Source organism: Panthera onca, chromosome D4 (genome assembly GCF_046562875.1).
Source record: "Panthera onca isolate mPanOnc1 chromosome D4, mPanOnc1 haplotype 2, whole genome shotgun sequence".
Lineage (NCBI taxonomy): Eukaryota > Metazoa > Chordata > Mammalia > Carnivora > Felidae > Panthera > Panthera onca.
This window is the reverse complement of record NC_138351.1, coordinates 27883048-27955136: the sequence shown is the minus strand read 5'-3', so window position 1 is coordinate 27955136 and position 72089 is coordinate 27883048. Positions and strand designations below refer to the sequence as shown.

General features: G+C 44.0%; 1 long non-coding RNA gene across 1 annotated transcript; it reads right to left on the bottom strand.

Moving 5' to 3' along the window:
* Positions 1-51960: 51960 nt before the first annotated feature.
* LOC132663547 (uncharacterized) lies at positions 51961-64831 on the bottom strand. Its single transcript, XR_009603116.3, has 3 exons — positions 64732-64831; positions 56723-57074; positions 51961-52545 (listed from the first exon to the last, which is right to left on the bottom strand). It is a non-coding gene; the product is annotated as an uncharacterized LOC132663547 (long non-coding RNA).
* Between the last annotated feature and the right edge of the window lie 7258 nt (positions 64832-72089).

Below are 72089 nucleotides of genomic sequence, written 5' to 3'. Positions count from 1 at the left end.
GTGGCCAGCGTAGAGAACACTATAGAAGTGTTCTTATCCGGATTCTGATGATTAACGATGGGTTGGAGAAGAACCAAGAACTGAAGCAAGTAAACAAGTTGGGAGGTTGCTCCCATAGTCCTTAGTGGTGGCTGGGAAATTGGAGAGCAGTGCAGTGTGAGTGAAAAATGGGAGTCAGATGTGCAATCATTAGGGCTTCCTGATGAGCAGGGACGGAAATGAAGAGCTGTCCCCAGGTTTCCATCATAAACTATCAGATGGATGATGTGGGATCACGCTGAAGAGGGCTGCCGAAGAAATCAATCTGGCAGGAAGAATCAAGAGCACCATTTCATTCCGTCGAATTGGAGATGCCAAGTGGAAATATCAGATACGTCATCATCCTCATTGCACATTGAGGACACTGAGGCTCCTTTAAATGAGGAAGCTGAGATCCAGAAGGACTAAGTCATCTCAAAGTTGAACAGCTGTTAGGAGAGTCAAACTTGGAACTCAAGCTAAGAGCCCTTCGCAGCCAGAGATCTCACCTCCCGGTGCTGAAACCCCCATGGGAACGGCGTCTGCTTCCCTGGTGTAACCCATCGGTATAAGCACCTCCAAGATACGCGCAGGGGGCTGGCATCCCAGAAATTCCAGGCAAGTGCCTGAGCCAACAACAGAGGCCAGGAAATGTGCCTCTGTTCTCGGAGTCTTAGCAGATAGATAATTTGCCCAGGAAAGAAGGAAAAGCCAGGGAAGAAAACTATACACAGTTAAAAGGAGGGACGTTAGCTTGCTAAGCCTGGCTTCCTGCTCTACTATATAGGGTGGGAAATCTAATACACACAATTTCAGGTCTATTATAAAGGATTATGTTCAAAAAGAGAAGCAAGGGAGAGCAAGCAAGATCATGTACCTTATAAGTCTCCCAGGTCTGCATGTTCATTTACCCAGGCCACAAATTAAAAATAAAACTGGACCAGGGGCTGGGGCACTGAGAGAAACGGGGACTTATTACCTCATGGGCACAGAGTCTCATCACAGGGCTGATGAAAAAGTTCTGGAGATGGCTGGTGGTGATGGCTGTACATCAGTGAGAATACACTAATGTCACTGAACTACGTATTTTTAAATGGTTAAAATGTTAAATTTTATGCTATGTATATTTTACCACAATAACAATAAATCAAGCTGGATTTTTGCTTATATTATTGAATAGAAGGTCACATCACACACCTCCATTGTGTTTCTCTAGGAGCCGGGTGATGAGCCAGTGTCTCTTGTCGTCCCCACACACTTTCGATGTGGAAGAGAACCCGTTTTGACTTGGACAGGAAAAGTGCTGGAAATGAGAAATTAGCTATAAATAAAATGGCAACAATTGTCTAAAAAAAAAAAAAACTTTAATAAGAGGCTAGATTTCAAATGGTATACTATTTTATCTGAACAGGATCACATTCTGTAAGCAAGCATCTGTCTGCATCAGTTTATGAGCCCCTCAGGCCCAAGACCTGCCTCTGCCTGTCGTGTCAGTGCTCTCACGGGGCCTCGTGTGAAAGTATTGTTACGTTATTGGGAAAGTTGAATGGAAAAATCTAGAGACAGTGGAACCAGAGAGAGAAAAACTACAGTGCCCACCACTAGAAATAAAAATGCGAGGGAAATAAGTCAACCAGAGATAGACAAATACCATAGGATTTCAGTCGTATGTGGAATTTAAGAAACCAAACAGATGAACTTATGGGAAGAGGCAGGGGAAGAGAGAGGGAAACAAACCATAAGAGATTCATAAGGGTAGAGAACAGAGGTTTGACCGAGGGAAGTGGGTGGGGGATGGGCTAGATGGGTGAGAGGTACTAAGGAGGGCACCTGTTGTGATGAGCACGGGGTGTTGTATATAAGTGATGAATCACTGAATTCTACTCCTGAAACCAATATTGCACTGGATGTCGACTAAAATTTAAATTAAAAAAAAAGAAATGTTAGGAGCTGCATTCAAAGGGAGGTCAGATTAAATTAAATGGAGCCTCCTGAACTTTTAAAGCTAGTAGACATTTTCCTGCTTCCAAGAGCTTGCTTTTTAATTTTTTTTAATTTTAATTTCTTTTTTTTTTAGTGTTTGAAAAGGTTTAATTGTGTTAAATATATGTAACATGAAATTTACCATTTCATCATTTTTAAGTGTGGGGTGAGGTTAAGTATACTTGCATTGTTGTACAACCCTGTAAAGCTGACACTCTATGCCCATTAAATAACTCCCCATTTTTTCCTTCCTCCAACCCCCGCTAGCCATCATTCTACCTTCTGTCTCTGAACTTGACAGCTCTGGGTAGTTCATGGAAGAGGCATCCTGCAGTAATTGTCTTTTTGTGTCTTGCTTATTTCACTTATCATAACATCCTCAAAGTTCAGCCAGGTTGTAGTATGCGTCAGAATTACTTTTCCTTTTAAGGCTGAATAGTATTTCATTGTATGGATATACTCTATTTTGTTTATCCAATACCTGTTGAGGGACACTTGAATTATTTCCACCTCTTGGTTATTGTGAATAATGCTGCCATGAACATGGGTGTGTAAATATCTATTTGACTGCTTAGTTTAAATTCTTTTGAAGATACACACAGAAGTAGAATTATTGAATCATATGGAACACAGAGTCCCCACACATGCACAACTTCCCACACTACACATTCTCAACCACAGTGGTGCATTTGTTTATAATTAATAACAATTGCATTGACACCATTATCATCCAAAGTCCGTAGCTTACACTGGGGTTCATTCGTGGTGGTGTACATTCTGTGAGTTTTGACAAATGTACAATGACATGTATCCACCATTATGGTATCATACAGAGTATTTTCACTCCCCTAAGATTCCTCTGCACTCTGACTACTCACCCCTCTCTGCCCCCTAACCCCTGGAAGCCACTGATCTTTTTATTGTCCCCACAGTTTTGCCTTTTCCAGGACACCGTATAGTTGGAATCATGTAGTATGTAGCCTTTTCAGAGTAGCTTCTTTCGCTTAGTGGTACACATTTATGTTTCCAGAGAGCTTTCATTTTTACATAGCCTATTCTTGGCTGGTTTGCTTCTCACTTGTCTACAGTCTCCAGTGAAGACATTCTAAAAGAAGGGAACCCTCTAGGCTGCACAAAAGCATGACTCTCAATGCCCCATCAGCCATTGCTGGGATCCTGGGCCAGAGACTTAGAAGTCAAGGCTCTCAGGCACCTCCCTGAAAAGAAAGGAAAGCCAATGCCAAATTTTGCTCTGATCAGGCAATGCGTTAGCCTAATCTCACAGTATAGCACCCATAGCTAAATTATCTGCCACTGTTGGTCACTTGTGACCATATTATATTAGCAATGTTAGATATCATGAAACTTTTTTTAATGGAAGAATTTAGAACCCAGTGTGAGCTCTTTCTAGTTTCTAAACATTTGGAAACTAAACAACACACTTATAAAAAATATCCAAGAATCGAAGAGAAAGCTCAAAGGAAGTAAAATAATAAATAGAACATAGGAATTTCAGTGATGCAAAAGTGGTTCTTCAAAAAGAAAAAATCAGCCAAATTGATTCAACTCTAGAAAGACTGAAAGAGAAAAAAGAAAGAAGACAGAAATCACCAATATCAGGAATGAAATAGAAAGTATAATTCCAAACCCTACTCATATCAAAAAACAATAAGGAAATACTACAAACAACTCTATGTACATAAACATGACAACTTAGAGGATATAGACCAATTTCTCAAGGTGCGCAAACTATCACAATTCACCCAATATGAAATAGATAGTTGGAAAATTTGGATAGCCTTACAACTATTAAGAAAATTAAATGTGTAATTTAAAAACTCTCAAACAGAGATCTCCAGGCCCAGATGGTTTCATTGAAGAGTTTTTTTCAAATGATTAAAGAATTAACAGTAGTTCTACACAGTTTTTTCAAGAAAATAGAGGAGAGTACACTCCCAAATTCATTTTATGATGCCACTATTACCCTAATACCAAAACCAGACACAGAAAATGACAGTAACAAAAAAAAAAAAAAAAAGAAAGAAAGAAAGAAAGAAAGAAAGAAAGAAAGAAAGAAGAAAGACAAAAGGAAGAAAAAAGAGACTATAGACCATTACCCCTCATGAATACAGATGCAAATCTCCTGAACAAAATATTAGAAAATAAAATTCATGATACATAAAAAGAATAATATGCCATGAGCAAGTGGGTTTTATTCCAGATATGCAAAACTGATTGACTATCTGGAAACCAATCATTATAATCTGAGAAGAAAAAAATCATGTGATCATATCAACAGATGCAGAAAAATCACTTGGCAATATCTAACAGGCATCATGATAAAAATTATCAGAAAAACAGAAATAAAGAGGAGTTACTCAACCTGATAAAGAACATCTACAAAAAAAAAAAAAAAAAAAAAAAAAAACCTACCTTAAAGTTAACATTATGTTTAATAGTAAAAAACTGAATGCTTTCCCTCCAAGATCAAAAACAGGCAAGGATATCTCAAAAGGACAACCATACAGTACTTATTCAATATTCAATATTCACTCATTCAACATAGTACTGAAAGTTCTAGCTAGATGGCAAGGCAAGAAAAAGTAAAGTGAAATAAGGTAAGAAAAGTAAATTTGGAAAGAAGGAATAAAACTGCCTCTGTGTACAGATTATGTGACTACCAACATAGAAATTCTCAAGAAATCTATAAGAAACAAACAAATTCTGTGAGTTCAGAAGGTCGTAGAATACAAGAACATACAAAAGTCAATTGTATACAGGTATATACCAGAAATATAGTAGTCATGACATCATGGCAACTGAAATTTAAAATAGCATACCATTCACAATAGCTCAGAAAAATGAAATAACTTACAGATAAATCTAGCAAAACACATACAGAACTCGTATGCCAAAAACTTCAAAATGCTGATGAAAGAAATCAAAAACATCGTATGTGTCATATGGATGTGCACTTGAACACTTCACATGATAAGAATGAAAATTTTTAGAAATATTTAAGCCAATGCTCATCCAAATATCAGCAAGAGTTTTTGTAGCTAGAGACAAGATCATTCAAAACTCTACACGGAAACTCAAAAGGAGCTAGAGTAGCTAAACAACTTTGTAAACGAAGAATAAAGTGGGAAGGATCAATCTATCCAGCTTCAACACTTATTTTGTAGCTTTGTGAATCAAAACTGGGTGGTATGGATGAAAAGCGATCAATGGAACAGAATAGAGAGAGAACCCAGAAGCAGACGCACAAATACACTCAACTTTCTGACCAAAGTGTAAAAGCAATTCAATGGAGGAAAGATCATTGGAACAAGTGGACATCCACAGACAAAAAACGTAACATCTAAATTTATACCTTATACAAAATTTAAGTCAACATGTAAATCATGAACTGAAATGTAAAATGCAAAGCTGTAAGTTTTGGAAGAAAACAAGAAATCTTCAGGATCTACAGCTAGGCAAAGAGTTCAGAGACTTGACTCCAAAAGCACAGTCCATAAAAGGACAAACCGATAAACTGGACTTGATTAAAATCAAAAACATTCACTCTGTGAAAGACTGTGTTAGGAGAATGGAAAGACAAGCTTGTAGACTGGGGAAAAAATATTTGCAAACGGCATATCTAACAAAGGGACTAGTTATCTAGATTATATAATGAATTCTAAAAACTCAATAGTAATAAACAATCCAATTAGAAAATGGGCAGAAAACATGAACAGACCTTTCACCAAAGAGGATGTGTATTGCCAAAGAAGCACGTGAAAAGAGAGTCAGCACCGTTAGCCACTAGAGAAATACAACTCAAACCAAAATAGGTTATCACTACACACCTAATGGGAAAGACTAAAATAAAACATAGTGACAGTAGCAAATGCTAGGGAGGATGCAGAGAAACTGAATTCCCATTACCTGATGGGAATGCAAAATGGTACAGCCACTCTGGAAAACAGTTTGGCGGTTTCACGAAACAATAAATAAATATAAACTATCTTAGAGCCCCGCAATTATACTCCTGATGCATTTGCTCCAGAAAATGGAAAATACATGATCACACAAAAACCTGTCCATGAATCGTCACAGCAGCTTTACTCCTAATAGCCAGAAACTGGAAACATTCCAAACGTCCTTCAACAGTTAAATGGTAAAAACAAACTTCCATTTCAGCACCATGGAATATTACTTGGCAAGAAAGGAGTAAATGCATGATATATCAACAACTTGGATGAATCTCTAGAGGACTGTGTTAAGTGGAAATAAAATCAATCTCAGTAGGCAATATGCTGTATGAGTCCACTTACCTAGCGTTCTTGAAATAACAAAATTATTGAAATGGAGAGCAGATTAGTGATTTCCATAGTGTTCTGGATGGGGAGGGAGATGCAAAAAGGAATGAGGCATGTCTGTAAAAGGGCAGCATGACGGATCCATGTGGTTGGTGGTGGAAATGCTCTTGACTACATCAATGTCAATATCCTAGTGGCGACATTGTACTATAGTTTAGCAAGATGTCACCATTAGGAGAAACTGGGTAAAGGTCATAAGAAATATCTCCGTATTATTTCTTCCAAATGCGTGAGAATCTATAATTAACTCCAAATAAAAAGTTCCATTTAAAAATGGTTTGTCCATTAATTTGTTCAAACATTTCTCGAGCATCTCATTATGCATTATAACCATTGATCTCCACAGAGTTTATAGTTGCTGTTGCAACAGCTGGGATTATAAAACAAGATCCGAGAGCTTGCCCAGGATCTGGAGGAAGAATTTTCTTGGTGGGTAAATCCAAATTGTGAGGCAGAAAAACATTCCAGTCAGCTGTCCGATAAATGAGGGAAAGGGTGTTGGTAAAATTCTCTCTAGATACTTCCAGGCGTTCAAAAAGAATGGGTTGGCCGAGTTGTAGGTTCTCAGAAGACCACCTTTGCCATCTGAGGCCAATCGGCCACCCCCTACATTTTCAGTTTTGCTGTCTCGGGAGAGAAGGGGCCATTCAGAGCTTTGTGTGAGGCTGGCAGTCTGGATTTCCAGGTTCCCAAAGGAACTATGCCCAAATTAGCCTCATCCCAGAGCATGCTGGGAGTGAGAGAAGGTGGCATGGGTGTTAAAAACACTGGCTTTGAAGCCACAAATATCTGGTAATTGTTCTTTCTCTGCTCTCTCTTGGTTGTGTAGTCTGGGCCAAGTTGCCTATCCTTCTGGAACCTTGTCTTTTCATCTATTTCATGTGGCTATTGTCGTTTGTTCCATACATTTTATTGGGGCATCCACAATGGGCCAGGCACTGTTGTAGGCACTAGAGAAACCACATGTGAATAACACAAATCAGGAAAGAAAGAGGAAGGGAGGGAGGGAGAGAAGGGTGATGCAAGGCAGTGCCTAAAAGCGTGGCCAACGATTCCGATTCCTCAGCAGCAGCATCACCAGGGGGCTCCTTAGGAATTCAGAGTCTCAGGCCCGCCCCGGACCTGCTCCTCAGACTCTCTGAGGGTGGGACTCAGAAGTGCGCATGCTCACCAGCTCTGCAGGGGATTCCGCTGGCTTCCAGATTTGGAGAACTGCGGGTCTGGAGGGAGCAAGAGCGTTTACCACGTGACCTTGCGCAAGACGGTGCTCACTCATACTAGCCCAATCCCGACCCCATGGGAAACATTCAATTTGTCAGAAGGGACGAACACTCCAAGAATTCAGGCGGACCTGGAACTCAAAACCCAAGCCCACTACCCTCCAACTGGCTGTTCCTTCTGTTGCCCTCACGGCCTTCACGTGCCACAAACGCAAACGCGCAGCAAAGAGGTCCTGACCATTTATCCGGGGCTCCCCAGACCCTGTGAATTGCGTTTCTGGGCCTCCACGGTGTCAGCGCCCTCCCGCATCCTCATGGAGACCTCGGATGCTTCACTCCCTCCTGGGAGGTTATGATACACAATTAAAACCGGAAAAGACAGCAGCTTGCGCGTCTAAAGGTCAACCGTTGGCTTGCGGTCATTTTTGTCTAAACCGCAGAGAATGAACACAGCTTGGAAACAAGATCATTCCTTTATCTGCGCCTTCCTAGGTCTGCGGATTCTTTGAGGACCGTGGAGTCTGCACGTCTCTCAGAGACGTTGGATGATGGCCCGGGCGCTTCCCGAATCCTCCCGCACCCGAAGCGGCCCGCGGTCCTGCCGGCCTATTCAGTTTGTGCAGTGGAGGGGACACGGTCCCCGGGGTTAAGAGCTGGCAGTGGGGCACGCAGGAGCCCCTCTACCCCCGCCGAGGACGATCATTCAGAGCTCCGTGTGGGTCTCTTTTGTGCGGTGGGTGAGGCTTCCCACCATGGGTTCCGGTGACTTGGAATGCCAAGGGCCCAAACTTAATTAACTTCTCCGGGCTGGGACTCTACCATGTCAACCCGCATCCTGCTTCGTGGGGCGGCCGGACGAAAGTGCTCCCTGCACAAACAGAAGGCCAGGGACCTTAGTGGGAGCGTTGGCAAATACAACAGGGCCAGTGGCATCCTCATTAAACTCTGATTAGCAAGTGGACTTGATCCAGGCTAAATCAGAGCTGAATGAGATTTCTTTCTTTCTTCTTCTTTCTCTGCTGCCAGTTGATCAGATGTAGGCAATTAAGAACCCCCACACCTCCAGCCCTTGTATTTTTTTGAAGCAGGGAGCCCATACCAGTCAGGCCATAAAGACACTATTGTCCTAAGAACAATATTCCCCACTAATCTCACTTCTGGTAATTTACTTTTTTTTTTTTTTCCCAAGCAGATTTAGAAACTTAAAAAAAAAAAAAAATCCTTGAAAGAGTTGGGGGGGGGGGGGTTGGGGAGGAATACTCCACGGTATCTAATCCCATCGCAAAGTGGGAGTTTTCTTGTTCCATTCAGCTTTTCTTTGAATGAGCCCTGGATAAATAAACTTGGGCTGCCTTGCCACATTGATGCGGAGACCGTGAGGGTCCAATTATGCATATGGGGGCGTGTGCATTCTGGTTTGCAAATCAAACACAAAGAAAGCAGCACAAGTGCCCCCTTGTAATCAGTTCTCACTACAAATTTACAAACCTGCGAGGTGAGATTGCCTTTTGTTAAGTGTTTAAAAGCAATTATTACCTTTCTTTCATTTTCTGGTGGTAATTAGGCTTCTGAATCTAGTCCAACCTGGTCTGCGCCTTGAAGGCTTCTCGCTCCTCCCTGTGGTCTGCACGGGTGAGCTTCCCCTCGGAGCCAGGCTTGCAAGGATTCCTGAGAACTCCAGAGCTTTTCCAGCCCGAGGGCCAAGAAGTCTGACAGGCGGACGTCAGACGCTGAGAAGCTGTGTCCTTTTTTGCCTTGAAAGAGAGAAGATAAAAGACAATGGTGAAGAGAAGGATGCAGGGAGGGCAAAAGGAAAGACAGAAACTGGGGTGGGGGGCGGGGAGCATGAGGCAACAGAAACTTGAGAGGGAAAAAAAAAGACGGGGAGGATTATCTACAAAAAGGAGAGTCACCTCAGCACTGTTACTGTGTTCACACTTTTGCATTCACTGGCAGGATTCCGGTTAATGAGCCCGGCTGCTCCCAGCACCCTTGCCTCAATGCATTTGCGTTCAAAGCCGAGTCTCTCTGCAAATAGAAGCCAAAGGGGAAAGAAAGCAAGAGAATCCAAAAGCCCTGCAAAATAGCTAACCAAAAAGCTCTACCTTTCACCATGTCCCAAGGTCACACCAACTTGGCAGGCAAGAGAGCCCCCAGAAAGACCTGCCTGGGGCTCCGCCTACCGAGACCCTAGCGGAGGCCAGGCCAGAAATTCCATTGCTCTTGGCACGTTCTGTGACGGTGCAGAACAGCAGCACCATTCCCAATGGCCAGATCCATCTCCAGGAAGGCCAGAGTTGACATCCCATGGGTCTCTTGGAAAGACAAACTATTTTGGATTGTTGAGTTTTTGAGATTTAGGACGGCTGAGCCCACCTGGGTGAGGATGGGGTTCATCGTAAAGGAGCTGGCGAGGAAACCAGGCTGGAGTCAGAGGGAATCCCCGTCACTAGAAAGGAGGCAAGCTGGGCCATCTTACTACTGTCCAGGGAAATCCTAGCTGGAGGGAAGTTCCAATATCAGGGGCAAACCAGAGGTGGAGTGGTCACCTGCTCTGTTTTCTTCTCGGGAGCAACATTTCCTCCCAAGGTGAAACAGCCCATCCCCTTTCACAGTGCGGGGTTCTGAGTCATCCAAATCTCATTTCAGGCCCCGGCCGGGTATTTACCAGCTGTGTGAGGCTGGTCAAACTCTGCAGTCTCGAAGAGCCTCAGTTGTTCTCACCTGTACAATGAAGAGATTCCTCCCCGGAGAGGATAAAATAAAATAAAATACGCAAATCACTCAACACGTGTCCGTGACAGACACTCCGTATATAATCGCATGAGAAAGTTAGTCTAGTAAATGATGAATGTCTGTTGGTCTTGTTTAAGAGACTGAGTTAAAAAGAGAAACAAGTACTGTTTCCACGAAAAACAGCTGTGTGATTGAGAAGATAGATAGATTCAAATAGAGAGAAATCTATATAAAAGCGTTGCTGTCAAGCATAGTAAATTTGTTGGCATACTGAGTGCCAGTAATGTGACTTCCACCCGGTCTCCACGGAGGGTCAAATATCGGATAGGAGCTGTAAATATGAACAAGCCTCTCATCCAAAAAACTCACCATCTGGGGTGATGTAAGCCATGTGACTATCCCACCAGGCAGAACGCGATATGAGCCAAAGGAGTTGTGTAAAGAAACGAAGGAGCGCACTGAGGAAGGAGAGATTAGTTCCAGATAGCAGGATTAGGAGAGGCTTTAGGTTGGAGCTGGCATTAAACCAAGACTTGAAGATAGGTGAAAACAAGGAGGGCGTTCTGGCAGGAGGGGACAGAGTGCATGCAAGAAGGCAGGTATGTCCGAACGATGGGGAGTGGAGGGACGGCACCTGCAGGGCTCGAGGCTGTGTGCTTGGGTCAGGGGACAGGAGTGCTCATTTGCCATGACGGGTTGGACCTTCACTGTCTGCAGCAGACAGAATGGAATGGTTTGACTCACGTCGCCCCAGAAGCTCGGGTGTGAATTGGAGGTGGGGAGAGAACAAAGGCCAGGTCTGGACCGGCAGAGGCCTTTGCAGCAAGAGACAATGATGGCGTAAGGAAGGGTGTGAATGCACAGAAGGGCATGGATGTGGACACATCAGGCAAGATGGGTGATGTGTTGAACGTGAGGGCCAGGTTGAAGGGAAGAGTGGCAGAGACCATTGGAATCTGAGCCCAGGGAATCAGAAGAACTTACAGACCCCTCATCCTCCCCCCCCACCCCCAATGCACGAGGGGTGGCTGCTAAGCCAGAAGAGGCATCTTCCGTGGAGGAAAGGACAGGTGTGATGGTGCCTTGGAGAAGAGACAGAAGAAGAGCAAGGTATTAGAGGAGGTGGTGTCCCAGGGCTGGGGAAACTGAGGAAAGGGCAGAGAGGAAGTGCCTATGAGTTCTTGACCTCCCTGTCCCATGTGGAGACAGGTCAGGGAGAGAAAAGGTGCCTGCAGTGCCCAGTGGCCTCCAGAGCACGGACGCTGGGTCCTGACCCTCACTCAACAGCTGTGAGAGGTCTGCACCGTCCTCGGGCCCTGACACAATACAGTAGCCTTGTCCTAATTTTGCCACTGGACTATTTATCGCTGAGGGAATCTGCCCCCATTATGTCACCGCTACCCCCTTCAATAAGATCATCAGTGAGCTAAGGTTCCACAATGATGGTGAAAAATTCGTGTATGGCCCTTCTCTCACACTTTTCTCTTTTACTTGTTTAAAAAAAATCTACTGATCATCAGTGTTCTTATTAAAGCTTTTCCAGAGATATCCATTGAAGGGGACTAAAGAGGCCCTGGAAAAAAGATATTAAAATGTCATACCCAGGCAGGACCGCAAAGATCATCTGTTCCAGGATTTTCCAAACATTTTGGGTCTTAAGCATCACCTGGGCCTTTATTAGAACTATAGAAGAAGACCAAGAAAGTGGACCTAAATCTTAAAAAAAATTATAGATTCCCAAGCCTCATCTCAGATCTACTGAAGCAGAACATCCAGGTGATCCTTAACATCATTCAAGTTTAGGGGCACCTGAGTGGTTCTGTCAGTTAAGCGTCTGACTTTAGCTCAGGTCATGATCTCACAGTTCATGGTTTCGAGCCCTCCATTGGGCTCTGTGCTGACAGCTCAGAGCCTGAAGGCTGCTTCGGATTCTGTCTCCCTCTCTCTCTGCCCCTCCCTAGCGAACGTTCTGTCTCTGTCTCTCGAAAATGAATGAAAACATAAAAAAAAAAAAAGATCATGCAAGTTTAGGGAACACTGATTTAATCCAATCTCTTAGAGACAAGGCCCAGAGAAGTCAGTTACCAAGAATTCACAATCTCAGGGGGACATGGGACTCATACTCTCAGGGGTCACCTTCTAACACAATCTCCTGGGAGAGGAAAATGTTCTGGGTAAATTGATATATTGACTGAGCAATATTTGAGCAATATTGGTATTTTTTCTCAAGCTTGATTTTAATTCACTACAAAAAAATTAGCAATTTTTCAAATAACTTTCTCTGTTCGCCTTAGAAAGCAGGTTTGGCATATATATGTATCTGTATATGTATGTGTATGTATATGTATGTGTGTATACATACATATGTATAAATATACATGTATATGTCCATGTGGATGAATATGTATCCATATATAAATATATATTTCTGTATGTGTGTGTATGTATGTATATGTGTGTGCATCATGTGTATATATACATATGCATGTGTGTACATGTGTGTGAATATGTATCCGTATATGAATATGTATGTGTATGTGTGTGAGTGCATGCATGTGTGTGTAAATACACGTGTATGTGTCCATATATGGAAATATATTTGTATATGTATATGGGTATGTATAGCTATATACCTACGGGTCTAGAACCATCAGGTGATGAGTAAATGTGTGATGAATGAGTTGAATGAGTGACATTATCCCAGGAACAGGCCGGGCAGCTGGCCCGGCAAGTTATGGCCACAGATATTTTCTGCCCAGAAGCAAGTATTTCTCTTTGAAGATCCTGAATCTGTAAGGCAGGGGTGTGGATTTGCTGTGCTTTCCAAACCTGCCATGTTAAGGGAAGGATTTCTTTTGTAAAAACCTGTGAATGGTTCTTTTACTGGCATGTTCTGAGTGTGGAAGTGTTAGCAAGAGATTCGCAGAGTTAATTAACCACCCCCACCTCCCTCCCTCCTGTTTGCCCAGCTCATTCAAACACATAAATGCCACTACAAACAACCACTAAATCTACAGAGGCTTGTTCTGGCTGTCAAACACCACCGTAAAAATAATATGCCCTCCAGCAGGGGAGGGGAAAGAGAAGAAGGCAAAGCACTCACTAATTTTCAACAATCCCTCTTTAGAGACATAATCTTCAAATAAATATTTAACTTGCTCTGTCTTCAGTCTTAGATTATTTACAAATCAGGCTTTAAAGGCGATTTTAAATGATCCTTCCCTGAGCTATTTGCACACCTAGAGTTGCCCCAGGGCGGGGGGGGGGGGGGGGGGGGGGAGGAATGAGCCTTCCCAGAGGCCGGGGCTGGCCTCCCATGAGACCATACAGGGCCTGTGAGCTCGCAAAGCAGGAGGCTCCAGAACCCAGGCAGTTGCACACCCCGTCAGTTTCCAGCGCCCCTGTGCTGTGAAGGGATGGCTTGCCCACCTCCGGAAAGTTATCACTCAGGACCCTTACTTACAGAGACAATAGAGACTGAGGGAAACTTCTGGGGCAGAACCAGAAATCTGTCCTAAGGAGGCCTGTGGCCCCTCTGAGACACCAGGGGAAAAAGGGTTCAGAGGGCAAGTCCAAATTCTCAAGATCACCAGGTGGAGGCTCACAGCCAACACTCGATTCTGATTGTCTCCCGAGTTCTTGTTCCCGAGGCTGCACAGAGTACAGTGGAAAGTGTGTTAATCGCATAGATTAACTGCTTCGACAAGCAAGACCAAACGCAGCAGAAGCTTATTCTCATTTGTATAAAGTTCTAACTCGTGTTCCCAGTAGGCGGGCAGGCCATTCCTTCGGCTGCATCTGACCAGCAGTCAGGAAAGAGAGAGAGGGCACGGCGAACGAAGCAGCGGCCTTTATGGACAAAGCAGCTCTACTGATGAGTTTTTTGGGGTGATGGTGGGGTTCGTGGGGTCCGGAGCTGACGGCCAAGAAAGAATTCCTGAAGACGTCTTTGGTGCAAAAAGGTGATTTTATCAAAGCACGGGGACAGGGCCTGTGGGCAGGAAAAGCTGCCCAGGGACCTTGAAGAGAGACTGGTTATATACCTGGGAGTTGGGGGAGGTAAAATCCAGGGGAAGTTTCCAGTGAGATTTTCATATGCTAAAGAAGACTCCCAGGACCCTGGAGGCCTAGCTAGCGTCAAGCTAAGGGTGTTTTTCCCTCTAGCAAAGCATTAACCTTGAGACAGTAGGCAGTTCCTGGAGAAACATTTTGCTCTGCCTGCCTCAAGTATTTGCCAATGGGCTGCAGGTCATAAGGAAATGTAATTTTACCTGCCATTTCCTTCTGCCTTTCTTCCCCACATCACTAAGGAGGGGAGGGTGATGTTGGGACTCCAAGAAACGGAATCTATAAGTTTCTGGGGATTAGGCTATTGATTAGACTGCCTTTTTCTTGTAATTTACTAAGATATTTGTAAATGGGTGGAGACCGGTGTCCCTCAGGACTGTGATCGCTATCAGTTAATCTTTTGTTTTTCCCCTTTCCTTTGTTCTTGGGCAGCCAGGAGTGCCCAGGAATATCACACACATCCCACCCCGGGGCTGGGGGGGGGGGGGGGGGTTGTGGTCTGTCAGCTTGCCTTACACTCCCTCATCATTCTGAACACCTTTGGGCCCTGCACAGGATACAGTACAATGGGAAACCCAAGGTGAAGGGCATGGCGCCTCCCTAGAGAACCAGAGACAACCCCACACCAAGCAAATGATCTCTGTATAAGTCTGCACACTGAGCCTTCACTTGACCTTCATTGTACTTCCCACGCACCACAAGGGGTCTTTCTATTTATTTGCTTTATTCTCTTTTAGTATCTCAGTAAGCTGCTCCATTTTATTTTTTGGCGTAGGAGGAAACCATTAAATGAAACTAATAAGTCATGGTTCAAGGGAGGGGAAAAATTGCCCAGTGAGGTAGGTATCATTAAAAACAAACAAACACAATAACAAAGCAGATTGGAGTTTACAGGAACTCCTGGGAGCTTTTTCCTTGCTTGAGACAACCCTCGGGCATGGATGGCTCTGTCCAGGTCGGACCGACCAGTGCCCCTCCAGCCTGGGAAACTCAGCATCAACTCTGCATCCATTCCAGAGACACCCGGAGAGGAGAATCCAGAACTCTGACCCGTCTTTCAATTGTCTTGCTGCTGGCCGTGTCCTTCCATGAGTCTGGCCGGATTCTGAACCCCAGCCAAGGATAGATAGACGGGGGCCATCTTAAGGTGGGCCAGACCCAGACCAGCTCCCACCCCAGCATGGGCGTCACCTTGTGGTGACAGCTCAGAGCCTGGAGCCTGCTTCGGATTCTGTGTCCCTATCTCCCTGCCCCTCCCCTGCTTGTACTCTGTTTCCCTCTGTCTCTCAAAAATAAATAAAACATTAAAAAAAAATTTTTTTTAATTAACTGCCATCTCCTTGAGGGGGGCGGAAAGCAGGGGAGGATGACAGGCCTCTTGAACCACATCGTAAGGACACACACTTACATGCTCTGTTTGATAGCCCCGACTGACAACAATCATTTCTTTCATCAGGGACACATTTCATCTTTATAAAGCTAGATGTCCAGGAATGTAATTTTTGGAAAACAAAGTGGAGACAATCCGTAAGCCACACATCCTTCACTCTTACCACAAATGAAGTCATATACCGACACCTTCTTCCCCTCCCAAACATAGGATCCTTTTGGAATTTGAATTCGAAACTCAAATTTGTCTCCCCTATCTTAGTCCTTCGTTATTGTCACATCGCACATAAAACAATCACTGGGAGATGGTAAGAGTAGTTCACACATTCACATATGCATTAACTACTTACACATACACACATACATAGAGATGTAACTGTGCATACATGCATGTATATTACACAGTTCCGGATTCCACGTATATTCTCATTGTATCTTCGTGACAACCCATGAAAGATGCCTGGCAGAAATTTCTCCCGTTTCACAGTTGAGGAGACTGGAATCAGTTGGGTGAATGAGGTCCTAGGGAACAGTCCCACATGGGGCTCTCTGCTGTCATCGTGGAACCTGCTTCAGGTCCTCTGTCCCCCACTCTCTCTCTCTGACCCTCCCCTGCTCACGCTCTCTCTCTCTCTCTCTCTCTCTCTCTCTCTCTCTCTCTCTCTCAAAAATAATAAATTAAGCATTAAAAAGAAAAGAAAAGAAGAGGAAAGGAAAGGAAAGAAAAGAAAAGAAAAGAAAAGAAAAGAAAACATTATACTCTCTGTACCTGGAGCACAGACAGTGACAGTTGAGACATAAAATCTAGGATCCAAGATTCCATTCCAGCTATAACCCTAAACTCCCCCCAAGGACAGGGCCTCAATGGCCTTTGTAACTGCTGTTTTTCTTTGCAGGTGTACAGATGGCAATGCAAATACAAAGGGAAATTATATAATGTTCGAGATGTCAAAGAAAAAACATTGTAAAAAATGTTACACGACTTAAAGTGTATTCCTGAGGGAAAGGAAAAAAGGACGTACAAAACAGAAGGAAATTAGGACTGGAAATTAGGATTTCTCTCCGGAGCATTCCAGGGAAGTTTAAAGACCACCATGCCTTATAGATTCTCACACTAGCTCTCCCCCAACCTTTCTGCAGCTATAGCCAACTATGGAGAGGGAACGTCAGCCCCCTTGTGGAATGTGGCTCACTTTCTAAAGGTCTATGACAGAGAAGGATCATTTCCGAGGCAAAACAAAGACAATGACATAAGGTTACGGCTACATAATGAGTGTTTTCACATTGAGCCAGTGACTGCACAGAAACAACACAAGCACAGACTAGGATCTCCCTTCCACGCTCTCGGTGGCTTTTGTCACACTTGGTTATGAGTCGAACTGTGTCCCCACAAAACTCATATGTTAAGGACTTACCCCCAGTGTCTCAGAATGTGACAGTATTTGGAGATAGAGCCTTTAAAACATGAGTTAGTTAATGTGAGGCCATTAGGCTGGGCCCTAATCCAATCTGGTGTCCTGATACAAAAGGGAAATGTGGGGCACCTGGGTGGCTCAGTAGGTTAAGGGTCTGACTTCGGCTCAGGTCATCATCTCAGGGTTCATGAGTTCGAGCCCCACATCATGCTCTGTGCTGACAGCTCAGAGCCTGGAGCCTGCTTCGGATTCTGTGTCTCCCTCTCTCTCCTCCCCTCCCCTGCTTGTGTTCTGTCTCGCTCTGTCTCTCAAAAATAAATAAACAAAAAAACAATTTTTTTTTTTTTTTAATTTAAAAGAGGAGGGGAAACTTAAGCATGGACATCAGAGTTGCTCACACAGGGAAGACCACACGAGGGCACAGCGTAAAAGCCTGAAAATCTACAAGCCAAGGAGCAAGGCCTCAGGAGAAACCACCCCTGCCAATATCTAGATCTTGGATTTCTGGCCTCCAGAACTGTGAGACATAAGTATCTGTTTTTTTTTTTAATTTTTAATGTATATTTATTTTTGAGAGAGAGAGGGAGAGGGAGAGGGCAAGTGGAGGAGGGGCAGAGAGAGAGAGACGAAGGCAGAGAATCCGAAGCAGGCCCCAGGTACTGAGCTACCAGCACAGAGCCCAATGTCAGGCTCAAACCCACAAACTGTGAGATCATGGCCTGAGCCAATGTCAGATGCTTAACCAACTGAGCCACCCAGGCACCCCAAGTTTCTGTTTTTTAAGCCCCAGTCTATGGTGCTTGTTATAGCAACCCAAACAGACTCACACACACCCATAAAGCCTCAGAGCAGAAGAGGGGAAAGCATTTGGCCTTGGAATGCGGAGGCTTGGCTTCAGGTGGGGCTTCGCCACTAAGTCATGTTCCCAGAAAAGTCAGGGTTTCTGAGCATCGCTCTCTTCCTGTGCAAGATGTAAGGGTTGGTGGGGACTGGCTGAGAGTTCTTTCTCCCCACATTCCATGACTTCCCCACCTGTCCATCACAAGGACGCCCCACCCAACCCTCAACCGCGGGGGTGGGGGAGAGTCCCGCCGCAGTGAGGCTCACTCAGTGACTCTGCAAGCTACAAGCACACTGTGGCCTTGGCCTTGAGACATGGGGGAAGGATCTGTATTCTCTAGTGGCAGGAATTAATGAGTTGGGAAGCCATGTCATTCTCCCTAATTGGCTCTTGTTGAGGCCAGGGCCGCCTTTGCCTGGAGACCTTTGCAATCCTGACTGCTCAGGTGTTCAGCCCGCCCCTCACCCTCACCGGGCTTCCCACACATGCCTCTCCCCCAGGGCTTGCTCTGACTTGGATTGCCGCCAGACTCCCGCCCAACTCCCAATTAAGTCTACCAGGCGCGGTCTGCCCCTTGGAGGAAGCCCTCACTTGCAAAGGGACTTAAATCACTTGACGCGTGCATGCCAATTTTTCCCTCCATATCACTCTTACTGATTAGCCTTTTCTTTTCCCCTTTTTAAGAAAATGACGACGACTCATTATTTTTAAAGAAAGCTTGATGGGCTTTGGCTCAGACACAAAACAAAATTTCAGCCAATGGCGATGAATGCAGACCGTTCCAAAGGATAAAAGGCAGAGGCACCTAAGACCACCTAAGTAAAGGTTAACTGAAAGTGCCTGACGTGCCCACTCTGACACCTTCACGTGTGTTCTCGCTCATTTCCACGCACCCACAGCAAGTGGGGCCCATGCATCTAAAGTACCCTGATTGTCCGAGAAGTTGCTCCTCCCACCTCCCCTTCCCCATCTTTTCTTCTCTCTTCTTATTCACTAATTAACATCAGCAACCTTACTGCATCCTGTCCTGTCCCTAGCAAAAAGGAAAGCCAACAGGGACGCTGCAAAGTGTTGTGACCTCCTTACATCATTTTAAACTGCATTTTTTTTTCAACCCAAAGGACCTTGAATAATAGGAGATTGAAAATGGCCAGAGAAAAAAAAGAGCCTTTGAATACCGAGAAAACTTCCAAGTAGCATGTAGTCTGTAAGTTTCAATTTGCAACTAGGTCACTGAATGTAAGCCTCTCCCACAGGCTTTTCTAAGGTCATATGTAAGCAGAAAGCATTCTCCTTTGAGAATTTTGAGCAGTCGCTCAAAATATGCGTGAACAGAATTGCATAGATCCATACAGTAACAAATAGGAAGAGAAATAACTGGACAGGGAGACAGTCACATAACAGTGAGTCCGAAAAGCAGGACATCTCTGTGTTTTAGAAAACTGAACTTCATGCAATTAGAGGCAGAGACTGAAGACTCCAATATTATTAAGAGTTTTGATGGCAATCGGATGTGGACCACACACCACATGGTGAAGGGCAAGGGAATGCATGGCAGTGGAATACAGAACCAGAACCCAGAGGACAGAGTTATGACCAGACAACGTTGCTGGCCACTCCTGGAGATGTCACCATCCCTGATATAGCACCCCCAGGAGTCACGCACGTATGCGATGAGCTGCTCTTCTCTAGGTTGGAACTTTAGTGCCCTTCAGTGGGTCCACCATGGAGCTTCCTGGGCGGCTCTGATGTGATCCACAATAGCTGAAAGTAAAATGTACAGGTGGCAGATTGCCATCTCCCTGGCGCTCTCGAAGCATGGGAATAAAGATTACTCGTAAGTATTTTATTCTTTCACATATTATTGTAAATGGGATTCTTTTCTTAATTTCCTTGTCAGATAGTTGGTTGTTAATGTATACAGTGCGGCTGATTTTATCTTAGAAGAAAAGTTTTCAGTTTTTCACCACTGAGTATGACATTACTTGGAAGCTTCTTATATATGGCTTTTATCACGTTGAGGAACATTCCTTCTGTACCTAATTCGTTGAACATTTTTAACATAAAAGGCTATGGAATTTTGCCAAAGGTGTTTTCCTCGCCTATTGAGATGATCGTACAATGTTTTTGATGTTTATTTATTTATTTTGAGCAAGAGGGAGAGAGAGAATCCCAAGCATGTTCCACTCTGTCAACACGGAGCCCAACACAGTTTTCTGTCTCACGAACAGTGAGATCATGACCTGAGCTGAAATCAAGAGTCAGATGCCTGGGGCGCCTCGGTGGCTCAGTCGGTTAAGCGTCCGACTTCGGCTCAGGTCACCATCTCGCGGTCTGTGAGTTCGAGCCCCGCGTCGGGCTCTGTGCTGACTGCTCAGAGCCTGGAGCCTGTTTCAGATTCTGTGTCTCCCTCTCTCTCTCTGACCTTCCCCTGTTCATGCTCTGTCTCTCTCTGCCTCAAAAATAAATAAACGTTAAAAATAATTTAAAAAAAAAAAAGTCAGATGCCTAACCAACTGAGCCACCCAGCCCCCTAGATTACCATATGATTGTTAATTTTTCATTTCATAATGTTAATGTGACTTATCACATTGATTGATTTGCATATGTTGAACCATCCCAAAAATAAATAAATCAGACTTGATGTATTGTTGAATTTGATTTGCTAGAATTTTGTTGGAGATTTTTGCACCTATGTTCATCAGGAGTATTAGCCTATGATTTTCTTTTCTTGCGGCCTTTTTGTGTTGTTTTGGTATCAGGGCAATGTTGGCTTTATAAAATGAGTTTGGAAGTATTCCCTCATCTTCAAATTTTTGGAAGAGTTTGAGAAGGATTGGTGTTAATCCTTCTATAAAGGTTTAATAAAATTCACTAGTGAAGCCAGCTGGTCCTGGGTTTTTCTTTGTTGGGAGTTTTTCACTACTGATTTCAATCTCCATATTCATTATTGGTCATGAACAATTTTCATTTCCTCATGATTCAGTCTTGGTAGGTTGTATGTTTTTAGAAATTTATCCCTTTCTTCTAGGTTATCCAACATGTTGGCATATCAATGTTCATAGTATTATCTTTTGATCCTTTGTATTTTTGTGGAATCAGTTTAATATCTCCTTTTTTGTTTCTAATTTTATTTATTTGAATTTTCTCTCTCTTCTTCTACTGAGGAATTAGTAAAGGAGGTGAAAGAGTTGTGCACTGAAAACTATAAAACACTGATGGAAGAAATTAAAGCAGATACAAGTAAGTAGAAAAACAAACTGCCTTCACCCATTTGGGCTCCTATAACAAAATACTACAGACCAGGTAGTTTATAAACAACACGAATTTATCTCTCATGGCTCTAGCGGCCAGAAGTCCAAGATCAACAGCATAGTCGAGTCCTGGTGAAGACCCTCTTTTGGGTTGTATACTGCTGACTTCTCTCTATGTCCTCGTAATGGAATGGGAGATCCAGCTCTCTGGAGCCTCTTTTATAAAGGCATTATTCCCATTCATGAGAGCTCTGTCTGCATGACCTAATCACATCCCAAGGCCCTACCTCCTAATGCTATCACCATGGGGGTTAGAATTTTAACATATAAATTTGGGGCAGACATAAACATTCAGATCATAGCACATTCCATGTTCATGGATTGGAAGAATTAATATTGTGGGGCACCTGGGTGGCTCAGTTGTTTAAGCATCCAACTTTGTCTCAGGTCATGATCTCACTGTTCGTGGGTTCGAAACCCACATTGGGCTCTGTGCTGACAGCTCAGAGCCTAGAGCCTGCTTCAGATTCTGTGTCTCCCTCTCTCTCTGTCCCACCCCTGCTCATGCTCTGTGTGTCTCTCTCTCAAAAATAAATAAACATTTTTTAAAAATTAATAAAAAAAGAATTACTATTGTTAAAATGTTCATACTACCTAAAGCCAACTATACATTCAATTCAATGCCTGTCAAAATCCCAATGGCATTTTTTACAGAAATAGAAAAAATAGTCCTAAAATTCATACAGAACCACAAGAGACCCTGAATAGCCCCAGGAATCTTGAGAAAGAACAAAGTTGGGGTTATCACACTTCCTGGCTTCAAAATAATTTACAAAGCTATAATAATTAAAACAGTAGGGTACTGGCATAAATACAGATACATAGACCAATGGAATAGAACAGAGAGCCCAGAAACAAATCCATGCATATATGGTCAATTGATCTTCAACAAGGATGTCAAAAGTACAACGCCGAAAAGATCATCTCTTTGACAAATGGTGCTGGGAAAACTGTCCACATGCAATGGAATGAAACCGGACTCCCATCTTACTTCATACACAAACTCACTTCTAAGTGGGTTAAAGACTTAAACACAAGACCTGAAACTGTAAAACTTGAAGAAAACATTCTTTGACATTGGTCTTGGCAATGATTTTTTGGATTGGACACAAAAAGTACCAGCCAAAATCAAACACAGACAAACGGGACTACATCAAGCTACAATGCTTCTGCACAACAAAGGAAACCATCAACAGGCTGAAAGGGCAACCTACGTATTGGGGGAAAATGTCTGCACACCATCTATCTGATAAGAGGTTAATACCCGAAACCTAGAGAACGCTACACTAAATGAAACAAGCAAGTCACGGAAGGTCGAATATTGCGTGGTTCCGCTTATTCAAGGTGTCTAAAATAGTCAAACTCATAGAAGCGGAGAATAGAATGGCAGTTGCCAGCTGTGGAGAGGAGGATTGAGGAGTTGATGGTCAATAGGTATAAAGTTCCAGTTATACAAGAGGAAAAAGTTCTAAATATCTCCCGTACAACACAGTACCTGTAGTTCATTTAACAATACCATATTATGCACTTTAAATATGTTAAGAGGATAGATCTCATGTTAAGTGTTTTTACCACACACACACACACACACACAAGAACACAAGGAAACTTTTGGAGGTGATAGATATGTTTAGTACCTTGATTGTAGTGATGGTATCATGGATGTATATCTACAGCCAAACTGATCAAAATGCATACAGTAAATATATGCAGATTTTTGTGATATCAATTATATCTCAATAAAACTTTTTTAAATAGACAGAGTTAAGGAACATAACACAGTCAAAGATCCTCCAAATATCTGTGACCTCCCAGGACCTCATTTGGGGTTGACTTTTCTAGAAAAAACCCAAGCTACATGGAAAGATCATTGAATGCTCCTTTAGACTAATTCAACCAGATTTTAAGGAAATTGGGATTCGATGTTCCCTGTTTATATGAGTTGATAGACTCAGGTTCATGTATGGTTCATAATGTGATGAAGTCAAGGGGCTGACTGATTTCTAGAACAGTTTCTAAGAGCTCTACACATGTCCATGAGCCACAAATAGCTACAGAATATGGTGAGCAGAGCAGTCTCCTCTACCCCCATGGACTACCTTTAAGTGGGAAATGCTACCAATCTTACCGGACCATTCTCTGGGTGCCACCACACAGACCTGCTTCTCAGGTCTGTTTCAGGATTGTACAAGGAAATGAAAGTCACAGTCTCCAGTGGGAAGCTATTATGCTTCCATCATCTCAGGGAATCCTAGACTTAAAATTCCTTAGAAGTTCAGGAACTTCCTATTTTTATTCTTTGCCAACCTAAATATCAAAATGTCTGAGAGGAAGGATTGATTAGGCAAATGAGCCACTATCGAGATGTTCCCTATTTATTGAGACGCTCCAGCATGCTTGGAACTCTTTGCAAAAGCTCTAAGGAGGGCACTCACATGTCTTCTCTTGGTAAATCGATGTGATTTAAAAACAAGGAAGAAAGAGAGTATTGTTGGTAGGGGCTGTGTTCTTTGCTTCATGTAACCCCCTCACGTCTCAAACTGTTTAGACCCTAGGTAATATTTTTATTGGTCTCTCTCAGATGCTTTAGCGTCACCTCCATGAGAATTTTCTTTTCTTTTCTTTTCTTTTTTTTTTTTTTAATTCTTAGTCTCTGAAGATGTCATTGGTGGAGGGGGTTGTCACTGGAGAGAAAGCCACCTGGATTCAGTTCCAGAACAATGTAGATTGGGTTACAAAACATCAAGGAGTCTAGGACAGTCCCATAAGTAGTGAGGATAACTATGGTTTATTATAATATTAAGTGAGTTCCCAGCTGAGAGGATTATCTACTCATTGAGAGTGAACATTGACTAGAAAAGATGAAAATGGAAATTTGGGGGTGGTGGGCTTATCCTAAAATTGACTGTGGGTGACATTGAACCCTACTGAATTGTGCACTTCCAATGGTTGATCTTATGTTACATAAATTATACCTCATATCTCAATAAAACTAGGTTGTTGTTTTTTTTTTTTAAGTTAGTGGCATAAAATAACACTGAATTGCATTAAAAAAAAAAAAAAAAAAACAAGAACCATTTCATTGCAGTGATGAATCTTATGGTGGAATTCAGTTAGGACTGTGAGTCTGGCTTGTCTCTGCTCCAGAATGACCATGGATTCTGATGGGAAGACTTGAATGGTTGGGGGCTAGAATCCTCTGGAGGCTTCTTGATTGGCATGTCAGGCACTGGGCTGGACAGTGGGCTGAGTTGGCGGTAAAGATGAGCTCAGTCAGTACCGTTGACGGGAGCGCAGGCATGTGGCCTGTCTACGTAGCTTGGGTTTATTACAGCAGAGCGGCAGGATTCTGAGGTAGAACATCCCAGGAAGGAGTTTCTAGAGAATGAGCTTTCCAGAAGCTCCAAGGCTTCTTAAGTGTCCAAATAAATCTCTAGGCCAGCCCAGATTCAAGGAAAGATAAATAAATCCCCTCCCTTTGATGAGGGTGTGGCAGGGCCACATTGAAGAAAGGCATGTGGCACGGGACATACCATCCAGAGCATCTTCAGAACATAGAACCTGCTGCAGGACCCTATTCTTCAGAACACCATGCTCCCTTGGTCTCACTGTCAGGCCCAGAGGCCTCCCTGCAGGGTAAGAGAGCTCGGTTACAGAAATTCTAAAGCTAAGGTCCTTGCCCTGCCACAGCACCACAAAGCCTTTTGCTCTCAGAGGTCTCCCTGAGATATGTCACCTGGTAGGTGCAGGTAGCGTCACTTGAGAAACTTGCTGGCCTCTGACCTTGTTTCAGATTTAGAAACTGCCCCTCACGATTGCTCTTGCTATGCTGCTCTCCAAGGTACTTCTCCCTCTTGCCCCCACCCCATGAGATGTCTCAGAAAACATCTTCAGGGGCGCCTGGGCAGCTCAGTCAAATGTCTGACCCTCGGTTTTGGCTCAGGTCACGATCTTGCGGTTCGTGAGTTCGAGTCCCGCATCAGGCTGTGTGCTGACGGTGCGGAACCTGCTGGGGATCCTCTCTCTCCCCCTCTCTCTGCCCTCCCCCTGCTTGTGATCTCTCTCTCTCTCTCTCTCTCCCTCTCTCTCTCTTCCCCTCCTCAAAAATAAATAAATAATTAAAAAAAAAAAAGAAAACAACTTCAATGAGCTTTATGTTTCAAAAGAGGTTGCTCACAAGCAGCAGCTTTTATATTTAGATTCTGTAAAATCTCTAAAGCTGAGAGAGAGAGAGACAGAGAGACAGAGAGAGAGAGCCCACCTTCTTTTTTTTTTTTTAATCCGGAAAGGCAAAAAAAAAAAAAAAAACCAGAACAACAACAACAAAAACACATTAGGGACGCCTGGGTGGCTCAGTCAGTTGGGCATCTGACTTCACCTCCGGTCACGATCTCACAGGTTGGTGAGTTCAAGCTCCACATGGGCCTTGCTGTTGTCCATGCAAAGCCCACTTCGGATCCTCTGTCCCCCTCTATCTCTGCCCCTCCCCCATTCTCTCTCTCTCTCAAAAGTATATAAATTAACATTTAAAAAAAGACACATCAATTTTTCAGGAAATCATCATGCCACAATGGTCAAATGTATAAATGCACATAAGGGTGTGTTCACACACATAAGAAAGGCAGAGAGAGGGAGGAAGGTATGGGGGGGGAGGGATTTGTTAAATCCTCTGAAATAACTTGCATGCATTTTTGAAATAGCAGAAACAGAGTCCCACTTAGGGGCAGAATGTAATAAATAAGGAAGAGAGGAGAAGCTAATTTCATATAAAGAAGAAAAATACAATTTTCTCTTTCTCTTTTTTTTTTTTTTGGATACTTAATGCCACATCTCATATTTGTGGGAGAAACCTAGTCTTTTTTTTTTTTTTTTTTAATCCACAAACACCTTTAACATAAGTCATTAGTGATAGCCTAGGGATCATTTTTTAGACAAAGTCAGCGGCTTATCTTTGTCTATAACAAAAAAAAAAAAAAAAAAAATTCATTAAATGACCAGAACTTGGCACTCTAGGAAAAACTCAAGGGGGAGATTGGAGAAAAAAATTTGGCTTCAAGTATTGTGCAAGGGGCGTTCCACTTGTTATGCTGTCGAATCTCCCCCATTATGTGAGGCAGCCGCTAATATCTCATTTAGTTTTGCAGTTTAGGAAACTGGCACTAAGAAGTTAAATAACAAGCGAGTCTGTCCGTCACTGGCACTGCAGACCCAGGTGTGGCTTCGCCGGGCCTGTGTCTGGCCTGGAGTCGCGTTCCTTGGCTCAGGAACACCTGGGTGTCTCCTAGTGGGATGATAAATTGAGACGTGCTGGTTGGAGGCATTCTGATAGGCCACCAGCATCTTTCCCTCCAGCTCCGTTTCCTCTCTCTGGGACAAGCTAAGAATGCAGCTCATTTAGGTCTTCTTCCAGATTGACTCTGTCCCTGGCCGCCCAGCAAGCACTTTGTTAAATGTCCTGCTAAGTCCTCCCGCAGCGCCCTCCGCCTGCTCTATGCTTATTCCTAACGTAGCACCGACCCTTCTAGTCTACAAACATTTTGAGTCTCTCACAAGAGACTTTAAGCTTCCTGAGGGGGCAGACTGTGTCGCATTCAGCATTTATCCCAGTGCTCAGCACCTAGAAAATGCTCCCATGCTTGTTGAATGCCTGGGTTAGTTATTAAAGATCACTCAGCCACAATTAGTGCCCAAGTCCCTTCCTTGCATCTCACTAAATGGCACTGAGTATACAAATCACAGCGCTTTCTTCATGGGAAAAGATGGATAGGAATGACTACATAAAGATATAAAGCTTCTATAAGGCAAGAAACACATGAACAAAATTTAAAAGGGAAGTAGCCAGCTGAAAGAATATATTTGCAAAGAAAAAAAAAAAGATAAAATCCTTGGTATATAAAGGATTCCTATAAATTAATGTTAAAGAATGCATGGCACAATAGGAGAGGGGAAATTATAAATGGACAATTCACAGGACCAATGCACATGGCTAAAATACAAAAAAGATGTTGAACATCACTAGTAACTACAGAAATGCAAACTTCAATGACTGTCAGCCTAGCAAAATGTCAAAGGTAGAGCGTACTCAGTTGGAACACTGGCAGGATGAATCAGTACGACCTTCTGAACAATCATTTGCCAACATTCCTGAAAATTTCAAATGGACGACTCCTTACATTCCATGATTCCACTTTGAGGAGCACTTACTAAGGAAATATGACCAACTAGCAGGTGGACCTAAAGCTATTCTTACAAATATACATTCTGCAACTTTGTTGATACTGGCAAAATTATAGTGAAGACCTAAATGTTAATCACAGTCAAAAGGTAAAATGCATTTCACAACACTCTAAACTATGAAGCGACTCTACTTCATGAGGTCCTTCTAGATGTGTTAATATAGCTATGCCACATAATGAAAAGAAAAGTAAATTGCCAAAGCAACACAATAGTCAACTGAATTTTGGGGGTGGGGTGGGGATATGCATTAGTTTGGAGAGATTTGCATAAGCACTCCAAAAACTTGTAGAATGACACCCCCAAGTTGTTAACAGTACTTATTTCTGGGACTGGAAATGGAGTGACCAAGAAAAAAAACGTTTCCTTTTAACTCTGTACTTGTCTGTACAATCAGTTAAATGTGTTACAAATTTGTTACAATCAGTTTCTATTGCTTTTCTAATATGAAAGAGAAGCAAAGACGTTCTTGGTTTTAAGTCTGTCCTATCTTTTCTTGGCTGCGTTGTTATTCTCTGTAGAGTTGGACAGAATGTAAAAGAGAGACAGAGGGAAACTTAGTTTGAGAATGATGCGTGTCCAGCAACCCCCACACCCTCTTTGCCCCATAATGTCCCAAGAATGCAAGGACGCATTCTTGGATCATTGCCATTTTCTTGAAAGTGTCGGTGTTTGCTTGCAAAATTCAATGAAGTGGTCTCTTCCCTTAAGGAGCTTACAAAGTCTAGTGAGGAGAAGAACAATCAACTTATACAAGCATATAACCTACAAGGAAGTATAGTTTATGAAATAATGGCTGGCCTAGGATGATGAGTAAATGAATCATCCAGGAAAAGTCAGGGAAGGCTTTGCCAAGGGGGAGGTTTGGGAACTGAAACTTAGCCATTGAGCAGAATTTTTTTTTCTTTTCAGGTAATTACACACGCAGTTTTCAATGAAATTTTATACAATGAAAAGTAAAATTGTTGTTTGCATAGCCCCATGAAAGAATTTGAGACAAAAGCAAATACACTAATTAAACAGGAAGTGAGAGAGTGACAGATGATTTCTAAGCTCTCTTCCAGCTCTCAAAACCTCTGTTGTGAGCACTCAGAGTATTGATGGAGCCCCTGAATGTGTTCAGCTCTGATCTGAGGATGGAAAGAGGAGGGAGGTTAAAACTACGTGCCGTGGTCTCAGTTCTTATGAAGTTTACGATCTTGGGGCCCCTGGGTGGCTCAGTCGGTTGAGCATCTGACTTCGACTCAGGTCAGGATCTCACATTCCTGAGTTCAAGCCCCACAATGGGCTCACTGCTGTCAATGCAGAGCCCGCTTCAGATCCTCTGTCCCTCTCTCTCTGCCCCTCCCCTGCTTGCACTCTTTCAAAAATAAATTTAAAAACATTAAAAAAAAAGAAATTTACAACCTTGCTAAGGATACCAAACTAATGCACAGAAATCTGTACTCAATAGGAACCACCCCAGCAGGCCGTTCGAAATGTTAATCTATTGACATTACATAACTAGGCACCAAACCGTGTGGTATAGACCCTGAAGATGATGTCCATAAATGATACAACCCAAAAACAAGACAGTCTTCAAATTTGTAAACCGACCTCCAAGGTGCAAGTATTTCACCATATTCGCTAATACACTTTCAATGGATGATTCTTTAAAGTAGCAAAGCTATGTGGAATCTAAATAATGGCAAAAATACACATAAATTAGCCAAATATATGAGTCCAGCTGACCCTGAACGACATGGGTTAGAACTGCATGGCTCCACTTATACTTGGGTTGTGGTTGTTATTGTTGTTGTTGTTTCAGTAAACACAGTACAGTGGTGTAAATGTTTCTTAACAACATATCTTTTCTCTAGCTTACTCTTTGGTAAGAATACAGTATATAAAAATATAGCATACCAGATATGTGTTAATTGGCTGTTTATGTTATGGGTCAGGCTTCCGGTCAACGGTAGGCTATTCGTAGTTAAGTTTCCGTGGATTCAAAAGTTATACACAGAATTTTGACTGTGCAAGGGGATCGAGGCCCCTTACCCCAAGTTGTTCAAAGGTCAACTGTATTGAATTATTATAGGCACTACAAATGTAGGTCAGAAAACAAAGCTCTCAGTGTCTACTCAGTGTCCACTGGAGAAATCAGAAAAAGTATGACCAATGGGGGCTTGAGTTGAGTCTAATAGAACACATTGGATTTAGATCATAGAAGAGATTAGGTAGAACATCAGAGACAGGAAGAAGGCTATGAAGAGTTGCAGGGTTCTCCTTCATTCTGAATGACTTAATAATGATCCACACTATTTCTTATTACAACTGCTACCTGTCTATAAAGCGCCCAGGCATAATCAAGTTCGCTCTTATTTTTTTTTTAATATTTATTTATTTGGGGGAGAGTGCAAGTGGGGGAGGGGCAGAGAGAGAAGGAGGTCAGAGGATCTGAAGCGGGTTCTGCACAGACAGGCTGACAGCAGCAAGCCTGATGTGGCGCTCGGACTCGTGAACCACGAGATCATGACCTGAGCCGAAGTTGGAGGCTCAACCGACTGAGCCACATGCCCCTCAAGTTCATTGTCAAGGCAGTAGGAGGAAAGGGACATTTGATGGTTTCCAAGGGCAGAAGTATGTGGGAAGCCTGTCGGGGACACCATCAAAGGTTCAGAACTTCTGCTTTCTCACCTCATGAGTCTGAGTGGTACACTATTGGTTTCTAGAAAGAAAAAAGTACCGGAAGAAGATAGTATTCCCAAAAGTCTGAGAGGCTATCAGAGGTGAGTTAAAACGCACTGGGGAGTGTTGTATTGGAGAGGAGAACTGGAGAACAGGCAGCGGGGAAGTGAGCTGGGGAGGTTGAGGGAAGGGAAGAGAACCAGCTCCTTCTGGGTTTACGGCCAATTCACATTTGCCATACTTCAGACTCGGACGTTTTGCAAGGGCTTCTCAGTATTAAAGGCAGCTCTTTGAAGAATACGGTCCTTTTTTGTTTCTTTTCTACAGTTCACAGCTGTCAGAGATCATTTAACTCCTTATACATTTCCAAAAAGCGACGCCTTTAATGGGCAGCATAAACAGTGGAGCGGGAGTAACCTGAAGCTTGACTTGGATGCAAGGTGTTAGGGCATCACTGGCATCTGTCAGGATCTGGAAGGGAGGCCTACATAAACAATTCCATGCATCTCAAAGAACAGAAGAAAACTAAAGAGAGAGGAGGTGGGATGCAGGGGAGAGGAACGATGAGGAATAGAGCTAGAGAGAAAGGAAAGGTAAGAAGAGAAGTAACAAGGACAAGAGAAACAGAAGCTGAGAATGCAAGGATTAAAGCTTCCATTTCCTTCTTAAAACAGTCCATTTCCATTCAAATGCGAACATAGTCACAAAGGAATGTGCTAAGTCTCACGTGTCAGCCCTAAACAAACTTCCTAGTTATTAGGAATTCGACCAGAACAGCACAGTTTGTATTTAATTTCCAATTTGTTTTCCCCTTTTACAATAGATCCAAATATCACATGTAACATGTACTGTTTGTTTGTTTGTTTGTTTGTTTGTTTTTTCCATTTCCTTGAGTATTTTCAATGGCCTTACTGTTTTCCAAGACCAGTAAAACTGCTGGTGTGATGTTCCTCCCTTTGGGCTGGGATTCTGCATTGGAAATAGAAGCCCGATCCGGTTATGAAAGAGAGACTACGGAACTTAAGGGAAAGGCTCACACCTCTGGGCAAGTTTCACCTGCAAGATTAAATGTGTGAGCTCATCACTATTTGGGAAAATACCAGAATCTTCCTTTCACATGAATAGCGGGTAGTAAAACAGTCTTCATGACATGATGGTAAGTGAAATCCCAAATGCATTCAGGAATTTTAAATGAAATCTTAAGATCTGAAACCTTTAAAAACTGAATTCATGGGAAAGTGTCATCTAAATTTACCCTAAGTGATACCTATATTTGTAATAATAGTGTAGAAAGGCTTAGCAAAGTAAAAAGTTCCAAGAAAGAAACGACCCAGTCTCAATTTTACCATCCAGAAATAAGTAATGTTAAAAGTCTACAAGTTTCAGGGGTGCCTGGGTGGCTAAGTCGGTTAAGTGTCTGACTCCGGCTCAGGTCATAATCTCATGGTTCGTGAGTTCAAGCCCCAAGTCAGGCTCTGTGCTGATAGGTTGGAGCCTGGAGCCTGCTTTGAATTCTGTGTCTTGCTCTCTTGGTGTCCTTCCCCCACTCGTGCTCTGTCTCTCTTTCTCTCTCCAAAATAATAAAAATAAACATTAAAAAACTTTTTTTGAAGTCTACAAATTTTATTATAACAGAATGAAAAATATACAGATAAAAGAATGACTAGTATATGTCAATTCTATCTCAATAAACCTGGAAAATATAAAAGAAAAAAATTAAAATTTGATACACATAGATAGATATAAAGACAAACAATGATTTCATTAGGATGAATTCATATAACATGTGTCATTTTAAATCACTTAATCTGGAAACTCCTGGGTGGCTCAGTAGATTCAGCATCTGACTCTTGATTTAGGCACAGGTCATGACCTCGCCATCGAGCCCCGTGATGGGCGGGCTCCGTGCTGAGAGTGGAGTCTGCTCAGGATTCTCTCACTTCCTCCCTCTGACCCTCTCCCCCACTTGCACTCTCTCTCTCTCTCTCTCAAAATAAATAAACATCAAAAAAATAAATAACAATAAAACATTTAACCTTATCTTGCACACATTTAACAAAGGAAAAAGAAACTGAAGAAAAGGAGATTTCAGAATTTTAGGTAAATATTTCTTTACCATCTAAGATTGAGAAGAAAGTGTGAAGTCATTAGCAGTCTGGAGTCATTGACTGCTGATGATTTAAAATACACATTTTATTTTTAAATAGTTTGGATCGATTTCCCTACTAGGAAAGAGAAATTTCTTTCACTTCCTCCTGCCGCCCCTACACCTACCTTCCACTGTTGGTTACTTTATATGATTTCTATATTGTCAGGATCTGAAACATTTACATAAACTGTAAATGTCCCAGAGTTTCTTCTTCAATCTGTATTCAAATGGATCCCATGCATACAACTAGTCTTTCTACCACCACCTCTCTATTCTTGAGTTCTTTGTTACGATTCACCCCTTGTCCTGCGTTATTTTTTTTAATGCAGAAAAACATTTTTTTGAAACATGCTAGAAATTTTTTTAACTTAATACAAATCATGGAAATTGGGTACATGAAATTGGGCGCTTAGTGAGTTAGGAAAAACGTAATCTGCTTAGGCACCTCAGACGGAAAACACAGCAGGTCACTGGGAATTCAATTTGTGGAGGACGTGATATGCCTCCAAAGGGAAACCATGCAGAAAGTTCTGGGGACTGACAGAAGGGGCCTAGGAAGATGGGATTAAGGTTCCAAATCAGGGGGAGGGGAATGTCAGCTACATCCAATCTCTTTGGAAGTGCCCAATTAGGCAGCAAATGCCTCTCCAAGCAAGAAGGATCTGAGAGTCTGCCTGGGACATTAATTATTTAGAGGCTAGCAGGAGACCTCCTTAATAGTGACTCGTCCCCTCTTCGGGCCATCTCTGCTTGGGCATGTCAATTTCACCTCAGGCTCAGCCTACCAAATATTGAACACATCACCTTTCTCTCTACATGGACTTCCTCGTGTCTCCCCTTATTGAATGGGGTTCCCCACTCCCAGGCCCACCCATTACACAGATCAGACACATTCCCTCCCTGACTTCTGTACCCTCCATGCAATTTACTCCAGCCTTCCCCACCGTCACCACGCCACCCAGCATCATTTCATAGGGTGGCAGGTTAAGGCTCTGCCTCATTCCATTCTACAAAATGTACCTATGAAACAGCACTTGCACAATATAACGGCCGAATGAAATTGTTTAATTGCTGTGAATATTCTATTCTGAAAAGGCAGATTGCTCAGCTTTCCATGAAAGTGAAATTTGGGGAGCAGGAAACAAGATTTAGGGTCTACGCTGGGGGTCGAAACTGCTTGTAAAGGGACAGGTAATAATTATTTTTTGCCTCGCAGGTCATATAATTTCTGTTGCAGTGCTGGATCTTGCCATTGATAGCAGTGCCCAAGAAGTCATCGATGGTATGTGTACAAATGGATGCAGCTGTGTTCCGATAAAACTTTATTTATAAGAACAAGTAGTAAGCATTTAAAGAAGAATTAACACCCATCCTCTTCAAACTCTCCCAGAAAAACAGGAAAGGAGGAAACACTTTCTAACTCCCTTTATGAGGCTAGTAAGGCTCCAAGATCCTGAATATATAAAGGACTCTTTCTAATGCCACTCCTAGGTGTCTATCCAAAAGAATTGGAAACAGTGACTCAAACGAGGACATGCACACACAGGTTTGTAGCACCGTTCATAAGAGCCCAAAAGTAGAAACAACTCAAATACCTGTTATGGGGGGAATGAATAAAGAAATTGCAGGCATATACACACGATGAAATATTATTCAGTCAATAAAAAAGGAATGAAGTACCGAGTCGTTCTACAACATGGATGAACCTCACACACCTCATGCTACATGAAATACATCCTGATGTATGTACATGAGAGCTCTTATATCGTACGATTCTGTCAATACGAAATACTGAGACTAGGCAAATTCAACGAGACAGAAAGCAGATTGGTGATTGCCAGGATCCGGGAAGAGAAGGAAATGGAAAGTCGCTGCTTAACAGGTAAGGGGTTTCCTTCTGTGGTGATGAAAATGTTCTGGAACCAAAGAGCAGTTCCACTGAGAACTGCACAACACCGAGAATGTATGAAATGCCACCGAGTTGTTACCTAGATGTTACGCCGATTTTTTTTTTTAACGTTTATTTATTTTTGAGACAGAGAGAGACAGAGCACGAACGGGGGAGGGGCAGAGAGAGAGGGAGACACAGAATCGGAAGCAGGCTCCAGGCTCTGAGCCGTCAGCCCAGAGCCCGACGCGGGGCTCGAACTCACGGAGTGCGAGATCGTGACCTGAGCCGAAGTCGGACGCTTAACCGACTGAGCCACCCAGGCGCCCCTGTTATGCCGATTTTTACCTCAATGAAAATAAAAATAAAATGTGTAGCTCAGATTTGGCTCATGCACCGCAGTTTACGGAGCCATCATCTGGACTATGGGTGAAGAGTTCATAGCTGGCTCTAAAAGTCTTTCTGGGTGACAAGGAGACTATCAGTTTTAACTTCATCCCTAATGAAAGCACTTTGTCCACATTCGGTGTAATTATAATTTCAAGTGACTGCAGAGCTGATAGAGCCCATGACTTCACACACACACACACACACACACACACACACACACACGCACCTGGAGAGTCCTGGAATTCTCCTCACTGAGATGAGACACAAAGAATGAGACAGTCAGAGAAATCAGTCCATGATCCAAGTCATGAGGAATCCAGAAAGTGACTGTTTAAATGAAAACAGAAGAAAATGCATATTTCAAGGATGCCATAAGCCTTTCTGGAAGGAAGACATAAATGACTGTAGAGCATCAATCAGCTGAGAATAGTTGTAGTTTGTCTTACATCAGCCCACAGGGATTCTTACAACCAGATAAGACAAGCTTCCTCAGAGGGTCTGCAGACAGCTTGGAGGCAGAGGTCAGCCCTGGGCTGGTTCCCTACCTTCCCACCAGGCAGCACTCCCACACACCAGGTGCCCAAGCCAGAAGCCTGGCAGACATTCTCCACTCCTCTCTCTCCTCCATTCCCAGACCCCCTGGATCATCAGGTTCTTGTACCTCCTTAATCTCCCCTGAAGTTATCCATTTCTGCCACGCCCCTTGCTGCTGTCCAAGTTAAGTGTGATTATTTCTCAACTGGACCGTAATGGCAGCCACCATTCTGGTCCTCCTTCCTCCAGCCTCGTCCCCTCCAATGCATGTTCCCTATTCCAGCTTCAGTGTGCTTTCTAAGACACATACTGGAGATTTGCAATGCAGTGGTTAAGAACTCAGGCTCTGGGTCAGAATGCCCAGGTTCAATTCCTCATGCTTCTACTTTCTAGCTCTATGACCTTGGACAAGTTACTTCTTATGGGCCTCCAAGCCCCCAATTCATATGTTGAACACCTAACCCTGAGTACTCCAGAACATAGTTGTGTTTGGAGACATGGCCTTTAAAGAAGTAATTATGTTAAAAATGATGTCACTAGGATGGACCCCAATCTCATATGACTGGTGTCTTTATAAGAAGAGGAAATGTAGGGGTATCTGGGTGGCTCAGTTGGTTGAGCATCCTACTTCAGCTCAGGTCACGAGCTCAGGTTTGTGAGTTTGAGCCCCACATCGGGCTCGCTGCTGTCAGCCTGATGTGGGGTTCAAACAGAGCCCACTTGACAGACCCTGCTTCAGATCCTCTGTCCCCCCCTCTCTGCCCCTCCCCTTCTTGCACTCTCCCCAAATAAATAAATAAATATTAAAAAAAGAGAAGAGGAAATGTGGACACAGGTACCAAGAGAAGACACAGAGAGAACTATCTAGAAGCCAAGGAGAAAGGCTTCAAAAAACCAAGCCTGCTGACACTATGACCTCGATTTCTAGCCTCCAGGACTGTGAGAAAATGCATCCCATTGTAGAAATCACCAGTCTGTGGTACTTGGTTAAGTCAGCCTAGCAAACTACACACTTCTCTAAAGCCATGCTTCTTTGTATCGACAGAAAGGAAATATAGTTATTGTAATTCAGTGTCATTCTCAAATTCTTGGCAGCCAAGGCAAAAATGGAAACATACCCTTCAGAGAGGGTGTATCAGGCCAGAATGCCTGAAACTGAACTCATGAAGTAACATCATACAAGTGTTTGGGGAGGGTTCCGAGAGCTTCGCTACCAGGTCAGCTTAGTCAGGGTTTTTACGGGGGAATGGCGGAGTGTCATGGCACTCCCTAGGGCTGGTATGTGTGGCCAGTGTAACACAAGAAGGTTGGTGAGTGTCCCCTGAGCTGGAGTGGGGGGGGGGACAGAGGGCATACCCGAGGGGGGACCCACCTCACCAGGAGCACAATGATAGCCTCCAAACAAAAGACGTTTGTTGCTCTCAGGCACATTCTTGGCATTTCATTTGAGAAAAATGCCTGATGGCCAAAACATCAGGAACGTGCCTGTAAATAACAAATTCCTTGGAGTTACCCAACGCACCTCATCTTTGTCAAAAAAGTTTGCAGTCACCTCTTCGAAACTTACGTGGACCTCTCTTTGCACACCAGCGTTTCTCCTATCACATACAATATGGTTTCCCCTCTCATGATGATTTTGAAACATGCAGCTATCCACTAGACAGCTAGTCTTGAATTCTAGCATGCACTGCCCCACTTTGCCAAGCTTCTATTGAGTGTGCAGTGGGCAAGAGCTGGTAAGGCTCCCACTAAAAGTACTGCTGAAGATACAGGGTCAGAATCATCCAGTCATTCATTCATTCACTGGCTCACCCATTCATTCATTCGTTATTCACTCAACAAATATTTAAAGAGTTAGTACAGGTCAGGATCTGCACTAGGGATCCAAAAACAAATCAGACACAGTCCCTCAAGGAGGATAGGGTTTATTGGAAAAGTCTGGTAAGACATGAACAATTATTATACATCCCGATGGGTGGTGTAATAAAATTAAACATGCAGTGCTATTTCAACAGAGGGACACAAACGGGCAGAGAAAGATTCCTCAAAGAGCTAATGCGTGAGCTGAACCATTGCTCTGTAGACGGAAATATGTGACATGTCAGATTTTACTCGCATATTCAGCACAGAGGTAGAGAGCAGAGGCCTGGACTCTGAAGCTAAGCCACCTGGATCTGGATCTTTGGCTCTGGCCCCCACTGGCCGTGTGACCTTGAGGTAGTTAATTAGCTCTCCTGTGCCTCAGTTTCCCTATTTGTAAAATGGGGACATTTAAATGAGTTAATACATATAAACACAATGCAGTCGCAGATACACTGTTATATAATCAAACCACATATAAAAATAAATAAATATATAGAGAACAATGCCACCACAAAGTAATCACTGCATCAGAATTTGTGATATTTGAAGCAACTCACATTAATAACCACATATCTTTGGGAAGCAGTCTGAGTATACATTGTACAAGTATGGTAGTATTAATGAAATATAGTTGCTCTAGTAATGAATATAATTTTTCTTTCTGAGAAAACACCGGTCTGGACAAGTTTGATCCAGGACTTCATAGCACATGCACACACACACACACACACACACACACAAGCTATATTTATTTTGGAAGGAAAATTGTAGTAATATTCCAATCCTAAGCATGAATTTCTTCTATTCTAAATTCTGTGATTTGCATTGCTACAAAATTCATATTCACCAAGCAGCTACTAATCCTCGAATTCCACTCCGTTTGAATAATTTGGGTCTCAGAAGGGAATTGTGGTTTAACAAGCCAAATAAAGAGAGTCATGCGTCCCAACCTTAACAACGTTGGAGGAGTAGCACCTTATGCTAAACGTGTGTACAGACATCAGGCTGTGTTGGCAAAAAGCCATGGGTCTTAACATCTGTCTCAAAACCCACTTCCCACAACTCTTTGCCCGGCAACAAAAATACCCAAACACCTTTTGGTGGGTCAAGCCTTCTCTGCTCCGGAAGCGTTTGCTTTGTGGTTCAAAATTCATTTCCCGGGTGTCTGTGTCTGGGCTGTGTCTGGCTCTGTGGGCCTCGTCTGGGCAACCAGTGGTAGAAGTGACAGGCCCAAGTTCTGCTCCCGGAAATGAGCAGCAGCTCCATGAGCAATCGCCATGTTGCCCAGAGTCTCCTCAGCCTGGACACAGAGAAGTCCTAAATGATGTGTGCGCTCAGGTGTGCCACTTAACCTCAAGCCACAACACGTATTTCCCATATTAGCCACGATGGGCAGGACCATTGCGTCCCCTGCCATATCTGCCAATCACAGAAACCTAGGCGAGAAACAAAAACAAACGTGTGAGCCACTTTTTAAATGTCTGAGTTCCTATTTTCAGTCAAAACACTGAGGGTTCTCAATGACCACTAAATCATCTCCTGCTCCACTCCCCCCCCCCTTTCAAAATATTTTTAGACTCTTTGGAGCTTACACTTTTGTTTACATTGTTTTCATTATGACTATTGCTCAAATAAGGGGTATTTTCTGAGCTCCAACTCTTTGTGGTGGAACCTGTAGCATATTCAGAAGCAAAGCCACATAAAACTTGGCTTTGGCAAGCCTTAAAGTACTAAAATCTGTACTTTTTTCAAGAAGTGTGGGATGGTATGAACTGATATACTCCATTCCACAATGCAGACTTACCCAGCATGCACTGGGGAAGAAAGAGATGGTCGGTGGAGGGGATGAGGTTTGAAACGGGCTTTGAAGGATGGCTAATAAATGTATACGTAAGGATGGATATTCTTGCCCCGTGATTTAGAGAGGGAGAAAAGGGTCAATAGAAATGTAAGAGCAAGGAGCAAAGATCTGAAGTTGAGAATGCACTTTTCCCTCACAGAAAGGAGAGAAACCAGGCAGAGCCCATATAAAGGAGGGAACAGATAAAGCAAAGCCCATCATTCTCTTTGATGTGCCTGTGCTTGAGCACATATTGAAATGTCTTCCCAACAACACCTCATACAACTCAACTAACTCAAGTCCTCAAATAATAGAAATCCTTCTTCTACATTCAATGCTTGGGATGTTATTTTCTTAATTATAAACCTGTATTCCTGATCCTGCACATGGAAATTTTAAAAATAGGCATTTGCACCCTGCTGTTTTCCAAAGTATATTTAAGATGGCTTGCAAAGATAATATAAAGTACAATGAAAGAGCATGAAACAGAATGAGATAAGAGAAATAATAAAGAGAAAATGAGGGTATGCATTAAATGGAGCCAGAAATAAGCTTAGTACTAATTATGTGTCACATGGGGCCATAAATTTGTCTTCTGCAGCATGAAGAGAGAAACCTGATGGTTACGGGAAAGTGGTCATTTAATCCATCATAGTCACACATATCGTTAAAGCCATTAGAAGCATTAGGAATCATTCATGTCCAACCCTGTCATTTCAAGATGTGGCAGGTGGGGCTCCAGAGCCTCTGAGTGCGATCACAGGGCTAGTTAGGGCAGAACAGAAGTCAATTTTCACAAGTGTGGAAATCACTCCCAGAGAGGAGATTAAGAAGCAGAAGTGAACCAATGAATAGAGGTCGCCTTCCAATGGATTTGGAACCTCCCTTCAAGAGCAGTCAGATTTCTTCTGTAAAAGCCGCCACGGAGACGTGAATCAAGAGTATTGTAAGTTCCTAATTAGATTACCTTAATTGTTGCTACGCTCAAGTACAAAACCCAAAAGAATGTCTGAAATCCCCACGGTATTTATGAGACGATGTGTTCCTTGCACGTCATCCAGCATCAGCAATAAACTCTATCTGCTGATTTCACCATCCCCGGTGAGCTCATGGGCAGATTTATTTTCTGGTACTTTGGCACAGGTATTTTCTGTGAGTTCTCATTCGTTTCTAGGGGAGGGTTGTAACCGCATATCCACACCCTGGGGGAGAAATGTGTTTTCACTAAAACTATAATTTACTCCCTCGGGTCTCCCCCGACTCATGGCAAAGTGGTGACCCTGCGGGAAAGACCTCATTATGCGACCTTGTTGTCATGAGAGACCAAAGGAATAAGATGTAAGCCTTGTGAGTTCAGTGCTAAGAACACTTGCCCCAGGCAGCAACACAACTGTAACGCAGACCTGAAAGAGGAACAAGAAAGAAATGTGGAATCACACCCTCTTGATGAAGACAAAGACTAAACAAATCAATCAAGTGGGCCACAAAAAGCATCCTGAGATTGAGAAAGTGTAAGTGAAGCAGCAATGATCACTGCCTTCACAATGGCAGCATAGAGATGTCAGGCTCCATGGAATATCACCTCATGACATGGGGTTGCAGCCAGACCTCGGTGGCCCCGCCTTCCCCAATTCGCTCCTTCACCTTCTTCAGCTCATGGCCCAGGTCCATGCTTTGCTCCAGATCATCCACCTCACTGAAGGCGGAAGTGGCAAGAGACTAAGGGTTCTAGTCCATTCTCATGGTTTCTAACTCCTGCTTATGGTCCCAGCTTGTCTCTCCACCCCTCCCCCACCTTCCATCCACCTTCCCTTCCATCTTCTCCAACATCAGCTCCAACACCAGACACAAAGACCATTTCGCCAGCTCCCACAATTGCACAGGGTCAAATCCCCTGAGAAATCCCTGGTTGGCGTCTGTGTGGGCTAGCACTAATCTTGGTGGAACCAGCAGCCCTGTTTTTCCAACACTCAGGGGTCTTGTTTTCAGAGTTTCTATAATTGTATGATTTTTTAATGGAGAAAAAGGCATTATAACATTTTTAAGGAATATTTGGCAGGGTGGCGATTTTTGAAGTTTATTTATTTATTTTGAAAGAGAGAGAGAGAGAGAGCACAAGCAGTGGAGGGGCAGAAGGAGAGAGAATCCCAAGCAGGCTGCCGCTGTCCGCACAGAGCCTGACACGGGGCTTGAACTCACAAACTAAGAGACCATGACCTGAGCCCAAATTCAGAGTCAGACACTTAACCGACTGAGCCACCGAGGCGCTCTATTAAGGAATATTTTGAAAATTGTTTTTAAAAAAGCCCTAAACCATAATTCTTTTTCTCCAACATGCCAAATATTTTCTTTTCCTTCCTGAAAGTGTCCCCTTCTGTCATACCAGGAAGGAAAGAACAACCTTTATCACCAGAGTTAGAGATGCTGGCAAAATGGACCTACACAGAAACTCTTACTAAAATAATCCTTATCTTCTGTTCACTTCTCTCAATATTTACCTTTCCACAATTTACTACCCTACGAGCTCAAGCCTTTTCCTTTGTCTTGTCACTTACCCACAAATTTATTGCTCTTTGTTAAAATGATATATAAGCCCATGGTCTAACTCCCTCTTTAAATCTTCTCTTCCTTTTCTTTGAGGCCTCTGTGTGCATACACATAAATCTTTTCTTCCATTAATCTGCCTTTTATCAGTTTGATCCACAGGCCCCAGTCACTCAACCTAAGAGGATTGAAGAAAAGGTTTGTTTGGGTTTTTTTTTTTTTTTTTCCTTCCCTACCACTGCAATGAATTGAAACAGATCAATTATGCTAAAAAACTCAGAAATCCTTGGAGCACCTGGGTGGCTCAGTCAGTTGAGTGTCTGACTCTTGATTTCAGTTCAGGTCATGATTCCGGGGTTGTCAGATTGGGCCCCGTGTCAGGATCCACGCAGAGCATGGAGCTCAGATTCTCTCTCTTCAGATTCTGCTTCAGATTCTCTCTCTCTCCCTCTCTGCCCCTCTCCCCCCCTTGCATGCTCTCGTTCTCTCTTTCTCTGTCCAAAAAAAAAAAAAAAAATTAATAAATTCTTCATGATGCTATAAATGGTAAACAGCAAACATTGGTCACCTCTGGAGGATGTTAGGGAACCAACTCCTTGTGAAAATTGGTAAATAAAGGGAAATTATCAAAATATTCATTCTAGCTTTTTCACTTAATCTGATTGTGAGGACAACCAAAGAGTTGACAAGGGAACCGTAACCAATAAGTGAATCAGAAAATCACCATTGGATAGCCCTTAGTGATCATCAGTGACTGCTTAAAACATCAGGGGAAAGGTGGGTAAGAAACAATATAATGCGTGAAATCAGGCTGACAGCACCCAAAGCCACTAATCAACATTAACATCACAAACATAAGAATGACCATCAAAGAGTATCCATCACCTTCTGAGCCGAGGCGCTAGGATGGACAGAATATGCTAGCCATGAAATTGAACCTGAATCTAATCAAGCTCCGTATGATACTGACGGCCTACAGGAAATACAGGGGCTAGGAGGACATGAAAAATAACACCAGAGGATACAATCATCAAAATCCAGAATGTGGGGGATGTAACAGAACCCTATCTTCCAGACTAGATACCTTGGGGTCATCTTGGATTCTTCTAATACCTCCATCTTTCCTCTCCATCTGCCTTCAAACCGTGTTAGTGTTCCTCTCCTATCTCTGTTAAAAACACTGTTTCTCTCCCTTTCCCTGAATTGTCACAGATTTATTCTTGTCCTCATGAGCAACGTTTTCATCTTTAGAGTGTTCATCACACTTTCTAACTAAAAAAAGGTCTGTTTGTTTAGTATGTGTCTTCTTCACTCAATTCTAAAAGCTCATGAAAGCCAAGAGCATGACTCTTGGTCAAACCTGTTAACCTCACATATAGTAAGCATACCATAATCAGTGGCCAGTGACCGAAAGCTTGATTGATTGAATAAGAGAACAAACGCACCAGCCTTCCAGGCCACAACATTAATTCTAGATTTTTTATCTCCTTTCAGTTCATCCTACATACCCTATGTTCCTTAAAAAAAAAAAAAAAAAAAAAAAAACTACAAAAAATCACAATTAACCTGTTACTCAAGTGACTTACTTTCATCTATAGCAGCAAGCTGAACTTCTCTGCTTTCCTTTGAGGACTCCAAAATCAGGAGTGCCATTCCTTGCCTGCCCGAAGACATTGCCCACCAAACCCCAACTTTTCTGCTTCACGGTTTCCCATCCCTGCATCAGCCTTTTGCTGGAGCTGTCTTCACCCCCAAGAGGAATCCCCACCTTCCTTCCATCTGAGTCCCACCCATTTTTAACATCTCTCCGGCACCTTCTCCAGCTTCCCCAGACCTTAGTCATTTTTCCAGAGAGCCAGGGTGAATGAAGTAAATTCAGCCCTTTTCGTGTTCATGTGACAAAGCAGAAGACCAAGGAAGTGAAACAGTAGCTCTGAGCTATTTGGAAAGACAGGGCCCAGCCCGTGTGTACCTGCTCCTAGTTCAATGCCCCTTCTGCTCCACACAGGGGTTAGTTTCCACAACACTCTCCATAGCTAGACCGTGAGTTATTCAAGGGTGATATATGTCACTGTGTTCTCCAGAGAAGCAGACCCCAAAGTAAGGTGAGCATGCCCCAGGGGTGTGCAACAGCATGTAGTAAGAAAATATGAGAACAGCTAGTCAGTTTTTTTCTCACTTCATCCTTTTCTTTATTTTTCTAATATTTATTAATTTCGAGAGAGAGAGAATGCAAACAGGGGAAGGGGAGAGAGTGGGAGAGAGAGAATCCCAAGCAGACTCTGCACTGTCAGTATAGAGCCCAACGTGGGGCTCGATCTCACGAACTGTGGACCTGAGCTGAAATCAAGAGTTGGACGCTTAACTGACTGAGCCACCCAGATACCCCTTTTACTTCATCCTTTTAAATATTCTATTTGTATACGTGTTTCAGTGTACTTCATGTATTGGTATAATAGAACATGAATATAATATACAAATACATGTAATGCATATACAGAGGTGTATGCTTTCATATATATAAAATGTTTTTAGCTGACAGATTGCTACCCCTCCCAACACACACACACACACACACACACACACACACACACACACACACACACATTAGTAGCATCTGCTGTAGGCTGTCAAACTAATTCCTGAGCATTACTAGCTTTGGAATACGTGTCTATTGCCTATTGTTAACCGAGAAAACTGGGGGGCCGTTCTGAAGGAGGGTCCCCTTCTCTGCTTTCTCCCCTGCTCTTTGAAATGTCTATTTTTTAAAGCCATCCAGTCAACTCCATGGCTTCAGGCAGTTTCAATCTGTTCAAATTCCTAAGGACACTTAAAGGCCATCGATTCATTTAGAGAGGCCTTTCTTGAGAATTGTAGAGAGGATAAGCAGGAGACAAGGCTAAAGATCACGACCCCTGCTAGCTACAGCACCTGGGCAATATTTTCCTAGGAGTTCACTAATAGTGAGTTTATTTTGGTAACTTTCTGGAGCTAAATCAAGTTCTAATTGAAAAGCAAGCATTTGTATATTGGGGGAGAGGAAAGACAAGAGCTGTTGGAATCAGCCACATGGCGGCATTATGACTGACAAGTGCTCTGTTACAACCCAAACTCACGTACTTGGACCTAGAATTCAAACCCAAGATTTATAATAATTCCTCACCAGGTCAAGAAATTACAACATCAAACCTTTGAAATGAAGGGTTCCAGTCAAGCACCACTCATTCAGGAAGCAGGGATGAATGAGAATGCTTTTTATTTCTGTTCCCTGTGGAAGTATATTGGACTTGAAACAACTTAGCAATTAGATCTTTCTAAAGAGAAAAAAGAAAAAGTTAAAGGCAAACACAGTTCATTGATCTGCCGGTCACTCCTGCCTTCCAGTTTAGATGCCTGATGATACAGACTATATATCATGTCCTACTTTTCATGGACAGGCTACTTGGGAAAAATACTGTGTTCTTGGGGTGCCTGGGTGGCTCAGTCGGTTAAGCATCTGACTTCGGCTCAGGTCATGATCTCACAGTCCATGAGTTCAAGCCCCGCGTCAGGCTCTGTGCTGACAGCTCGGAGCCTGGAGCCTGCTTCAGATTCTGTGTCTCCCTCTCTCTCTGCCCCTCCCGCGTTCATGCTCTGTCTCAAAAATAAAATAAAACATTAAAAAAATTACAAAAAATTACTGTGTTCTTCACTGTTTTGGTCACTAAGGAATAAAAAGAATAAACTTCGTCTCCTTAAACTCAAGCAAGAATTTTTAAAACTATACCTAATTTTTTCCATAAAAACTTAAGAAATTGACAAGGTAATGAAAATGAATGAGAAAATTATGAAAAGTGACAAAATAAAACTTGAACCAAAAAAATGATGCTTGGTAAATTGCTAAGTGTAGAGGTACTCCTTACAAAGCAAGATTTCCAGTTACAGAATTAACCAAGGGCAATGGGCTACATTCAGTACTTTGTGCCTCTAATCTAGTTCATTTCTGTCAATACAGTTGAATCAGTTGGAAGTGGAATTAATTATGCTTGTAAAGCCCTATTCCAGAAGGCACTGCTGGATAGCTCCAGATGTTCCCACACCTGTTGACTAGAATCCCACATCCAGCACCATCCCCTGAACAGGGAATGATTATTAGTTCTCTCTGGTTTCCTTCCTGCAGTCAGAAACATGTCGAATGATGGCATAATAGAGCGTGCAACTGCATTTGCGCCTCTAGAATTACAACCCATGGGGAGCGCATTCCCACAGGCTCAGCACTGCCTATGATCTCACAAACATCTGCGAGGTAAGCGAGGGACCAGGACAGCCACAATACCTTCCCCCAGGGAAGGTGAGTCACACTCCTCTTGGTGACACGCCTGCATTTTAAGGCCGAAAAGAAAGAAGTGAACACAACGTAACATCCAGTAGCCACAGCTCATAGAAAGTTACTGGAATGATCTCAATATGGAGACTTGTTTTGTCTCTAAATAAAAAAGAAACAATCTTCGAGTCTAGAAGTACATTTGAGACAAAAATCCATCCTGCATTTTATTGGTGAGTTGAGTCTCTAAGATTCTAAACACTTAAATAAAAACTTCAAAAAAAACACATTGATTATTGAGGCATTTATTTGCCATTGGGGCACCTGGGTGGCTCAGTCAGTTGAACATCCAACTCTTGATTTTGGCTCAGGTCATGATTCCTGGGTAGTGGGATCAAGTCCCAAGTCAGCACGGACCTTACATAAGATTCTCTCTCTCTCCCTCTGCCCCTCTCCCCTGCTTACACTCTCTCTCTCTCTGTCTCTAAAAAAAAAAAAAAAAAAAAAAAAAAAAAAAAAAAAAAGACATGTATTTGCCTCTATTAGAGAAGCATGCACCAGGGACAAATGCATAGAAACCAGCATTAGAACCACTGTCAATGCCAAGAAAGCAGAAAGGTGGTTAAAAACGGTCTCTGCCCAGAAGGAAGGGGGAGGGGTGAATTTGGAGAAGCTGTGTCAGTCAGGGAAAAATGTTATTTGCATTCTTGAGCCATGAAACAAGAAAGAGGATTTAGCTGATGAAAGCCATACTAGTTGGGGGTGAAGATACCTTGCTTTCCTTTTTGCAAATACGTGGCCCTTCACTGGCCAAAAAACTCAGTTGTTTGGAGCTTAATATTTAACAAGGCCCAAGGGTTCAAAACCCACAAGGCCCAGCTAGCAGTAAATATTACTATGAGAAAGCTTTCGTTCATGGCCAAAGATTGATCTACTCCTAAATAGACTGTTAGCAGTAGGATCCTTTTTGCCAAAAACTATGATGCACTGACACCAAAGTGCTGAGCCAAATGGGAAAAAGGAAGCATTCCATGTGACCTTGGGCAAGTTACTTAACCTCTCTGAGACTTCACATCCTCGTATTTAAATTGCAGTTTATAACTACCACACACGGTTTCACTGCCAAGGAGAAAGGCATTACCAAATGGAAAACTCTCAGAAGAATGTGAGGCATGTAGTCAGTGCTCAATAAATGTGAGTTGTAATGAATATGATTACAGCTGATCCTTGAACAATGTGGGAGTTAGGGACACTGAACCACCTCCCCTAACACTGCAGTCAAAAATCTGCATCTAACTTCTTTTTTAAAAAATGTTTCTGTAGTTTTGAGAGTTGGGGGAGGGGCAGAGAGTCTGCAGTGGGCTCTGTGCTGACCACAGAGAGCCCAGTGCAGGGCTCGAACCCACAAACCACGAGATCATGACCTGAGCTGAAGTCAGATGCTCAGCCAACTGAGCCAACCAGGAGCCCCTGCATATAATTTCTGAATCCTGAAAACCTTAACTACTGAGAGCCTACTGTTAACTGGAAGCCTTACCGACAACATAAATGGTCAATTAACACATATTTGGGGTATTATACGTATTAGACAGCGAATTCGTACAATAAAGTAAGCTAGAGAAAAGAAAATGTTATTAAGAAAATCCTAAGGAAGAGAAAAGACATTTACAGTACTGTACTGTATGTATTTAAAAAAAAAAAAAACCCACATATAGATAGGGGCGCCTGGGTGGCTCAGCCGGTTAAGTATCTGACATCTGCTCGGGTCATGAACTCCCCATTCAGGAGTTCGAGCCCCAGGTCCGGCTCTGTGCTGACAGCTCAGAGCCTGGAGCCTGCAGCCTGCTTCAGATTCTGTGTGTGCCTCTCCCTCTCTGCCCTTCCCCCACTCATGCGCATGCTCTCTCTCTCTCTCTCTCTCTCTCTCAAAAATAAATAAAAACATTTAAAAATCCACATATAAGTGGATCCACGCAGTTCAAACCCGTGTTGTTCAAGAGTCAACTGTATTTTCTTATAAACTATAAACGATGGGTCAGGAGAATTGTCCTGTTTTGTGAAAGCATGCTACTTGATAAGACTCAAGGGACATGACGTTGGAAATTGAGGGAGAAGTCCTCCAGAGCAAGAGTGAAAACAATAGTTAAGCAATAAGCTCAGTGAGTCTTACCGGATCAGAGTGAAAAATACTGTCCTTGAAGAAGCCTAAGGAAGCGCGCACTGTGAACAGGGAAGGGGTCCAGGAGAGGAGCCTTGCCAAAGACTCATTTGATCAACACTGAGAACTGGGTGTGATTTAGGATCTCCATTTCCCATGGGTGGGGCTTTTCTGGAGACGGAGGAGAAGTGGTGGCAAGAAAGCCAAGGGGCGGCCCTAGCTCTTTCTCTGGAGGACAGGCCTGGTCCCTGCCACAAGACGCATCTTGCTAGAACCCTAGCTGAAAACAGCTCCCACGTGGGTGACTCCGAGGTTCAGGTGGGAGGACAAAATCCAGGGGCCTGGGGAGAACAGGATCTGCCTGGAACCTAAACACGGCCCCGCGCCCGTCCCAGCCTCATCCCTCTGGGCAGTCAGTTGGGTCGGGTGCGAGGCTGGTGTCGCTGCAGAATCAGGCCAGTGAGATCAGAAGTTGAGTAAACTTCCTCCGCAGCCATAAAGATCTGCTCAACAAAGGATTTTCCCCGAGTGGGGGAAAAAAAGGATGTCTTTGCTGTCACTCATCGCTCCCTTCGGGAAGCAACCCCGTGAAAGCCAGCCTCAGATGCTTACAAATAGAGCAGTTTTCCCAAATCTGATTATGAGCCCTGTGGGCTTTGAAAATTATGGCAGCTTATGAAAAGTAACCACAGAGCCCTCTGCGGGCGTGGAGGAGGGCCCGGGGCAAGCGCCCTGGGAAGGGAATACGAGTCTAGCCCGGGCCCTCCGCGTCCAGTTGCCAAGTACAAATACAGAGCTTTCCATCAACGTGGGCCATTTGCAGCATCGGCTTAAAACCCAAGCTAACAGTAAATTCTTTCTGTTGTTTTGTTTTGCTTTGATTTTCCTCATGTAGACATTTGTGGTTAATACAAAATAAGATCTCTGCGAACGTTACAAAGGTTGCAAATACAATATTAAACAGTACAAACCAAGGACAACTTAAGCGTCTCCCTCTGCAATGTTGTCATAAAGAGAATGTGAAAGCGTGTCATTTTTTTTTTTCCAATCGTGCATTGCCCTCCCCCGCCCCCCAGAGCTAAGGAGGGCTGAAGCTGTTGACAGCACTGTCCTTCTCTTGCAATGACAGACCTTGCTAATCAATCATGGTACTATTTCTTCTAAGCAAAATAGTCCAGGCACCTACCCATCCATCAGAGATGGTGGAGAAGTAGAGACTGAGTTGGGAAGATAATCTAGGGGTCTCTGAATGCATTTGGAACAAAAATATTTGTAAGAGGATACTTTACACGGGCACCGCAGTGCAGAGGAAAGAACCCTGGCTGAGGACAATGGTGATCGAACTGCAGTACACGTCTGAATCCCTGGAGGGGCTTTTGCAAACACCAGTTGCTGAGCCCCACTCCTAGAGTTCCTGATTGAATAGGTCTGGGACTTCCAAGAATTTGCATTTGTCACCAGCTTCCTGAGGATACAGATCCTGCCGGTCCCGGAACCACATTTGAGAACCACTGGACTAGGGCTTAAGGACACTGTGGTAGGCTGATAATGGCTTCCAGAGATATGCTCATGTTCTAATCACTAGGACCAATGAGTGTGACCTTACGTGGTAAAGGTTTTCCAAACGTGATTAAGTTAAAGATCTTGAGATAATCCCTGGATTATCCAGCAGGCCCTGCTATGGGCTGAATATTTGCATCTCCCCAAAATTCTTTTTTTTTTTTTAGTTTATTTATTATTTATTTATTTTGAGAGACAGACAGAGAGAGAGAGAGAGAGAGAGAGAGTGTGTGTGTGTGTGTGTGTGTGTGTGTGCGCGCGAGTGGGGGAAAGGGGAAGAGGGAGAGGGAGAGAGAGAATCCCAAGCTGGCTTCATGCTCAGCATGGGAGAGTATGTGGGGCTTGATCCCATGAACCATGAGATCATGACCTGAGCTGAAATCAAAAGCTGGACACTAAGCTGACAGAGCCACCCAGGCGCCCTCCCCAAAATTCTTATGGTGAAACCTTACCTCCTAATGTATTAGGAGATGGGGCCTTTGGGGGTTTTGCAGTTTAGATGAGGCCATGAGGGTGGGACCTCATGGTGAGATTACTGTCTTTATTAGAAGAGAAAGAGAACAGGGGTCATTCTCTCTCAAGGGAGGCTATAGCAAGAAGGCAGCCATCTGCAAGCCACAAGTAGAGCCCTCACCAGGAACCCGACCATGCTGGCCACCCTGATCTTGGACCTCCCAGTCTCCAGAGCTATGAGAAATAAATATCTCTTGCTCATGCCCCCAGTCTGTGGCATTTTGTTACAGCAGCCTGAGCATACCAAGACAGGCCCTAAATGCCGTTACAAATGCCCTTATAAGAGAGAGACAAAGGGAGATTAGACGCAGGAGAGGAAGAGGCAATGTGACCACAGAGGCAGAGGTTGGAGTGATGGGACCACAAGCCAGGGAGTGCCTGCAGCCACCAGAAACTGGATGAGGCAAAGGACAGGTTCTCCTCTACAGCTTCCAGAGGGAGCATGGCTCCTCAGACACCTTGATTTCAACCTGGTGAAACTGACTTTGAGCTTCTGACCCACACAACTGTGAGAAGAAAAAAACAAAACAAAACTATTGCACTGTCTTAAACCTCAGGATATAAGTATACAAACAGACGATGGCTAGATCATATATAACAAAAGAACTCTGGCCCACAGCCTCCACGGCAATCGGCCCAGAATGGTCAGAACTTGGTCAATAACTGTTAGCTTCCTTAATTTGTGCCTCCGTTTCCAAATCAGGACCAAGCAGAGAAAGCCAAATATGTTCCCCAAACCAATCACATAGGATGCCCAGCTTCCAGTCAGCCTGCCTGTAGCTTCCCCATGCCAACAGCTTCCCATCAGAGCGTTCCTGAAGCTTTTTCCTTTCATCATCATAAAGCCTCCCCACTCACCTTCCTGCCTTTGAGTCTACAAATGCAAGTGATGGTGGCCAGCTCCCTTGCTAGAGTACGCTCTGAATAAGTGGCCTCAGTTTGTCCTCATTTGGATGGGTTTTATTTCCACAAATCCTTCCTCTCAACAGTAAGTTTATTCTCATTTTCTATTTTCTACCACACCAAGTAGTACTTTGCTCATAGAAGATACTCAGTAATTATTTTTAAGATCATAGTGAAATTAGTATAGCCTCCCATATTACAGATAAGAACATAATACACCTGGAGAGATTAATGTATTTGCTAAAAGTTGCATCAAAGGGCAAGAAAAAATCCCAATTTCTGGACTCCCAATCAAGTGCTTTTTTCACTGAAAGACTGACTTCCTGGTTCTAGTATCTCCCCAACCTGCTCCCTCCCCAGTTTGTGTTATGTCTTTGTCATGGCCCTGGGGTTGGAAGAGGGTACTTTTCTGTGCCTGGACTTTGGATTTGGCCAAGGGACTTGACTTTGGATGGTGAGATGTTAATGCTTCTGACTCAAGCAAGACTTGAGATGTGCTTTCATGGTTGGGCTTGCCCCCTTCCACCCCTAGCTGTCATTATGAGAAGAACAAGCCTCAGTTACCCACTGATCCAAGGAGGAGGAGAAATTCACGGAGCAGACTTGTAACCAACAGGGAGCTTGGGGCCCAGCCGAGATTAATCAGTCCTGGCTTCCTAGCTCATCTACAGATACATGAGCAAGAAAACAGTGAAGTTTGTGGTATCTTTCATACAGCAATAGCTGATTGGTTCAACTACTAACCATTTAAATAAAATGTGTGATTTAAAGAGGCAAGGTCAGGGGCACCTGGGTGGCTCAGTCAGTTAAGCATCTGACTTCAGTTCAGGTCATAACCTCACGGTCCATGGGTTCGAGCCCCGCGTCAGGCTCTGTGCTGACAGCTAAGAGCCTGGAGCCTCCTTCGGATTCTGTGTCTCCCACTCCCTCTCTGCCCCTCCCCAGCTCATGCTCGCTCTCTCTCTCTCTCTCTCTCTCTCTCTCTCAAAAAACTTAAATAAAAACGTTAAAAAAAATAAAGAGGCAAGATCAACAGTAGAAAGGTATTTATTAAAGGTACATATTTTTTTTTTAAAAGAAAATCTCAGTAGAACCATGTGTATTGGTTATCTATTCCTACAAATTACCACAAACTCAGTGGCTGAACAGAACAGACACTTATGGTCCCATATTTTCTGTGGGCCAGGAGTCCGAGCACTGCTTAGCCAGGTCTTCTGCCCAGAGTCTCCCAAGGCTGTGGCCAGTATGTTGGCCAGAGCTGGGTTCTCATCAGAGGCTAACCCAGAAAAGTATCTGCTTCCTCACGTACCTGGTTGCAGATAGTGTTTGATTCCTTTCAACTCTAGGATCCATTGGTTCCCTTGGCCAACGAGGGGAGAGAGACTACGGGTAAATCCGCTAGCAAGGTGGGAGTCTTGCTTAAATAATCACAGAGTGGCATCCCACCGTGTTTGCCATATTTTATTAGTTATGCCGAGGGGGGCGGGACTACACAAAGGCAGGGACACAGGGAAGGATGGCACGAGAAGAGGGGACAGCTATAGGGTCTGTCACCACAGTCTATCTTCTCTTCCCATGAAGCATGGCATCTGCCATCTCTGCATGTCTCCTGGTGGTCTCGGGACCGTGCAGCTAACCAGCTGGCCGGGAGAAGCTGAGGAAAGATGAAAGGAAAAGGTGACATTTTCTGGAAAATAAAAAGTTGAATGGAACCAAATCTGCCTTTCAATTTCCTTCTAGTCATTTTGTGGCATTAATGATAAAATTTGACCTAGGGGCACCAGGATGGCTAAGTCAGTTGAGCATCCAACTCCGACTCAGGTCATGATCTCACAGTTCATGAGTTCGAGCCCCACGTTGGGCTCGCTTGTCAGCCTGTCAGCACAGAGCCCGCTTCAGATCCTCTGTCCCCTTCTCTCTCTGCCCCTTCCCCACTTACACTCTCTTTCAAAAAATAAAAAAACTTGACCTAGTAATTCTACTTTTTGGTACTCATCTTTGGGAATGTCTAGCACATGTGCCTGAAGAGACATATACAGGGTTTGTCATCGGTCGTGTGAAACAACATGTGTGTTCAGCACTGGAGGAATGGCTGCGTGGATTGTGGCCCATCTCTACTTTGGAATAGTTTGTAACTAGTTTAAACAGAAAAGGTGGATTCAAAGTGTATTGTTAAGTGGAAAAGACAAGGTAGAGAATACCCAGGCTATATGACACAAAGCGCGGAATATTTTCTGCATAGAAAGTACAAGTGCATAGGGAAACATCTAGAAAGGGATACAGAGGCCTCAGAGTACTGTTTAGCTCAGAGTTTCTGAGCTGACTAGAATTATGTCAGGAGAGGGATCAAAGGGGAGTCTGGTCATCTATATTTTGATTTTCGCCCCTGGGAAATGTATTTACGTATTATTTTAGATTTACGTATGATATTATTATACATTAATATATAATTCTTTATATTATATAGGATACTGTATATTATATGTAATATGTTAATTTATATATTGTGTTAATATATGTGTTCACAAAATATTACATAAACATTATATGTATTACATAATTTACATATTACATTATAGCGAAGAAGTCAGAGGAGTAGAAGTCAGCAGTATAGCTGTATAAATCATGATGGTTTTAACCATGTACACAGATTCCTTGATACTTCTCCCTTGAAGAGAAGATCTGCCCTGGCCAGTAGTTTGACTACAACCTCACTAGGGACCTTGAACCAGAATGACTGGGACAAACTGCTCCCAGATCCATACCCCACAGAAAATGTGAGATGGTAAGTGTTGTTTTAAGCCTCCAAGTTCGGGGCTAACTTGTTACACAGCAACAGATAACTGATACACAGATTGGTGAGACTAACAGTGGCTTTTTACAACAAGGTAGCATTCATACACCACCTTGGAAGAGTACATGGAAGTGTTTTGAGCAAGAGGAATGTCTGTCTGTTAAGGGTGAAGTTAAAATAAAGTCCTTGTTTTTAATACGCTCAGTTGCCAACATGGAAAAATCCTGTCACACCAGGGAAAAAACACTGAAGACTTACCAAACCTTTGTTGCGTGATAGCGATCACCAAAAACCCAGCATCCATCTTGTCAACAAATGTTATTCCATTCCACCCATAGTAGAATTTTCCTTTTGCCTTCATAATGCATCCTTCCCAGAACTTCTCTCTGAATCACATCAACAGTTTGAAGGTTGCGCAATGACTGCCTATGAGAATAGCCCCCAAGTGGGTGGAGTTTGCACCCCGACCCATCAACATTGGTTACTATCATCGCTGGGCCTTTGGATTACTGGTGATTTCATCTTCTTCATGGTGGGTCCCATTTTCAAATTTTCTGCAATGAATGCATATTAATTTGGACAGCAAAAAAATATTAATGCTAATTCTCTTTTATTATTGATTTATTTTGAGAGAAAGAGAGCGAGGGAGAGAGAGCATGTGTGCTCACACAAGCACAAAAGGGGCAGAGAGAGAGACTGAGAGACAGAACCCCAAGCAGGCTCCACAGTGTCACTGCAGAGCCTGATGCAGTGCTTGAACTCATGAACCGCGAGATCGTGACATGAGCCAAAATGAAGAGTCAGCTGCTTACGCGACTGAGCCACCCAGGGGAGCCATGCGAAAGCTTTTTAAAAGTTACCACATATCAATTAACAACTACATGTTGTTTCTTTCAGCAGGCAGAATCCAAGCCCTCAGCTACCACCACTGTATATGTAGCTGTAACCCATGTGGCCCAAACATTTCTCCCAGGTGGCTGGATAAGCCCCGTGAAACCCTGTGACTAGTTCATATCCTAGAAGGAAAATAAGTAAAGGCTTCTTACCTAAAGGAAAAAAAAAATCTCCCTTTATTTATTTATTCATTTATTTTTAGAAAGAGAGCACACACACGAGAGAGAGAGAGAGAGAGAGAGAGAGAGAGAATGGGAGAGAGAGAGAGAAGCAGAGGGAGAGGGAGAGAGAATATTAAGCAGGTTCCACACTCAGTGCAGAGCCCAAGGCGGGGCTCAATCCCGCAACCCTGGAATCATGACCTGAGCCAATATCAAAAGTCGGAGGCTCAAGGAACTGAGCCACCCAGGCGCCACACCCCAAATCCCTTTATTTTAAAGGTCTTTCTGAGGCTGGTGTCTGGGTCACGTTTCTAAGGCTCAGACCTGAACATAAAAGGTGGGTTTGCCCCAAAGCCTCAGACCTCTAGCAGCTGGCCTGGTTCTGGCTCCTACCTGCCTCATAGAAGGAGGAGAACCTAGAGAACCAGTGGCCCTGAGCCTGGTCTTCAACTTTTATTTCCCGTCTTGCCTTGACTCGTGCATTCTAACATCCAGCTTGATCGAAAGCAAGGAACAGTTTGAGTCTTCTCTCGACCCTTATCGATTTTCTCTTTATCCCGTCCCCATCTCGAATCTTCTTGTCCCTTCCTACGGCCAACCTCATCACCTGAAGTCTACTCTTATTTGAGAAATCTCCTTACTGTCCTGGTGCCTCCTCTCCCCTCCTTCCAATCCACGCGGCTGGACTGAAATCCCCACGTTCCTCTCGTCACCTCCCATTCCAAGCTCTCCCGTGTGCTCCTGTTGCAACTACCTGAAGTGTGAGTCCTCATTACATTCAGCATCTCCAGACCCTACCCCTGTCCAACAGGTATCTCTTTCCAGACATATCTCCACAGCCACGCCAATCCCATCTAACCGGCATGTATGTAGTAAGTACTGCTATGCCCCAGGACCATACTTACGATTGGGAAATAGACAAAAAGAGCTTACAGCCTAGTAAAAGAGGCCATTAGTAATTACATAGAGGGGCTCAGAGTGTTTACAGAGGGTGGAGGAGAGGAGCCTCAAATAGCACCGTGGAGGGAAACCTCCCTCAGATTGAAAAAGGGGCAGGGGGATGGTCTTGGAAGGATTCCCAGAGGAGATGATGCTTGAGCTAAAACCAGGAGCCACGTGGAGGCTAAGTAGGTAAGAAGTGAACAGAGGGCTTTCCAGGCCTAGAGAACAGCACAGGCAAAGCCTCGGTGGCCTGAGCAAGTATCCAATGTAGGAGAAACCGACCAGATATGGTCCATGAGTGACGGAGCCAAAAGCAGAGCGGGGAGGATCTCACTCAGTGGGTACCAAATGGTACTAATTGACTGAGCCCAGGCTTTGAAGCAGGATAGCGCCCAGATCACAGACCAACCCATGTGGCATAAGACAATTCACTTCGCCTATCAGAGCCTCAGTTTCCCTAGGCCGAAAGTGAGATTTAAAATACCAACCATGTGGTGTTATTTTGAGGATCATAAAATAAAATGCATTTAAATCACCAGGCTGAGGGGCACCCGGGTGGCTCAGTCAGTTGAGCGTCCGACTTCGGCTCAGCTCATGATCTCACGGTCTGTGGGTTCGAGCCCCGTGTCGGGCTCTGGGATGACAGGCTCGGAGCCTGGAGCCTGCTTCAGATTCTGTGTCTCCCCCTCTCTCTGACCCTCCCCCGCTCATGTTCTGTCTCTCTCCCTCTCTGTCAAAAATAAATAGACATTTAAAAAAAAATTTTTTTAATAAAAAAAAATAATGAATCACCAAGCTGAGTGTCTGCCCCATTACGGAAGGTTGAAAAATCCATGCTTCCCTTCCCCTTTTATTACTTAATAAGAACCATAGCAAACAACTACGTAGCATTTACTCTGCACCAGGCACTTTACAATTCATGGAAAATAAATGCCTCAAGAGTATGCATGAAGCGCTTAGTGGGTCTACTGAGAGCTTCTCTCTACCACGATGGAGCGAACAGAGCTGAGAGGTACAACGGCCAGAAAGAAAGGGGTCACCTTTTATTCAGGTTAGCAGGAAACTAACTACACATCGGTGAAGAAGAAAGACGTTAGAGTCGCAGAGCACTAGATGCGACTTGGAACAAAGGCCTTCAGACGGTGTGGGGACCAGAGCTCTGTAGTCTCTGCCATCAGGATACCCGGGGTCCACTTCTAGCATCAGCCCTCCGCAGGCTGGTCCCTTATCACACTCCCTCCTTCACCACATCATCATCGAAGGCAAAGCCTTTCCCGAATGAGCGGCTGCCTTCCCTGCTCACATCGCTCTTCATTTGCAACGAATGGGCACAATTGTCTGGTCTTGTGGTGCATTCCGTCCTTCCTTCATTTGGTTGATATTTCCTGGAGGCTGAAAGCGTAACAGAAATCAAAACACATACAGCCCCTCCCCTCTGGGAGCTCACAATGCTGAGAAGCCAGTTGAGGGAGCAAGGCACTAGTCATCACAAAAGTAAGTGTTTACATGTATTTTTTTTTTTTTTTTAATGTGCCGTGCTAGAGAGTTAGGCTGCTTGGCGGTGTTCAGCAGGGTTTCTGACCCAGTGAACCAAAGGGTCTTGGAGGACCAGTATAATTGCCCCCAACTATTTTACAAGCAAGCTCCTGTAGGCCTGACCCCATCATATTTGTCCTCGCTTCCCCTGCCACCCCGGCCAGTGGCACATAGTAGCCGCTCAATAAATGTCAGCTGCAATAAAGGAGTTCCCGGACCAGTTCAGATCAAAGCCCGACTCCCACCAGAGTTAATAAAAAGCTCTGGTTACAGGTTTCTGAGGACACAACCTGGGATGTTTGCTTTCCTTCATTTCCAAGGAAGGCACTCTCGAGTTCCCAACATTTAAGAGAAGGCTCAGGAGAGAAAGTTTGTATAGTTAATGATCCAGCCCGGGATGGTTTATCTCAAAGCCGAGGGGGTGGGGGGTGGCTGGCTGCCTCGGGGCTGTCAGCAGGGAACTGGATGTGAAGAGGTGGGAGATTACAGGAGCTTTGGAGACAAAGGAACATAAATCAAAAAGAATTAAAAGAAAACAAGATCCTTGAGCCTCCGCCTGTTAATGTTCTTTTAAAAGTATTTTTGCTAGCGAGGGTGGGGGAGGGTAAACAAAGTTTAAATGAAGGAAAATAAGCCCGAAAGTGAATGGCTAAAGGCCACGTAGAGCCCAGGTCTGTCCCCTCCTCTGTCTTTTTACTTTTCTCAGTCTTAATGTTAATGGCCCGAAATGATTAACTAACAATTGGAAAAAAGATATCACAGACATGAACTGTTTCCTCCCTCTCTTCCTCACTCTTGTTTCAATTCCTGTTTGGTTCAGACACTCTGAGCTACAGATCTTCCTTCATGAAGAAATGGTTTGGGCTCTACTTAATAAGTCAACACCAGAATGCAAGGCGGGGTTGAGCAGGTGGAAGAGGATGGCTTTATTCTAAAAGCATAAACGTCGACCCGAATTAGATTTAAATAGTAACACTGCACCAAAGCCGTGCAAGTCCCACGCCCTCCATAAATAGGGCAGCCAGCCTGAACCACTTACCAGAGCTTCGAACAGAAACCATCCTACTCCAGGACGTCCTCAGGCTTCTGGTCTTTTCTAAGACGATACATTACCAGAACTTTAGACAAGAACATTAATTCCCACCCCTGATACCTCCACGGGTAGCCCACTCTCCTACAGAGGAAACCACTTCTTCGAGAATTAGGGTTGCCATAGAAAATTCAGGACGTCTAGTTAAATGTGAATGTCAAATAAGCAACAAATAATTTTTCAGTATGAGTGTGGCCAAAATATCACATGTTTGGATGTCCTACTTTTACTTGCTAAATCTGGCAAACCTTGCAATTCTCCAGCTCAACAGATCCTAAACATATAGGGTTGCCAGATAAGCTATAGGTTGGTCAGTTAATTTGAATTTTAGATAAATAACTAATCATTTTTTAGTGTAAGTGTATCTCATGCTGCAATATTTGGGATATATATATTGTTAGAAAGAAGGAAAGAAAGAGAGAAAGAAAGAGAGAAAGAAAGAAAGAAAGGGAGAAAGGGAGGAAGGAAGAGAGAAGAAGGGAAGGAGGAAGGAAGGAAGGAAGGGCGGAAGGGAGGAAGGAAGGGAGGGAGGAAGGAAGGAAAAGGGAAGGAGGAAGAAAGAAAGGGAGGAAGGGAGGGAGGGAGGGAGGAAGGGAGGGAGGGAGGGAGGGAGGGAGGGAGGGAAGAAGGAAGGAAGGGAGGGAGGGAGGAAGGAAGGAAGAGGGAAGGAAGGAAGAAGGGGAAGGAGGAAGGAAGGAAGGAAGGGAGGGAGGGAGGGAGGAAGGAAGAGGGAAGGAGGAAGGAAGGAAGGAAGGAAGGAAGGAAGGAAGGAAGGAAGGAGGGAGGGAAGGAAGGAAGGAAGAAGGAAGGAAAGAAGGAAGGAAGGGAGGGAGAGAGGAAGGGAGGGAGCGGGGAGGGAGGAACAGACTCCAAATAATGGAGTCTCTCATGCTCATTAATTTATTCTTTTAATATGTGTATACACTCTGAAGGCATCAGGGCTAAAGCCAGTACAGGGATCATGTGTAGCTTTTGTGAGAACACCATGATAAATATGAAGATTGCACCATACTACCACAGGGCCCCCGTGCACTTGCGCGCACACACACACACACACACACACACACACGTGTGTGTGTGTGTGTGTGTGTCTGTAGCAGACTGGAGAGACACAGCATTCTTATGATAAAGGCAACTACAATAACACCTGAGTCATTGTTGCTGTGTTTAGGCAGAAAAGTCCCAAGAACACATATAAATAAATATAAATCATAAATGAGAAAGGACATCTTTTCTGAGGAAATGGAGGAGCAAAGGGGGTGGTTAAAGCTCCCAAGTAAGCTGAGGGTAAAGGAAGAAGCACGTGAAGGGGTAGGAGACGAGCTTCCTGCATGTATCAACTGGACGCTGGTGGAAGAGACACTCAGTTCAAAGTCAGTAAGGAGCCGAGCATTCGTCCGGGTGCTTCTGTGACTGTTCGCTTGCCTGCCTTGGCAGTTTTACTCTTGATTACTGGGTTTCTACCATGCTTTGTTTCACATTCTGTGAGTGTGTATGGCTAACATGTATCTTTTCTCTTTAATCTACTCTACAGCATAAAATCCATAGGGAAACAGCAGCAAGGATTCAAATATTACTGTTTGAATTAAAGATTCAAAAATTATTATACTCTTAACTCTGTTAAAAACTGGGAGACATTATCGTGAAGAGCGATCAAATATTTCCAATCTTGCTTAAGAAGTCTTTCGGAAGGATAACAATGATCTTTCAATGATCATGTCAAAAAAAAGTAAAAAGAAGCAGGTGAAATTAATGTTAATAAAAGATCTTACTGAAGGGGCACCTGGGTGGCTCAGTCGGTTGAGCGTCTGACTTCGGCTCAGGGCATGATCTCACAGTTCGTGGTTCGAGCCCTGCGTCGGGCTCTGTGGTGACAGCTCAGAGCCTGGAACCTGCTTTGGATTCTGTGTCTCCCTCTCTCTCTGCCCCTTCCCCGCTCATGCTCTGTCTCTCTCTCTCTCTCAGTAATAAATAAACATTAAAAAAAAAGATTTTACTGAAGCCCAGTATCTCCAAAATACTATCATTTCAACATGCAATTAAAATTATGAATGCAATACTTTATATCTTTTCTTAAACCGACGCTTCAAAATCTGGCACATCTCAACTTAGATGCTAACTTTTACCAGAAATACTTTATCTATATTTAGATTTTATAAAATTTGCATTTGAAAATGGAGATTCACGTACCCAACTGGTTCTGAACATACTTAAGAGCTTCCCAATAACTGAGTTAACTCTTTAAGTTTAAACTTACATAGAATTAAAAAGCCAGCCTTCCGTTGCCCCAACCACATTTCAAGTGATCAATACCTACAAATGCAGATCGAAGATAAAGACACAAATTTCCAGCCCCCGGTTTTCAGCCTCTAAGTAACATCATCGATTTCTACTGCTAGTGCCCTATTTCTTGCTCTTTTAATATCCTGATTGTCACTCAACCTGCAGTCCCATCTTCTGGAAGATAAAGCCTAGAAAGAAAAGGGGTTGACCTCCAACTTATTCCAAAGAACAAAGCAAATTCATCCCCTGAGCTCTACTGATATTTTCTTTTGTTTTCACTTTTTTTTAATGTTTATTTATTTTTGAGAGAGAGAGAGAGAGAGAGAGAGAGGTGGGGAGGGGCAGAGAGAGAGGGAGATGCAGAATCCGAAGCACGCTCCAGGCCCTGAGCTGTCAGCACAGTGCTCGAGGAGGGGATCTAACCCAGGAGCCATGAGATCATGAACTGGGCCGAAGTCAGATGCTCAACCAACTGAGCCACTCAGTTGCCCCTTTACTGATATTTTCTTAATGGTTACATTCAGTTCTGTAACCGCTATAGAAGTAATTTCATCGGCACGGAACTTGGAGTGGTTTCTGCCTATTCCTTCTTGGTATGCAGAGAGCATTGTGCATGGTAAGTATTCAACAAAAGCATGCTGAATGCGCAAATAAGTGACCATTCAGAAGACATGCTCCAGTTAATTGTGTTCATGGAAAAACCGAAGGAGATCATTTAAGAAAAGAATCCTCTGCCCTATTCTTTGGGTAATGTCTTTAACCAAGACCCTTTCATCCAGTGATACCTGAAGATAGCAACAGAAAGAGGGAGGAGGAGTGCCAAGAGGAAGCTGTCATCAGATATCTCTGCTCAGACGAATGGCCAGAATTCTCCTGCCCTGGCCCACCCCTCATTTGATGGTGGCACAGACTGGTACAGCAGGGACACAGACCAAAGTGCTATTACCGGACTTCAGGTCTTGGGGGGAGGAGGGATGAAATAAAGTCGAGTATCGATCCCAGCAGAGACAGTTCAGACATGGAAGGGCCAGCCCACGCCAGAAACCCCAGCACAGCCCTTTGGGATTTGCTGAGAGAGTCCCTCAACAAGGTTCGGAAGCACTTACAAATAAATACATAGGAAAAAGAGTGGATTGTGCACACTCACTTCAACAAGAAAGAGATGAGGAAAACTCCCTTTTGAAAAAAACATGCAAACCACTTAAGAATTGGATGAAGAACTCTCAGATGAGATCTGCTTTGAGAAGGTCACGTGCCAAGAGAAAAGAAGATGTATGAGTAGAGCTCACCTCCAGGAGTGAGGTCAGCGGAGCAGAAGCCCAAAACAAGGTTAGGACTGAGGGAAACAAGTGCTCACAATTTTTAAAAGGGGTATTTGTTAGTTTCCTATTGACAGTATAACCAATTGCCATAAACCTCATGGCTTAAAATAGCACAAATTTATTATCTGAAAGTTCTGAGGGTCAGAACTCCAAAACCAGTCTGATTGGGCTAAAAGCAAGGTGTCGGCAGACCTGAATTCCTTCTGGAGGTTCTAGGGGATATTCCATTTTCTTGTCTTTTCTGGTTTCTAGAAGCATCCTGCATTCCTTGGATTCTGGCCCAACATGGCCCCACCTTCAGCTTGCATGGTTGTATCTCTTTCTCTCTTTCTGATCATCTTGTCTCCCTCTTATAAGAACACTTGTGATGGATGGCATTGGGCCCACCCAGATAAGCCAAAATAATCTCCCCATCTCAGGATCCTTGATTTAATCACATCTGCAAAGTCCTCTTTATCAAGGTTTCAAGGATTTGTGCATGGACGTCTTTGGGGACCGTTACTCAGCCTAGCACAGATATACTTGACTGTCCTACAGGAAAATGAATATTTCTTGGAGGCAATGATGTGATGCTCAGCAGTGACAAAGGGGAAGTGAGCCTTCTTGATTCCTTCATGACTTCCAACTTCTCTGACAAGAAGACTGATCCCTTCCCCAACCCCTATAAGCTAATACACCCAGTTTCCCCCAAGTCTCCGTGGTTCATTGTGCTGTCCTCTGTTAGAGCATTCAATCACTCAACGAATAGTTATTGAACATCTACTATGTTGGAGCAATATTCTAATCATCCAGGATAGCAAATCTAATCACCCAGTGAGCAAAACAAATGAAAGTTCTTATCCTCAAAAAATGATCACACTAGTAGGGGAAGACACACAATTAAAAAAAATAAAAAAGAAAGAAGGAAGGAAATTATACGGTGTATTTGAAAATGATTAAGTGCTATTTAAAAAGTGAGGCAGGAGAGAGTGCCTGGGTGGCTCAGTCCGTTAAACATGTTAAGCACCTGACTTCCGCTCAGGTCATGATCTCATGGTTTGTTCCAGTTTCAAATCAGGTGAGCAGGAACCCCTCTTGGGTGAGCTCCACTTCTCTCTCTCTCTCTCCCTCTATCACTTGTGACCCCTCTGGCGCTCAAAAAAAAAAAAAAAAAAAATGGTGCGGGGCGAGGGGGTGGGGGGGAGAGGAGTGGGGAGTGCAGGTAGTTAACCTGCTAGGTGCTAACTCAGTGTTTAGGAAAGGCTTCGCTGAGAATAGGGCATCTGCCCAATCTGCTTGAAGGGTGAAGGAGGGAGCCACACCCTTTCTTAGATCCCCGAAGAACAGAAACCGCAAATAAGGCAAAAGCCCCGCAGGGGGAACAGCTTGAGGGGCTGAAGCAGATGGGGACTAGCCTGACTGCAGGAGAATCAGCAAGGGGACAGGTGCAGGAGCTGAGAACAGATGCTCATGGGAGGGCCAGCCGAGGAAGGCCTTGTCACATCGGATTGTCCAGGACCATGAGCTCCAGAGAGCAGGGATACTGTCTCATTCTCTTTGGTGTCCCTGGCACCTCGCACAGTGTGAGCATGCGTAGTTAACGCTTGCGACACGGGGCATGCTTCTCTCCTTGCAACTTCACTGCAGGCTTCTTCCCTCCTGCACGAAGGACAGGGGCCTGGCATGTCTGTCACTAGATGGCACGGACCCGACGCCTGTGGCCAAGAAGTAGGAGTTGCAGGTGCAAGGCCAGAATCCTGTGCGCTCTGCCTCTGCGCTCTGCCTATCTGCTCCGCGGCTACCTCGCTGCCCTTCGCTCCCTGCCCCGTCAATGCCATCCCACCTGTGCCAAAGCCCCCGGCGGCGGCGAGGCCTTTTTCCTTTCATCGCCTGCTGGGAGCACCAGCTCCGCGGAAAGCTGGAGAGACCGGAAGAATTGGGGTGGGGAAGGAGGTGCGAGACCCGCCCCGCCGGCGCGGTCTGGGGTGGGGATGGGGGGGGGGGGGGAGAGGGGACGGGAGTCGGGAGCGCAGTGCCCAGCGCGGGGGCGGGGGACAAAGGGTTAAGCGATCGGCATTACTGTCTGCGTGCGGCTGGGCTCCGAGGGCCTCGCGTTGCGCCTGGGTGGTCCGGTACAGTCGCGGGCAGCAACCTATTAGTGGTATCTCGCCGTGATTTATGCAGCTGTCAAGCTGCCTTCACCGCGACAAGTGAACTGCGGCCCCGCGCCGCGCTCCTTCCGAGACCATCAGTAAATGGGGCCAAAGAGAAAGGAAAACAGACCAAGGTGCCACCCCTCAGCCTCCGAGTCCTCTAATGACGAGTCCCCTCTATAGAAAAACATCCAGCTGCCCCCAGGAGAGCGACTCACAGAGCCCCACTGTCTGGGGCGCCAGGGCGGCAGGGGGCCGGGGGGGGGGGCGGGGCGGGGCGCAGGCGGGCTTGGCAGGGAGCCACCCGCCACCAGCGGAGCGGGGGCAAGCCAGCCCGCCAGGCATGGCGCGGACACGGCCAGGGGGCGACGGTGACAGTGCCAGGGGTGGACGTCGTCCTGCGGCCAGGGGAGCGTGGTCAAGCCAACATGCCACCCACGAGGTCTGGCACCCGCTCCACCCCGCCACCCCTCCTTTTACCCTCCAGCACAGGCGACGCTGGCCTGAGAGGGCTACACAGGGGACACGCGTCCCCTCGGCCTCAGCAATCCCCACACCTTCCACCTGCGCAGGTGACCCTGGGTCCGTCCATGGCCATCAGACACCAGCGCCTACCCCCCCCCCCCACTTGCCCACACCCACACCCGTGCACACACCCCTGCCACACACACCCGTACCCTACACACCTGCTATCCAAGAGGGCCACGGCCCCCCAGGAGAGGGCTATCTGTTTTATTCAGTACTTGATTGACAGTGAAGTAGCCAAGGGCCTGTACAAAGCTTTAGAGGCCTGGGGAAGTGTGCGTCTGTGTGTCTGCGCGTGCGTGTGCGTGCGCGTGTGCGTGAGAGAGCGCGCGCGCGCGCCAACAACCACGGGACTGCCCTTGTTAATAACGTCAGGGACATTAATAGGCCTCTTTTCTCCCTGCTGCCAAGTGGCGTGCGGTGCATTGTGTTTGTGGTACCGCAGTGGAGGGCAGGTGTTCCACACTGGATCTGATTCCCAGCCAGAACGTTTCAGAGGCTGGAGGTGACGCACAGCGACGAGTTCCTGATTGCTGCTGACACTGGGAGAAGCGGAAGGAGGTGCATGCTGGCCCCCGGGGTCCCCCCCCCCCCCCGCCCCGGAACGGCCCCTCCCTCCCTCTCTCCTCCTTCAATACCTTGGCCTTGCCTTGAGGCCACAGGACCCGGCACTCCACAACGTGGGTGCCCTGAAAAGGAAACTCTTAGCTGGACTCAGAAGGACACAGGTGGCACCGACAGCTGCACGCTCCCTGGGTCTCTGGACTTGGCAGAGCTCCCTGGACTTGGTCATTTAACAGTCCTGTCAACACAGGCGGGAAGGGACAATGGCATTTTTAATAAGCTTCCTGTTTGTTCAGAGAGGAAGCTGCTAATGCCTCACTCCAGAATGGTGTCTGGAGGTGACCGTGCCAGCTCTCCCTCCGGGCACCTGATCTGCCTCCCTTCTGCCTGTTCAGCCACAAGTTTCAAAGGTTGACAGTTTAGCTCAGGGCATGGCAGCTCTTGCATTTCCCACTGCCAGGGGCTTCTCAAGGACCCTTGTGCCCTTCTGTTTTCCAGGGCACCATTCTTCTGCTCTGGTCTGGGTATAAAAGGGAACAGCTGCACTGGAAGTCGGGACTGGAGCCCGCTTGGCCCACATTCCTTGTCGAATTCCCGTCTTGGCCCTCTCCCCTGCACCCCCACGTCCGGTTAGTACAGGCGGCCCCCCGGGCCCTGCTTCTACTTTCAAATCCCTCACAGCAACGCCTCACACCACGCCACACGGCAGGAGGGGCCTTTCTGGGATTTGTTTTCTCATTGGCTCCCCAGAGACCCTGGACAGATAAAGTCACAAGGAGGTGGAAGGCATCCATTTTCTTTCCGGTCGCTCCTTGAGAAAGAAGGAGGCTGGTGACAGAAGAATAAACCGTTATAATTCCTTGGGTGCTTTTCTGGCATATTCTGTGGGGAAGCTATGCCTGGAAATGACGATGGATGGGCCCAGATTGATTTTTTTTCTGCTAATGTTTCCCACATAGGGTCTTTTCAAACTCATTTGTGCAAGACTTTTTTTTTTTTCTTTTCTTTTCTGAAAAGCTGGGAGAAGGTAAAATTTCACAGGAGAGTCCCATGCTTTCTTCTGTGGGAACTATGAGGCCAGCTCACCAACTCCACTGTTCCCACGTGGCTTCAACCCCCGCCTTGTCCCATCCAGGCCTTTGCAATGACTTTCTCAGAACTCCAATCTTTCTTCTTCCACCCTAATCACCTTCTTTAAATACAAGCAAGATCTCACTTTTCCCTCCTCTAAAATCTTCACTGGCAAACCGTCTGCCAAAGTCCCAAACCTGAGAGTGTCATCAAAAGCCCTTGACAAGATGGATCCATCCAATCTCTTTTTATGTACCCTCCCTTCAGAAGATACACGTGGTAGGGGCGCCTGGGTGGCTCAGTCGGTTAAGCGTCCAACTTCGGCTCAGGTCAGGATCTCGTGGTTCGTGGGTTCGAGCCCTGCGTGGGGCTCTGTGCTAACAGCTCAGAGCCTGGAACCTGCTTTGGATTCTGTGTCTCCCTCTCTCTCTGCTCCTCCCCCACTCATGCTCTGTCTCTATCTCAAAAATAAACATTTAAAAAAATTAAAGAAAGAAAAGGAAGATACACGTGTTAATCTGGGTTGGCCAAGAAGTAGACATCATGATGAGATTCAAAATGCATAGATTCACTTGCCATTTGCAACTACGTGGATGGAACTGGAGGGTATTATGCTAAGCGAAATTAGTCAGAGAAAGACAAACATCATATGACTTCACTCATATGAGGACTTTAAGACACAGAACAGATGAACACAAGGGAAGGGAAGCAAAAATAATATAAAAACAGGGAGGGGGACAAAACATAAGAGACTCTTAAATACAGAGAACAAACAGAGGGTTACTGGAGGGGAGTCGTGGGAGGGGGGATGGGCTAAATGGGTAAGGGGAATTAAGGAATCTACTCCTGAAATCATTGTTGCACTATATGCTAACTAACTTGGATGTAAATTTAAAAAATAAATTTAAATTTTTTTTAAAAAAATGCGTAGATTCAAGAGAAAAATGGGGCAGTAGCTGGAGAAAGCAGGAAGAACTGTCAGAGTTTAATGAAGGTTTGACATACACACACATACACACACACACACACACACACACAGTGAAGGGGAGAGGAAGGAAATGTCAAGTAGAAGCATCCAAGACGGATATAGAATTAAGAAAGTTGCATCAAGGCCATCAGGGAGCGATGTCAGCCCACATCAAGGGAAATTTAGCTAACAAAGGACTTCCATGGCTTCCAGGAATGGACCCATCTTTGTATCCCTGCCTCACTCAGCCACTGGCTGAGAACAGCCGATGGGAAATGCATTTGGCCTTGATGAAACCCAGTGTGGATTGGTTTATGGACTTCTCAGAGGGCAGCAGCTGGGATCCTTGGTCAACCCCTGGATCTGGAGGTCTTCAAGGGGCATTTCCATGGGCATTCCCATAGCTGCCACAAGGTGCAGGTCAGCCAAAGAAAGTAACCTATAGTCTTCAGAGCAAGCCATTCACCCATGCATTTTCTCCTGCCTTCTTCCTTGCCTGCCATGCTCTTTCTTCCATTCTACCACCAAATGAAATTCTACTCATCCTTCAAGGGTCCACACAAGTGCCACCTTCTCCAAGAAGCCTTTTATCTACACTGATGATACTTTGCCTGCCCCTGCATGATAGCATCCTTTTGGATTTACACTAGTTGTCCAAGTCTCATCCCTGGCCTTGAGGATGAGAACTGTTTCATTCCTCTTTATACAAGTAGTTTGTTACGGCAGCTCACATAGATTCACTCACGTACTTATTCAAAAGGATTGCTTTTTTATTTTTATGTACCAGGCACTACACTGGGCCCCACTGGTCTAGAATTGTGCAAGATGGTGAAGGAGCTTACTTTCCAGCCTGGGTGAGGGAACTAGGAGAATGAAAATATTAAGAGTCAAGCAATGTCCCACAGGAGAAAGGGGACAAGAAGGCAGAGTCCTGAGCCAAGGTATCCTGGACTGGTACTATGTTTTTAAAAAATGTACAGCAATAGCATATGAGGTCTTGGGATGCTAAATTTGGGGAGTTGACGTTAAAAACCATCCAGAAGTCAGATTAATGAATTTCAATGACCCCATTGGTTCAGCAAAATTACCAGAAAGCCTCCGTCTACAATGGCTCTGGATGGGCAAAAAAAAAAAAAAAATCTCTGTGCCTGTGTCTTACACTGCCATAAATTTTTATTGGAGCTATGTACAGGCTTTCAGAAACCCCAGGCCAAAGTCAAGAAATTAACAAGTAAATACAAAGCAAAAGCTCTTCTTAAAGTAATTCCCCATTAATAATTATAAAATGCTTAAGAAAACAATCCACTGTGAGTAAAAGTCAGCGAGTACAACAGATGATTAATTCATCAAGAACTTGAGATACTAGAAAAACAATGTAAGAGAAACTATAAAGCAAGTATGCTTAAAGTATAAAAGCATTTCTTTAAGTATTAGAAATATAAGGGAAAAAATTGGACTCTATGAAAAAATGAACCAGCAGATTTGAAAAAGAATGAATCAAAACTTCTACAAATGGAAAATGTTTTCATTAAAATTAAAAAGTGAATGGGCAATGAAACAGCAAATCACCTAAGTTAGATTTGAAAAAAGTGATCAAATATAGCACAGGAAAGTAATAAGGTAGAAAATATGAAACATTAAGAAACCATGGATGATATAATGAGAGGGTCAAACATATGTCTAGTTGGAGTAGAAGCAATATTCCAAGAAGAAATGTCTCAGAATTTGCTCAAATAGATGAAAGACATGAATGTTCAGATTTAATGAGTACGAATCCCGTGCAGAATGAATAAAAATAAACCCACAACAAGAATAGCATATTGAAACTGCAAAACATGAATGCTAAAGAGAAATTCCTTTTTAAAAAAAGAGAGAGAGACACAAAATTTAACATAACTCAGTAGCTATAGTGGAGACCAGAAGACAGTGGAATGTTGTGAAAATCCCAAGGGATGAAAATGTTCAACCTAAAATTCTATACTCACATAAACTTCTATACTTTATTCTGTAATCAACAGTACACAAATTAAAGATATTTTAGGCAAATAAATGCCAACATGATTTATAATTCACAGATCCCCACTCGAAAAGATTCAAAAGGATGTACTTCAGTGAGAAGGAAAGTTGAGGGGCACCTGGGTGGCTCAGTTGGATAAGTGACCAACATCAGCTCAGGTCATGGTCTCGTGATTCTTGAGTTCAAGCTCCCCATTGGGCTCTGTGTTGACAGCCCAGAGCCTGGAGCCTGCTTCAGATTCTGTGTCTCCCTCTGTCTCTGCCCTTCCCCTGCACTCTCTCTCTCTCTCTCTCTCTCAAAAATAAACAAATATCTAATTTTTTTTTAAAAAGAAAGAAAGTTAAACCAAAGGAAGAGTGCAAATACAAGGGGTGAAGATCAGCTAAACAGTTGTTTAAAATTTAGGTAAGTATAAACAAATGTTGGCTGTGAAATTAATAGTAATAATAATAATGACTAATTTAGGATAGTTTAAACCCAAATGGGTTGAAAATGCTTGACAAAAATCACACGTGAACCAGGGTAAATGTGTTCATAGATTTGTTCAAAAAGATGATGAGCACAATAGATCTTGTCAAGATCTTGTTAAATCTTGTTAGGTCAAAGATGCATATTAAAAATCTAAGGGTGCTTAATGCAATGTGTTACTCTGGATTGGATCTCGAAACAAACAAACAAAAAGTACGTAAGTGGAAAAACTGGTAAAATCCAATTAAAATCTAGAGTTTAGTTAATAGTAGTGCATCCCTGTTGCTTTGGGTTTTTTTTTTTTAATTTTAACTAATGTGCCATGGCTTATAAGATGTTAACAAGGAAAACTGAGTGAGGGGTATAAAAAAATTCTCTATTTTATACTTGTAACTTTTATGTCAATCTAAAATTATTCCAGAAAAAAAAATTTATTAAAAAATAGAGAAAAAATTTTAAATGCAAAGGTAACCACTAAAGACTAGAGCAAGAAAGAATAACCTCCAATTAGAAGGCAGAAATATAAAGAAAACTTGGTAAATCAAAATAGGAGGCAGGCAAGAAGAAACATAAATAAGTATTTAAAAAGCATTATGGATAACAAAAAAAATGAATTGGTAGAAATAAATTTAAATATCGGATCGGGAAACAGATGAACAAAAGGGAAGGGAAGGAAAAGTCAGATAAGAACAGAGAGGGAGGCAAACCATAAGAGACTCTTAAATACAGAAAACGAACTGAAGGTTGCTGGAGGGGAGGTGGGTGGGGTGATGGGCTAAATGGGGGATGGGTTTTCCCAAGTAGGAGAGCATTTGTTGGGATGAGCACTGGGTGTTATATGTAAGTGATGAATCACTGAATCCTACTTCTGAAATCATTATTACACTATATGTTAACTAACTTGGATTTAAATAACATTTTAAAACTTAAAAAAATAAATAAATAAAATACATACATACATATATACATATCAGACTGGGGACTAAATAAGGTAAAAGCAAACATCAGTAAATTACCAAACAGAAAAGATGAGCTAATTAATAACATGAAGATCTAGTTCTTTAATCAAGAAAAAATGAAAAGGAAGAAAGGGAGGGAGGAAGGAAGGGAGGAAGGAAATCATTAGGTAAACAAGTATTTTTTTAAAGAGGAGAAAACAAATACACAAAATTAGAAAATCACCACAAATATAGAAGAAACTTGGAAAGCTATGAAGGCATCTACTCAGCTCTATATAATCAACTTTCTTTAAGCACCCAGGTGATAGAATTCTTCCTTTGTCTTCCACATCCTCTCTCTGCCCCCTCCTCCCTGACTTTAATGGACCACATCAAGCCCTCTGGCCTCCCGTCAGTTTTAGGTCCAGCCAAGGAAAGGCATGAGAACAGATTCTTCCCCCAGTTCCCTTCCTCCACCAAAGGACACAGCACATTGGTTTTACTTTTGGATTTAGCAAAGGCAAATTGAAAAGCCAAGAGGCTGATCCCTATATGGGATCACCAAGAGTCCCTATAGGATAACAGGACATCCTCAGGTATTGGACAGACTTGGGGACCAGTTAAATCCACTTCTGTATGTCCTGGTTGTGTGACCTTGGTCGAGTGAGTCCCTTATATCTACCAAATCAGGTGGCTATAAGAGGAAGAAACACACAAAAGAATAGTGGTAATGTATGTAACCCATAGAGATATTTATAAAGGCTCAGAAGAGAAGTCAAGATGGTGGAGAAGTAGGGGGACTGGAATTTCCCTCCTCCCTCAAACACAGCAGTATTGAGGTCAGAACACTTGGAATACCAGGAATACAGGCTGCAGAGTGACAAAAAAATCTCCAGAGATGGAAAGAGACAGCTTGGCAGGACAGAGGTGCATGTATGCGAATTGGGAGGGATAAAAGGGGTGGTGTAAGCATGGAGTAGGGAACCTCTTCAGTGGAAAAACAAAAGGAAGAGAAAGAGAAGCTGTGAAAGTGTGGGATTGTATTTGGACAAGAGAAAGACCTCTCCAGACCATGGACTGGGGAACGAGAAATATGGAAAGAGCCAGTTTCAACTTTGCAAACAGCCTTAGGAACTAAAGACTGGAGTTATCTGGGGTGCAAGACATTCTCTGGACTGAAGCTGGCCGTGTGCTCACGCCTGGAAGGCAGCCACCCCAGGGCGCGGTAGCGATCTCGGGGTGCACTGGGATAGAACAGTCACCTCCCTTGAGTACTATGGAAAGAAGGTATATTGCCCCCCAACCAAGGAAAAAAGACCCTGCAGGTGCCAGCCAGAGACCTTTTGTCAGCGGGGCTAGCCAAGAACCAGGTCCATGGGGTGCGGGATCCTTCAAGAAATCAGGTTTTGAATCCCAGTCCAGTGCCTGGGAGACATGGGAGACTGTGGAGCAGGACAAGCCCATTCTACTCTGTGAGGGCAGCCTGAACAGCCT